At 46.1% G+C, this 71,732-nt stretch overlaps 1 protein-coding gene across 3 annotated transcripts; it reads right to left on the minus strand.

Annotated features, from left to right (window-relative positions):
- Positions 1–16,895: 16,895 nt before the first annotated feature.
- On the minus strand, positions 16,896–49,714 carry SENP1 (SUMO specific peptidase 1). 3 transcript variants are annotated; one of them, XM_077838502.1, is made up of 18 exons: positions 49,627–49,714; positions 47,743–47,792; positions 46,206–46,336; positions 44,912–44,996; positions 44,252–44,411; positions 42,440–42,599; positions 41,726–41,826; positions 41,384–41,634; positions 38,541–38,595; positions 36,880–36,918; positions 35,077–35,161; positions 33,893–34,045; positions 33,068–33,199; positions 32,006–32,209; positions 30,795–30,874; positions 20,724–20,808; positions 19,877–19,972; positions 16,896–19,097 (listed from the first exon to the last, which is right to left on the minus strand). In XM_077838502.1, exons 2-18 carry the CDS (start codon positions 47,744–47,746, stop codon positions 19,035–19,037), a joined length of 1,884 nt encoding a protein of 627 aa, XP_077694628.1. In that variant the 5' UTR covers positions 47,747–47,792; positions 49,627–49,714; the 3' UTR covers positions 16,896–19,034. The 3 variants fall into 3 exon arrangements, 2 of the variants coding, with proteins under 2 accessions (XP_077694628.1, XP_077694629.1); XR_013348466.1 differs by lacking the exon at positions 16,896–19,097 and adding an exon at positions 27,109–27,175; XM_077838503.1 differs by lacking the exon at positions 32,006–32,209.
- Positions 49,715–71,732: the final 22,018 nt, after the last annotated feature.

The following is a 71,732-nucleotide window of genomic DNA, read 5'->3' on the forward strand; positions in this document are numbered from 1 at the left end:
ACGATCCTGTCCGATTCAGGGAGGCTAGGTCCTCCCGCCATCACTGCTACACCCACCGGGAGGAAACACAAGGAGGTGGGTACAAGACAGGAAGCCTCTGAGAAAGCAAGGCAATTGGCTAGTTATCTTAGGTGTATGTACACAAATGCAAGAAGCCTGGGAAAAAAGCAGGAAGAACTGGAAGTCCTGGCACAATCAAGGAACTACGATATGATTGGAATAACAGAAACTTAGTGGGGCAGTTCACATGACTGGAGCACGGTCATGGATGGGTATAAACTGTTCAGGAAGGACAGGTATGGGAGGAAAGGTGGAGGAGTTGCATTGTATGTAAGAGAGCGGTATGATTGCTCAGAGCTCCAGTATGAAACTGGAGAAAGGCCTGTTGAGACTCTTTGGGTTAACTTTAGAGGTGAGAGCAGCAAGGGTGATGTCGTGGTGGGTGTGTGCTATAGACCACTGGATCAAAAGGATGAGGTAGACGAGGCTTTCTTTGGACAACTAACTGAAGTTTCCAAAACACAGGGCCTGGTTCTCATGGGAGACTTCAATCACCCTGACATCTGCTGGGAGAGCAATACAGCCGTGCACAGACAACCCAGGAAGTTTTTGGAGAGTGTTGGGGACAACTTCCTGGTACAAGTGCTGGAGAAACCAACTAGGGGCCGTGCTCTTCTTGACCTGCTGCTCCCAAACAGGGAAGAATTGGTAGGGTAAGTAGAAGTGGGTGGTAATCTAGGCAGCAGTGACCATGAGATGGTTGAGTTCAAGATCCTGACAAAAGGAAGAAAGGAGAGTAGCAAAATACGGACCCTGGACTTCGACTCCCTTAGGGAACCGATGGGCAGGATTCCCTGGGAGGCTAATATGAGGGGGCAAGGAGTCCAGGAGAACTGGCTGTCCAGGAGAGCTGGCTCAAGCCTTATTGAGGGTGCAGGAACAAAGCATCCCGAAGTGCAGAAAGAATAGCAAATATGGCAGGTGACCAGCTTGGCTTAACAGTGAAATCTTTGGTGAGCTTAAACTCAAAAAGGAAGCTTACAAGAAGTGGAAATTTGGACAGATGACTTGGGAGGAGCATAAGAATATTGCTAGAGCATGCAGGGGTGTAATCAGGAGGGCCAAGGCACAACTGGAATTGCATCTAGCAAGGGATGTGAAGGGTAACAAGAAGGGTTTGCAACAAGAAGAGGGTCAGGGAAAGTGTGGGACCCTTACTGAATGGGGGAGGCAACCTAGTGACAGATGATTTGGAAAAAGCTGAAGTACTCAATGCTTTTTTTGCCTCTGTCTTCACAAACAAGGTCAGCTCCCAGACTGCTGCATTGGGCAACACAGTATGGGGAGGAGGTAAGCAGCCCTCTGTGGTGAAAGAAGAGGTTAAGGACTATTTAGAAAAGCTGGACATGCACAAGTCCATGGGTCCAGATCTAATGCATCCAAGGGTGCTGAGGAAGTTGGCTGATGTGATTGCAGAGCCGTTGGCCATTATCTTTGAAAATTTGTGGCGATTGGGGGAGGTCTTGGATGACTGGAAAAAGGCAAATATAGTGCCCATATTTTTAAAAGGGAAGAAAGAGAACCCAGGGAACTACAGAAGTGTCAGGCTCATTTCAGTCCCTGGCAAAATCATGGAGCAGGTCCTCAAGGAACCCATTTTGAAGCATTTGGAGAAGAGGAAGGTGATCAGGAACAGTCAACATGGATTCACCAAAGGCAAGTCATGCCTGACCAACCTGATTGCCTTCTATGATGAGATAACTGGCTCTGTGGATATGGGGAAAGTGATGGATGTGATATATCTTGACTTTAGCAAAGCTCTTGATATGGTCTCCCACAGTATTCTTGCCAGCAAGATAAAGAAGTATGGATTGGATGAATGGACTATGAGGTGGATACAAAGCGGGCTAGATTGTCAGGCTCAACAGGTAGTGATCAAAGGCTCGATGTCTAGTTGGCAGCCAGTATCAAGCGGAGTGCCCCAGGGGTCGGTCCTGGGGCTGGTTTTGTTCAACATCTTTATTAATGATCTGGATGATGGGATGAATTGTACCCTCAGCAAGTTCACAGGTGACACTAAGCTGGGGGGAGAGGTAGATACATTGGAAGGTAGGGATAGGGTCCAGAGTGACGTAGACAAATTGGAGGACTGGGGCAAAAGAAATCTGATGAGGTTCAACAAGGAAAGTGCAGTCCTGCACTTAGGAAGGAAGAATCCCATGCACCGCTACAGGCTGGGGACCGACTGGCTAAGCAGCAGTTCTGCAGAAAAGGACCTGGGGATTATAGTGGATGAAAAGCTGGATATGAGTCAGCAGCGTGCCCTTGTTGCCAAGAAGGCCAATGGCATATTGGGCTGTATTAGTAGGAGCATTGCCAGCAGATGGAGGGAAGTGGTTATTCCCCTCTATTTGGCACTGGTGAGGCCACACCTGGAGTATTGTGTCCAGTTTTGGTTCCCCAACTACAGAAGGGATTTGGACAAATTGGAGAGAGTCCAGCAGAGGGCAACGAAAATTATTAGGGGGCTGGGGCACATGACTTACAAGGAGAGGCTGAGGGAACTGGGCTTATTTAGTCTGCAGAAGAGAAGAGTGAGGGGCGGATTTGATAGCAGCCTTCAACTACCTGAAGGGGGGTTCTGAAGAGGATGGAGCTCGGCTGTTCTCAGTGGTAGCAGATGACAGAACAAGGAGCAATGGTCTCAAGTTGCAGTGGGAGAGGTCTAGGTTGGAGATTAGGAAACACTATTTCACTAGGAGGGTGGTGAAGCACTGGAATGGGTTACCTAGGGAGGTGGTGGAATCTCCAACCTTAGAGGTTTTTAAGGCCCAGCTTGACAAAGCCCTGGCTGGGATGATTTAGTTGGGGATTGGTCCTGCTTTGAGCAGGAGGTGGGACTAGGTGACCTCCTGAGGTCTCTTCCAACCCTGATATTCTATTATTCTATTTGTAGCACGCTGGCAGAATCAGAGCTAGTGCAGGTCTGGCTCCTTTAGTGGCAATTTGCACCTCAAGCTCAAAGTGTAGATGTCCCCAGAATCACACAGGAAGTCTGTGGCAAATAAGGGCATTGAACTCGAGCCTCTTCAGCGCTTGGCTAGTGTCTGAGTCTATGAACTATCCCTACTGATAGTTAGTGATCAGAACAATTTACTAAAGGTTGTGGTGGATTCTCCATCACGGGCAATTTTTAAATCAAGATTGGATGATTTTGTCTGAGATCTGCTCTAGGAATTATTTGGGGGCAGCTCTCTGTCCTGTGCTACGCAGGAGGTCAGGCTAGATGACCACAGAGGTCCTTTCTGGTCTTGGAATCTGTGAATCTAATGGCTACTCATCTCAGTCTTTATCACACCAAGATCCCCCTTTTCCATACTGGATCTTCCCCACCCCTCTTCTATGGCAACATGGGAAGAATAGAACACCATGGTCATGATCCCCTCCTACCTGTTTGTGAGCCCCAAGTTAAGAATCCCTGTAGTAAGCGATAGAAATGGTGTGTCTCTCTCTTCATACCTCCCTATATTTTCCGAGCGATCCTTTCAGACACAGAGCATCTGTGTCTCTCCTGACTCAATAAATCTACAATTTAGTTTATAGGAACTCAACCAATTATTTAGATATTGGAAAATATGGAAAGGTTTATGTTTTTTTTAAAGTTTACCTAACAATATGAATGCCAATCGTAACATACAGCTGCTCCCTGCTCCGCATAGAGGTAATTTTTGTCTGATTTTTTTTTTCCAAGCAGCCCTTGGTTAATGTTGTGTGTCCTTGAGCAGAGTCAGTGTTTGTTTCGTCAGTAACAAACCCTGGCGCATGGAAGACAAGTAGCTTTTGGAAACGGGTTGATAAGCTGAAGTCAGGACTTTTAATGGTATGTTTGGTAGGTGCTGTTTTCTGTTCTTAGCTGGATCATTATCAGTGCTGATGCTGTATCTTCTGCAGCCATCTCTGCAGGAATGGTAGATAATATGAAATCCATGCTGCATTGGCACAGAGACAACTTTGATTGTGCCATCTTCTTGGAGAGCCCATTCTTTCTTGTCCCACCAAGATAAGTTAGGAGGGACATCAGTATTGTTGCATGATAAGAGGAACCTAAGCTCCAGCAAACTTTGCAATCTATTTTGTATAATGGAACTTTATGAACCCAAGAGGGAGACTCCCCTACCCAGCCACCCATCCCCAGAGTATCTTAACAATAGTTTTAACCTCAGTCCTCCTCTTGCAGCTGTGAGTGGCTGATGCCTTCTGGCGACTTCCCTCCTCCCTAGGTCCCCACTCACAGTTTGTTGTCCAGGTTGGACAAGGCAGGACATTCTGCTGTCCCCTAAACAAAGGGCTGCCCTAGGAGGTCTACCACCTGACCCATCGAAAGTGGCTTCAGCTTTGCTTGTTGGGTAGCGAGGCCCACACCAGAAACCTCCCAGTAAACAGTTGCTTTAGCCCCAGCCACCTCAGTGCTGCCACCTTCCTCAGCCCTGCTCCACCTGCTGCCTTAACCCGTCCACTGTCTTCAAGCTACCTCTGGGCTGCATCTTTGGAAAGGAATCAATGATACACAGGACCTTTAACAGAGGCCTTGCCTCCAAAGAAACCTTTTTATCTGGTACCAATAACTCTGCAGTCTTCTTCAACTTGTCCCAGGTTCCCCTGACCAACTTTGCTTGACAACACTCCCAGTCAGGGTGTCCCCTCGTCCCAAGAACATTTGGTCTAGATCTTTTGTCTCTTCATTTCCCAACAGGGCAACAGCATTTACTTGTCCCCAAACTCAAAACTTTACTGTATTTTAACCAGAATGCCCCCAAACTGTCACATAAATGACATGCAAATGAAGTCAAGCCCCTTCAGTCATTTCCCCTTGCTCGCCAACAGATGGCAACAGGGACCTCTCTTCCCATGGACCCTTTGGCCCTCTGGCATTTGCTAGCAGTTCTGGGCTGCTCTTCTCGCCGTTCACCAACAGGTGTCAACAATGAGCTTCCTTCTCTCCAGGGCTTCGGGCTACAGGACTTATATCAGCACCTAGAAAGACAATTAGAGAGAGAGATTCAGAGACAGACGTCCACCTTCACTGACACCTGATCCTTTCAACACTTTCTTCCTCCTTCAGTTTATCTCTGTGTCCAGGCCTGGTCCCAAGCTGAAGGGCTAAAAGTGGCATGCTGGGTGTTTAGCAGATCAGGGAGTATCGTGTCCAGTTCTGGGCACCATATTTCAGGAAAGACGTGGACAAATTGGAGAAAGTCCAGAGAAGAGCAACAAAAATGATTAAAGATCTAGAAAACATAACCTATGATGGAAGATTGAAAAAACTGGGTTTGTTTAGTCTGGGGAAGAGATGATTGAGGGAGGACATGATAACCGTTTTCAAGTACGTAAAAGGTTGTTACAAGGAGGAGGGAGAAAAATTGTTCTCCATAACCTCTGAGGATAGAACAAGAAGCAATTGTTGGACATTAGGAAAAACTTCCTAACTGTCACAGTTGTTAAGCACTGCAATAAATTGCCTAGGGAGGCTGTGGAATCTCCATCATTGGAGATTTTTAAGAACAGGTCAGAGAAACATCTGTCAGGAATGGTCTAGATATTATTTAGTCCTGCCTTGAGTGGACAAGGTGACCTCTCGAGGTCCCTTCCAGTCCTACATTTCTATGATTCTAAGTACAATCGCTGCACCCTTATGTGACACCCTAAGGGTGAGCTATGGGGAGCAGTATTATAAAGCTGTTCGCTCAGGCCTATTCGGTCTCAGTGAGTAACTAACTAAAGGCTGGACCTCCCAGCCGTGTTCAGGGTTGGGATAGATAGCGAGGTGTCCAGGATGAGGAAATATGGGGAAGTGGAGCAGGAATTTGGGATCAGGAATCGCAAGCAGAAGCAAAAGGGACCAGAAGGGGACACATGGAAAGGTGAATAAAAGGTTTGTTCCTGTCCTAATTCTCCACAGAGAGCTGGAGATGTTCTATTTACTCAGCGAATTGAGAAGGAAGCCAATAGGTTGGCTGCCTTCCTCCAACCCAATATCCGCCACCGGGCACAGGCTTCGAAGTACTTTATAAAGGTGCCGTGTTCATGGGATTGTCGGGAATGAGACCTGAGCCTGGCCTGGCAACCAGCTGCCCCTGTATTTGACTATACCTGGTCAAGGTAAATATTGGCTCCATTTGGCTATTCCAGGAGACAGGTAGCAAAGCTGGAACCTGTTTTGGAAAGAGGAGGTGCCAGCTTGAAGGGCATTGCTCTGAGGAGACATTGTGTCAGCAAAAATACTGCTCTCAGTGAAGGGGCAACAAGAACCTCCAGGTCCGATAGAATCCATCGGGGGAAGGGACTTTTCCAAAAATGTATATGTTCTATTTCAACTCAAGATGCCCCCCCCGCCACCAAACCCCCCTCATTCCCCCCCACCCTTTGAAAAGTAGGAGCTGGTCAGAAAATGGCACGTCGTTTCTGGGGGAAATTTGCAAAGAATTGAAAATGGGGAAGGGGTTGGGGGGGGCTTTGTGGAAATGTTCAGGTTGTTTGATTAAAAAACAATGACAACGTATTTTCATTGTTTTTGGGGGGGGGGGAGGAAAGCAAAACAAAATGTAGTTTTTTTGATGCCCCCACCCCAACCCCCAGCTGAAAAGCGCTCGGTTTGCATCGACCACCTGTGGAAAAAAAGTCCAAATGACATGAAAATTTTCCCAGGAAGCTTCTTTTGTTATGAGAGAAAAAGGCCATTTTTGTGGGCAGAGGGGAACGCAGGTGGGAAAGGTTTGCCCCACTGTATGGCAAAGGAAATGAACTTTGTGCGGATGAGGCAAGCCTGGCTTGAGCTACTCCATAAGGCACAGCTCAGCGCCGTCCTGCCTCTGAACAGATCAACGACCTGCTGTGCCAGGGACCTTTTTGCCTTTCCCTTGCGCCGCGTTGCCTTTGAAGACATGACTCCTGACCGGCACTGGTGTATGTGAGCGAAGCACCAGCCCTGTGTATCCAATGGAGAGATCTGTAAGACGGTGCTTGTCTGACCACCCCCCCTCCCCTAGCACCTCCCAATCTCAGAACCCCTTATTACCTCCATTGAACAGCTGGGAAACTGAGGCACAGAGAGGCTAAGTAACTTACCCAGGTTCGCACAGGGAATCCATGGCAGCCCAGGGACTTGAACCCTGGTGCCAGGCTCCTTCCTCCATTTTCTATAGAGGTCAGCCCGGACTATGCTATTCCCTCATATTCAGCCTCATGGACGTGATTGTTGGCTTATGGACCAGGATCTGCTTTTCAAGAGGCTGCTGGGTAGATTGGCCTAGCGAGTGCACCGCACCTAGCATTCCTTTTGAATCCCTATCAGATTCAGGAGGCTGCGTTTCCTCAGCAGCTTTTACTCACTCTGGGCACGTCTCATTTGTGTAATGTCCCAAGTCAGCTGGTTATTCCTGAGGCAGTGAGTTCCACCCTTCTCCCCAGCCAAGCTTTAGCCCTGCAGACCAGATAAAATTGTTTCCATGGCGCTAAACCGTCTTATCCTGTTCCTCTTCTGAATGGCCACATGACTTAGGTTGCAAGCTCGTTGGGCCATGAACCATATTTCTTTGTGTGTGTCTACAGCATGGAGCACATTGGGCCCTTGATTTTTCATTGGTGGCCTCCAGGCGCTTCTGCACTATTACTGTGATGATGATGATTACGCTCAGGTACCTCATGCTGGGTGATCTTATTAAAGGATAGATAGATTAGATAAACATGGAGAATATTAGACTCATAGACTTTAAGGCCAGAAGGAGGGACCATCATGATCATCTAGTCTAACCTCTTGCACATCGCAGGCCACATAACCTCTTCCACCCACTCCTGTAATAGACCTCTAACCTCTACCGGAGTCACTCAGGTCCTCAAAATCATGGTTTCAAGACTTCAAGTTACAGAGAATCCACCATTTAAACTAGCTGAAACCTGCAAGTGACCCATGCCCCATGCTGCAGAGGAAGGCAAAAAACCCCACAGGGTCTCTGCCAATCTGACCTGTGGGAAAATTCCTTTCCGACCCCAAATATGGCGATCAGTTAGACCCTGAACATGTGGGCAAGACGCACCAGCCAGCCACCTGGGAAAGAATTCTCTGTGGCAACTCAGAGGCCTCCCCATCTAGTGTCCCATCTCAGCAGCAAATGTCTCCAACAGCCTAACAGTTGCGGATCAGCTACATGCCATTGTAGGCAAATTCATCATCCCGTCCCCACCATCAATTTATCAAGCTCGGTCTTGAAGCCAGTTAGGTTTGTTGTTCCCACTGCTCCTCTTGGGAGGTTGCTCCAGAACTTCACTCCTCAGATGGTTAGAAACCTTTGTCTAGTTTCAAGCCTAAACTTAGTGATGGCCAGTTTCTATCCATTTGTTCTTGTGCCCACATTGAGCCCTAATTTAAATAACGCCTCCCCCTCCCTGGTGTTTATCACCCTGATGTATTTATAGACAGCGATCAGATCTCCCCTCAGCCTTTGTTTGATTAGGCAGAACAAGCCAAGTTTCTTAGTCTTGTAAGGTCGGTTTTCCATTCCTCTGAGCATCCTAGTCACCCTTCCCTGCACCTGTGCTAATTAGAATTCGTCTTTCTTAAATACGGGAGACCAGAGTTCAAACAGTATTCCAGATGAGGTCTCACCAGTGCCTTGTATAATGATACTAACATGTCCCTGTCTCCACTGGAAATACCTCGCCTGGTACATCCTAGGACTGCATTAGGCTTTTCCATGGCTGCATTACATTAGCAGCTCATAGTCATCTGGTGATCAGCCAGTACACCCAGGTTTTTCTCCTCCTCTGTCACTTCCAACTGATACGTCCCCAGTTTATCACAAAAATTCTTGTTGTGAGTCCCTAACTGCATGACCTTACCGTTTGCACTATTAAATTTCATCCCATTTCTATCACTCGAGTTTATAAGGTCATCCAGATCTTCTTGTACGATATTCGGGTCCTCCTCTGTATTAGCAATACCTCCCAGCTTTGTGTCATCCACAAATTTTATTAGCACTGCATCTCATGAAATTACAGCCTCCACTAGGCCATGCACTAGAAGACTTCTAAAGACAAACTGGAAGGACAATCAAAGCTGTAGCTGAGGCAGTGGATTGGTGCTCGGGAGCTGTGAGTTTAATTCCCAGCTATGCCACAGACTTCCTGTGAGTTCTCAGGCAAGACATTTGATCGCTCAGTGCCTCAGAGCCCCAGCTGTGAATAAGGGATCATATTATTTCCATTGCCTACTTCAATTGTCAGCTCCTCAGGGCAGGGACTGTCTCGCTCTCTATTTGAACGTACAGCACCTACCACAACAGGGCACCAATCTCGATGGGCAGGGTATCGGCCAAAAGTTGACTGCCACTTCCAAGTACTGCAACAGCTCCATCATTTTTCTCTGGAAAACCTTGGGATGCCTCATAATGCCAAAGGCAATGCTGAAGAAATAATACTGGCTAGATGACATAATAATGATGCTGTCTGAAGCCACTTGAAAGGGAAATACTTGAATCCCATGGAATCTTGCAGAGCCGTCTCCAGGGAACAGAAAGCATTTCTCCCTCCGGGCTTTTATAATTGTTAGGGGTGGGTGCCCTGTCCTGTGTTCCTTGGGTGCTGCACCAATCAGTGCCAGATTAAGGAATTTTGGGGCCCTGTGCAGTATGGAAATCAGGGTTCCCCACAATTTCCCTCCAATCTCACCCAGTTGTCTCACCATCATGGGGAGGGAAGAGCTGGCTGGGCCATATCCGAGCGAGTGGCATTGTGACTTGGCAGCTGGGGGCCACAGCATCATTCAGGTTTGGCCCCCCGAGGTAGGATCCTGTGAACGTGCACCAAGTGCGCATTGGTTCATCTGGGCCTCGCACCAATCAGTAGGCTCTGCCATTCCCTCGTTAACCTCCCATCTATCCAGTCCCCTCTTCTGCACACCTGGCACGGTGCTGACCCTGCAGATTAGGGCAAGTCATGTGCACAATCTCAGCCATGAAGGAACCGCGAGAGGTCATTTAGCCCAGGCCCCTGCACCAAGGCAGGATTAAGTGTTCCTAGCCCAGACCCGATAGGCCTGTGTCTAACCTGTTCTTAAAACTTTCTAATGGTGGAGATTCCACAACCTCCTTAGGTAACTATGTCAACTTGTTATGGTGAAATCCTCATGGTCCCAAGGTCTACACAGGAGAAGATGGGCAATCTGGGGTCGTGTATAGGGCACTGGACTCTGGGACAGCTGTAGGAATAACCAAATTTTTCAGTTCATTTGCCAAATGGAAAACATTGAAATAAAAATTTCCGGTCAACCTGAAATGAACCTACTTTGGTGAACCGAAAAAGTTTGTTTCAGGTCAAATGAAATGTTTAGTTCAACCCTAACCAAAATGTTTCGTTTCGTTATTGGGGGTGGGGGGGAGTTGTTAACCTTTTAAAAAAATAAAATGGAAGTAAAATTTAGAACACCAAGGCATTTCAAAACAAAAATTTGTTTTGAAAACGTCCACACTAAACGGTTTGATTTTTTAGGACTGTTTTTTGGTTAGTTGGTTTTGAATTAAATAATTCGGCCAATTCCACACGAATTTGCTAAAGGTTTGTCAACCCAAATCTGCATTTTTCCATGAAAAAAAGTTTCACATGAAACATTTCACCCAGCTCTGCTCATGAGACCTGGGTTCTGTTCCTGGGTTCACAACTGACCTGCTTAACACAGGTAGCATTGTGTTAAGCAACTTGGTTGTTAAAGTTGTATTCTGAAATGCCCCTTCAACATGGCTGGTCACTCAGTCTCATTATTTACTTTCAATTCATATGCACATTCCATAAAAAGGTGTGTCTGTCTTTTGCCCAAGGCAGTTCTTGCCACAGTTTAAATAGACAGTTATACAAATAAATTCCTCCAGGGACCCAGGTCTAACCAGCAACTGGCCAATTGCAGGTTCTTATGCTGTCATTTTTCAAGCTAACCTTTTAAAAAATTTTAACTAAACAGAAAAATGTTGCAGCACTTCCAACTCAAGTGATTTTAATGGTGTGATGCTCGGTGTTTTTCTTAAAGCCCCAGCTCCTGGAGTCATGGGATGACATCAGACTGTCGGCTTTCTTATCAAACTAAAAGCGCATCTAGCCTTTGCGGTTGCAGAGAGGAGCTAGAAAAAGTGAAGACTTCAAATTCAAAACCCAGAGGGCATGTTAAAAAAGCTGTTTAATCATTTTAAGATCTCATGATTGTTAAGCTGGTCTCGTGATTGATGGCGGGGAGCCTGATCACTTGTGGCTGGTCATTTCTGAACACTTAAGGTTGGCACTCCTGGGGTCGATGGTAGACTCTGCTGCAGGGCTCAATCTCCAACCCCACTACCAGAGGGCCTTCCAGCGCCACCCTGCCTTCCTGTAGGCCACACAATCACAGGGCTGCCCAGTTCCTAACCTCACAATTTTGCCCCCTGTGGTGAATTGCACCACCCTAACAAGGGCCCTTTCTTAACGGACCTGGTAACCTGCAGCTGCTTTTGCTTTTAGTGCAGTGTGAGCCTCCACCACCCAGCAATGTAGGTCGCAGCTACGCCAAGCTATGACGTAGCCAGTGCCCGGGGAGCTTGCTGAGCTAAACACCTCAGCCGCTGCACCTTGCACTAACAGAATAAGCCCCAGAACTGACACACCTGTAACAGACTTGTTCCCAGTGCCCCCAGAACTGATGACTTGTCAAAGTTCCCCCAAGCCAATGGCTCACCGGACTGACACGGATAAGGATGTCAGTTTCATAGCCAGTGGCACACAAGGGAGAGATGTGCCCGGCATCGTGTCCCCACCACCTTTGACTGCCCTCACCCGATGGGTCAGAGACCCATTTGGTAGCCGGGTAAACCGGAGGTGACCTTTCAGCATGAAATCAAGCGAGACTCAAACCCACAAGTGTCAGGATTGCGGTCAAGCCCCGTAACCGCTCAGCTACCAACTGGGCAAAACTTTCTAGAGGAATCGTTTATTGGATTAAAACAATTTGTGGACCCGGAACTATCCACAAATGCGCCATGAATCGTTTTGGCCAGTCACAAAACATCAGGGGGAGGGGGAGGAAGAGGTGGTGCTGCTCCCAGAGCCACTATTGCCTTATAACCTTTAGGCCAGAGGTTAGGGTTCTCATCTCCCCTATAGAAGACTCCCTCTCCTAGAACAAACCCAAGCTTCTTCCGAGTCACTGAAAATGATGAACCATTTCAGACTTGGTTCCTGATTGATTTATTGACTTATTTTTTGGGCCTGCCACCAAACAGACAGATCAGTTATTTGCTCAGCTCTGCTGTGAACACGCAGCGGCCAGGGGGTGACATAGGAATCTCATCCTGATTCACAGCCATTCACACTGTGGATAAGCCCCTGCTTATCTGATGACCGACACTGGGGATTGAACCAAGGACCTAAAGATTGTGAACTCCAGTAGGTTGAGCTGAAGAAAAAGTACCTACAGCTACTAGCTAGAACAGACCACATCCTCTGTAGATTTGGGGATTATTGACATATAAGCCACCCTAAATCAGGGACTAGTGACATTTAAGTCACCCTATTTGTGCCCCTGGAGATGCCTAAATTCATTTCAGATATATGAGCCATGGAAGATGCAGTCCCCTGCTTCTGGGACCAAACTATTGCAAGTGATGAATGGACCATTGTGCCTGCAGGTGGGAGGCTGCGAAATGGTATTTACAGACACTGCTTGCGTGTGTGTGTTTGTACAGAGTTTAAAAGATGCAAATAACTGGTCTGTTGGAAACGTTGGGTAAAATTTCACTCCTGTCTAGAAATAAGGATGCAGGAAGGAGCAAAAGTCAACATGACCTGAAAAACCCCAGACGGGGATGGGCAGGCAAGCTGGGTGACATGATTTATTCTGTTAATGAGGCAGGAGGGAGGGTAGGAAGAAAAGCTGAATGCATATTTCATGGCCACGGAGAGATGCGAGCCTGCATGCCGGAATCTGGATGTAGCTTCTTTAGGTTACAAGTGAGTCTTTGCAAGTGTGCAAAAAAGGCACAAGCGGCCTTTGACACGTCAGTTTGCTATTGGTTGTTAGGAGCCGGCAAGCCAATGAAAATAAAATAGACTCTTATTTGTTATGTTAGTAACACCCTGGAAGAGGCTCTCTCAGACCGAGACTTTGGGGAGGCCAAATCTCTCCATGACTAATAGTCATTCTGGCCCTACCAAAATGGGGCAGGGCGGGGCACGGAGCGGGGAATGGAGGGATAGCTCAGTGGTTTGAGCATTGGCCTGCTAAACCCAGGCTTGTGAGTTCAATCCTTGAGGGGGCCATTTAGGGATCTGGGGCAAAAGTTGGGGATTGGTCCTGCTTTGAGCAGGGGTTTAGACTAGATGACCTCCTGAGGTCCCTTCAAACCCTGATATTCTATGATACCCCATAATGCTACAAAGTGAGAGACAGTCCCTGCCCCAAAGAGCTTACAGCCTAAATAGGCAAGACAGGAAAAAGGGTGGGAGGAGAAACATGGGGAAGGCCCTGATCCTCAGTGGTATTTATGTGAAATCCATGGGATTTCAGCTCCTAAGTACCCTTGAGGATCTGGGCTGAAGTGACTTGCCCAAGGTCCTGGAGCAGAGGCAGGAATTGAACTCAGGTCTTCTAAATCCTAGTCCAGTGCTGCAGCCATGGAACAAGGCTGCCTTAGAATTGGAGAAAGCAGAACATGAAAATGCGCAGAGTTCACTCACACGACCTTAGCACTGCCCCCTAGTGGCACTAAGGGGCAGAGGCAGGAGGGAAAAAAATATCAAGTATCCTCTAATCCAGAGCCACAAACACAAAAGTACCTTAAGTGTGTGATTAGTGCCTGGGGTTATTATGGGGCAGAATTAAACCTGGTTGGGTGCTCTCACTCTGCATTTCCACACCTGGATTCCTTTTAGGTTTAACTTTAAACCAGAGTCTCCTTGTTTTGAGGAAGAATCATAACAGCCCTGTAATGTATTTGACCTTAAATTACCAATATTGCTCTCGACTTCACCTTAATGTGTCTTTTGTTGGGGAATTTGTTAGGCCCCAGAACATACATGACCCCTTTGCTTGTTTGGTGTCGATAGTTACCAACGTGCTTACCTTTTTAAAGGATCCAGCTCAAAAACCCACGAGGAGGCAGGAAGCAGCACAAGGCCCAATTTATCCCAGCGCCTCATGTGTTCGTTTAAATGAGGAGCAATGTAAAGGCCAGGGGGAGGTCTCCTCTGCAAGTCAGAAGCCAGTACATCAGTTTGACATTCTCCTGGGGGCGGGAATCTGCTCTTATTTTGCATACATATGTGTAGTATGCAGGGGTAGGCTGGGAGTGGGCCCATGTTTGTTTGTTCGCTCATGCTTCAGGGTTTCAGCTGGCTGCCTGCAGGGGTCAGGAAGGGATTGCCCCATCCCCACCTCAGTGCATTCTGGGTGATTGGTTTAACTCCTTCCTCTGAAACCAGAATGGCCACAGCTGGAGCTAGGACATTGGATGAGGGGATGCAGGCAGGACTTGGAAGTGGCACTGAGCATTCCCTCTCTTAGCTGCGTGGCTGGCTGGTTTTTGCTCACACGCCCAGGGTCTAACTGATCACCAGATCTGAGGTCAGGAAGGAGTTTTCCCTGGGTCAGATTGGCACTGCCCTTGCTGGGGTTTCACCTTCCTCTGCAGCGTGTAGGTGTGGGTCACGTAGCAGGATTACCTGGATGTGTCTCACTTAATTCCTTCCCTGCCCTTGTAGGGGCTTGGGCACTGGTGCACCTCAATCCCTCTAGTCTGCCCAGAACAGTCTAGTCTCCCAGGTGCTGTAATACTTTAGTCTAATTTCAGTGGCTGGATTAAGTGTGCGGGTGCTGGTCGTGTTGAGGGCCTGTCCTGTAGCTCTGTGACTCCATTTCCAGATTCTCAAAGACTTGTTTTGAAGTTACCTTATCTTTACCTTTTTTTAAAAAGTTACTTAAGTACCTTAAGTGACTGATGCATAGTTAACAGCTGATGTTTTTCTGGAATGGTCCAGCCGTTTAAAGGTTGTAATGAGCATTGCTATGTGACACTTCCGTGCCCACCCGCCATGGGGAATTAACAATGTACGCCAGGGTGGGATTCCTGGCGGGGCTTACAAGAGCTATCATATAAGAAATGAGACAGCATGGAGTTCAGTGGTTAGGGCACTGGCCGGGACCTCAGGAAACCCGGGTTGTTCGTTTATATGGCGGTAGCACCTAAGAGCCCTAGTCACAGGCCAGGATCCCGTTGTGCTAGGCGCTGTACAAACACAAAATAAAAAGATGGTCCCTGCCCCAAGAGCTTCCAATCTGTAGACAGGAGACAACAGAGGGATACAGACAAGCCGACGGGAACGCAAGGAAACGACAGGGGTCACAGTGGTAGGCAGGGACCCTTCAACCATCTTTTCTCTGTGTAGTTTGTAAATCCTTTGCAGTAGGGACTACGATATGTTGGTACCGTCTTGTGCAACAGGGACCCTGATCCTGGTGGGGGTCTTGAGGTACTGTAAACCACTCTATGATGCCTGTGAGGGAAGGGAACACTTAAAAGCATTGTAATACATGCACTAGATTAAACCTGCTGCCACTGCAGCAGTTTGGATGGTTAGGTTTGATCACCCAGCAGACTTTGACAACTGCTTACCTGCACAGTGCACAAGCAACCCTATGCAAGTCAGTGGAACAACACCCAGGTGTAGTGTTGTCAGGTGTGTATGTCTTTGCAGAAGCAGGGCCAGAACCAGCAGTCGTGGGAGCCCATCTGTACTGTTTGTGTCAACTGAAAGCACAGTTGCTTTGGTGTCAGACCCACATGTCTAGAAAGTAAAGGGCATGTACGTATAGAGGGTCTCAAGGGATTAAAATCCAGCTAGAATTCCAAAGAATAAACCACCCTTCTCTCTCTCTCCTGGATTTACTGACACTGAAGGAGTTAATGACATTACTTGGCATCAGCTGTTTAGGTCTCCACCTTGCACCCCTGGCAGGACACCTGATTGTTACATTATACCGTGAGAGCAGGTTAAAGAGGCCTTAAAAGGGCTTTAAAGGTGAGTAGAAATGGCCTTTAAGACTATACCCTGTGTATGGACCTCCCCTAGCGAGTGCAGAACTGGTGTAAGATGAGCCTTGCTCCCAACCCCTGGAAGGGGGGACAGCCAGAGTGCACTGCAGCTTTTTCCCTGCTTCCAAGGGACCATGGGAAGCCAAACTTAAATTAGAGCAACCTTGAGGCTGCTCTAAGTTACACCGGGAAGGAGGATGGGTACACACGAGGCAGGAACCTTCATAGTCTCTGGATTGGGTGGCTTAAATGCAGGAATGAGGTCACTGAGAATCAGGTCCACAGCATCTTAAAGTACAACCCACACAGGCGGTACCACAGGCAAAACAGCAGAGTTTACATGATACCATAATAATGGGGATGTGCCACAGATGGGAGCAGGTCCACAGACAGCTCGTACAAACCAAAGACAATCATTTCAAATGTCTGAAAAGGAAAGAACCTTCAAGCCAGAAGCTGGGAATCCTCCAAAAGCATCTTTCATCATGAAAAGAAAAGTAGGACTTGTGGCACCTTAGAGACTAACCAATTTATTTGAGCATGAGCTTTCGTGAGCTACAGCTCACTTCACTATTAATCCTGCTGGTAATAGTGAAGTGAGCTGTAGCTCACGAAAGCTCATGCTCAAATAAATTGGTTAGTCTCTAAGGTGCCACAAGTCCTCCTTTTCTTTTTGCGAATACAGACTAACACGGCTGTTACTCTGAAACCTTTCATCATGAAACGCGTCTTTCCTCTTAGGGCCCCCGGTAAAGAAACGACTGTGGGGAAAAACTAAAACTACTCAGTGTGGACAGCTTATTGAAAGTGATATTTATTTCAAAATACAAAAAAAATGTATTAAGTAAATTTGCCATCCATCTATATGAACAGTTTGTTAGAGAAACAATGTTGGAGTCCCTCGGTTATTAGGATAGACACTTTTACAGACAGTTTAACAATGTAACATTACAAAAAATACAGTTTCAGGTTTCAGATCTTTACTTGCAGTAAAAGATAAAAAAGGTACTAAATGAGCTTGGTATAAAACACACACAGACAAAGGAATTTACAAACCAGTCTATGAAGAACACAACCTAGTTGTGGGGACATTTTGTACAAAACTACTGCTTATACGGGTACAGAAAAAATGTAAAAAATATTCCCTATTTGGAGACAAAATACAAAAGCACATTATTGAATTCTTTACTTAATAATTAAAAAGATACATAAATTGGAGAAACTAGGCTTGGTTGTTTGGGAAATTGTAGTCAAACATCCCCTCCACACACACACACCCTGACCCCCACCACCCCCCAAAAAACAAAAACACCAGGCTTCAAAATAAATTAGACAGCTGAATGCATCAGCAAAAACAAAGGCTGGGATTTTCAAATGATAAGGGAGTCAAACACCCAGGGAAAAGTTTTCAGAAATACCTAAAATGACTTAAATGCCTACATCCCATTGACTTTCAACAGGCTTAAGTGCTTCTAAAAATTTTATTTCTAATTCCTCACTGAACATCAATGGGATTTTGGTGCCTAATTCCCTTGGGTTCCTTTGAAAATCTCAGCCTGAATGTACCTAAAAATGATGCCTCTGGAAGCACGTTTTAACCTCAATCCAGAGCCTGGATCCAACACCACGGCCTCGCACCTTGTGTCATTATTTATACCTAGGCAAAATGTTACCAAGCAGTGGAGGGAAGAGTTCAGATACGGGGTGTTTCACACCCACACTGCTCAGCTGTAAATGCATGCCCTGAATGAAGGTGACTGGCGAGAATCAAATCCATTGTCTCTTGGTAGGACTTTAAAAATCAAGGAAGCAAGAGGACAGCTGCTGAACAAGATACATATTAAATTGTTTGTTCTTCGTTGCTCTGGGAAACACTTGTCAAATATAAATATAAGAAACAATTAATCATACTCAGTACGCTTGTCCTAATCTACAAGAAGTTGTATGTGTACCTGAATTCCATAAACAACACTTTATGTTAAAAATTGGGAGACTTATTTTCCTTGGTCAGAAAAATGATGCTGTAGAAGTGGCACCTGACCCAAGCAAATCCAGCCCCATGGATCATCTCACTCCTGGCTGCTTAAAAATTTGCTCGCAAAAGAAACTATCCCATGCTTGTAGTTTTCCTGTCAGCTCTACAAGAAGCAAGCGCCATGTCCTATTCTGTCTCAGGCACCATGGGCACGACTGATAGGTAGGCGTTGATTTCAGGGGACCGTCGGCTGAGCTTGCCATTAGGGGGAAAAAATGCTGGCTTTGAAAGAGAGCAGAAGGGTCACTAGCAGAATAGATACAAAGGACCAATGAGTCCTTGTTAGAATCACCATTTCTGACCATCAACACAAAGGGCTTGCGTTTTCCTGTCCAGTTTCTACCAGCTGCAAGCATACCCATTTGCTGGCAATCAACAGAGCAGCTGCTTCCTATGTGCTGGTACCTAACAGCCCACAAAGCTTCCATCCCCAAGTATGCCCATTACATAAAATCCCACCCCACCCACCACAAAGTTTAAGAGTTAGGTTCTTCTGCTCACAGTGGGAATGCTGAAACCCATGTAATTGCTTTCCCCTTCCCTGAAATCTAGAAACCTGAAAGTGTAGAGCAATCAGCTCTGTGGAACTGACAGCGAGAGATTCTAGAAGCAGAAAATAAATTCCTTGAATGTCCAAAGTTGTCCACTGGATTGTAAAAATAGGTTTCAAAACACAAAAAAAACCCCAAGGCGAGTGTGCTTCTGACAGTTCCCATCATGCACTGGTCCATGAGCAGAGTTCATAAAAACTCATACTGAGTCATTTAAGATTTCTTTGATTGGAAACCAGTGCAAGTCCCATGTCTGTTGGAGTGGAGATTGCTGATTGCTGAGAGGGGCGAGTCTGGACGCTTTTGACAGAATCTCTCAAGGATCCAGCTTTTGGCACAGTGTCATCATAACAGCTTGCGATGGAGGATCTCCCAGGCCATCCGCTTGCGGAAGTAGGGCATGTGTTGCTTGGGGGAAGGGAGAGAGAAAAAGACACCCACATTAATGCCCCTTTTCCTAATAGATGGTTTCTACACCCACTCGCCACAGAATGCGCATTAATTACACATGTGCCTGTTCCCCATGAAATGTAACCAAGTGCCTGAATTGAAATTCAGTGGGATTTGAGCACCTAACTCCCTTAAGCTACTGTGAAAATCTCAACCTTAATTCTTTTCACTGCGTGTGAGCGGAGATGAAACCATGATCATTATGTTCTTTTCAAGCCAATCTACTATTAACCACTTAAAAGGTACAAAAGAGTGTTTACACTGGGGAGAGTGGGGGTGCTTTTGGTGGCACAAATTTGTATGGCCAGTAGAAATCCTCTGTGCAAATGAAGTAAGGCCTACTCTGAGGACTTAAGTGATGCACACACCTTGCCCTTTGCACAAGAATTAACTTTTCCCCCATGTAAAGAGAATAACACAGCTAGTAAGGGGGACCCTCTAAAATAGATATTGATGAAGGGGAAAACAAAATCTGAAGATATACAAATGTGTCATCCAGTCCTACGGATCCTGGGGTGTTAAGGGACCTAATGAATGATTGTGCTAAGTGTGGAAAACTATTAGAAGACATTGACAACTGAGAAAGGAGCGGAAGATCTGGAAAATAAAGACATTTAGTGTCAATTGGCAACATCATTATTGACCCTCCTATCATCATTCCGTGTGAGCCAACCCGCTGCCAATGGGATCCTGCGTTAGTCCCACAGCGCACCCCAACATGTCAGTGCCCAGCTTACCTGAGTGAAATTGATCGGTCTGTCTTTGGTAATGCAGTCAGCATATTTGCAGGCAAACATTCCACAGTCGCTGCCATTCATTTGTTGAGGGATTTCCTTTAACAGTAAAAACAAGCCCTGAGCCTCTAGATTTAGAGGAGACCAAAGCCTCCCCTCAACTTTAGCAAACGCTCCACAGATAAAGGGCCATGAGCAATGAAGCGGGTAAGAAAACCCCAGGGTGTCTCCATGTTCTTGAGATTTAGGGCATTGGGGCAAAATGAAGCTTTGAAACAGATGGGCCAATAGTTGCCTGGTCAAACGGAGATGAAAAAAAAAAAAGTGAGGAGCAACCCACTCTGGGAAGCAACTGAAATGAGGAGACTGATGGTGCATCATGGACTCCAGGTAGTCATGCCTATCTAGGCACCCTAGGGTCTGAGGACCTCAGTCATTCGTGAACTTGTCTTTACAACACCCCTGTAGAGAAGCGGGGAGGATTAGCCTCAATTTACAGATGGGAAATGGAGGCAGAGAGAGCAGTGACTTGCTTTAGGCCACATAAAAAGGCTGACGCAGAGCCAGGAACAGAACCTGGGTCCTTCTAACTCCCATTCCACTGCCTTAACCACACAGCCATCCTTCTTCCCTGGTGAGATGGAACTGCTATGCTCAGGTGTGCTCTGTGATGTGAGAGTGGATCCCCTTGGGGCTGCTGCTGACTCATCTTGGAGAAGAGCAGCTTTCCCATGCACAACCATCAAGTGACAGTGAGAGATTAACAACGGGGAATGATTAGGCCACGATACCATCTGTGCAGCTCTCTCAGGTCCCTACTATGGGCTCCAACTGCGCGAGACCAACGCACCTGACTCTTCTTGCTGAGCAACAACCAGCCGTTAGCATCAAATTCTTTCCGTCTTTTGTCAAGACTTTCCTGTTTTAAGTATTGCCTGCAGGAAACAGGGGACAGAGAATGTGCTTAGAGAGGAAACAAACAAACAAAAATCAATTTTTAATTCATAGTTTATCTAAAACTTCCATCTCCAATTAATTCTGAGAACTGGGCTTCAGAAATTTAATATTTTCCTCTCTCACCCTTGGCAGTTCTTGCTTTTTAACACAGAATTTTAAAGTTCTAGGCAATCTGAAGTAGGACTGAGCAGAGCTCTGAAACTCATCCCAAAAATATCCACTGAGCCAAGGGTCAAAGCCACAAACACGTCAGCAGAAATCTCCTGATTAATTAAGGGGCGACTCATGATATGGAAGAGCCAAAATAGCAACTGGTTTGGCTGGAAAGGCTCCTTCAAAATGAGCTTTAGGTTCGGAGACTGAACTCACTTCTCCTGTATCTAGAGCTTCCTGTAGTTTGTTGCCTCTCACATTCTGCTGTCCTCATTCATCATCTCCTCCCACTTTAATGTGGTGTCCTCAGTGAATGTGGACAAGAGCAATTTGTTGCAGGTATGTAGATGTTAAATAGTAACCTGGATGCTAAACTTTGAAGGACGCTATGTAACTTGCTAACATCAGTTCTAAAACTCCGCAATCTTTTTTCCAAGACCTCTTCACCCAGGGTTCCATTCGGTCATTGATATAACGTTTCATCTTTTTCTTACCAATATGGATGGACCGACAGTGTGTGTGTGCAATAGGAAAGCTTAGAACTAGTGGCCAGGAGTTATTTGAATGCAATGTAGTAATGCGGGGGGGTGTGTGCAATGCAAAGACTCAAGGATATTAGATTTCAAGGAAGCATCTTTGGGGAATTAAATCTAGTGAGCAAATCACACTCAGTCCAGCAGTGGGAAAATGGGACATCTGAAAACACCAAAATTAAGGTGCACCAGACCACAAAAGCCATCAAGAGAATGCGAAAAAACAAGAAGTAGCCAAAGTAACTCCAAAGATGTGCAGAGAAAAAATGAGTTTGCACAAGAAAAAAAAGAGGAGAGAATCCAACAAGAATACACCCGCTATACTAGCTAAAGTGGCGGTGGAATCAGGGCAGCAGAATGAACTACTGCTAACCAAAGGGGAACAGACAGGGTTTTTACAAATCCATTGGGAGGAAAGGAATACTGGCAACGAAGATGATGCATTAATAAGTCAGGACAACTCCTATACAGAAGTCTAGAGAGGCCAAGCTATAAAATTGCTCTATAAAACCTGTCTACAACATGAGAAATAATATTTTCAGAGTTTAAGGACCAAAGGGACCCTCAGATCTACTATCCTGACCTTCTGTATATCACAGGCTATTAATTTTCACCCAAATACTCCTACATTAAGCCCAAAATCTTGAGTTAGACCAAAGCGTTTCAGTCCTCAGGACACTAAGCTGTGTACCACATACAGAGACTAGGAGAGACTGAGGTGCCATCGATGCCCAAGGCCCCTGCAATGGCAAGGACTGATTAGGTGAGTTATGCCCAAAGGATCACAGGTAAACCATGCCCCATCCTTTGAAGTATGCAACACCCCCTCCCCCAGGTCCCTGCCAATCTAGCCGCAGGGAAATTCCTTGAAGACTTCTATCTTGAAGACACAAAATGTAAGGGAAAATAGGAAAACAATCCATTCAAGAGAGCAAGCCCAGACTAAATGAGGCCTAGAGTTGCCAAGGAATAGGCTCGTGAATTTATTCACAAGTTGGCCCTCACTTCTGAGCCATCACTGAGATCGGGGCAGGTGCCGGAGGACGGGAAAAGGGCAAGTGGGGTACCAGTGAAATAATGGAAAAATCTGTTGCCTAGTTATTTCTTTTCTGGAAAGGACTTCTGCCCCTGTCAGACATTTGGACTGTGTCTCTCCTCCAGAGACAACTCAGGCCTCTCTTTGAAGGCCACACCTCAAAACAATCCTCTCCAGGTGAGTGCTTCCACACTGCACTGAAACCCTAAATGTCTTATCAGTAGATTTATTATAAACCTCTTATGCAGGCTGTAGGCATGGACTCCAAAGAGGCCATTGCAAAAATCACCCAAAGAACTAATCTTGGTGGGGTGGACTGGGGATGAGGTCACTCCTAAAAAAGGAAAAAATCAGATTTTCAGTTCTGGACCTGGACCTTGACCTCATCCTCAGCCCCAAGCAACTAGGGTATGGAAACACTGGCAGGGTGGGAAGAAAGAAGAACATTCAAAGAATGCAATTTCCCCCTCCCCTAAAAATTAGTATTTTGGGACTGCTCCTGGGAGCACCTTCCTGCTGAAAGAGGCTGCTGCAGGTGCTGATGGATGACCAGGGGCCAGCTTTGCAGTTGGTTTCCTCAGTAGTAGTTAAGGCACTTTCTGCTCAGGATGCTGGGGTGGGTTGACAGGGCTCCGATCCATTCTGGAATCGGTTTATCGGAAGCTGTGCAAGCCATGGTGATGCAGAGCTCTGCCTGGCGTGGGAGGATTCCGAAGCTCCACAGCCCAGGAGTTAAGGCTGAATGGTGATGAACAAATGATATTTCCCCTCAGCTGTTTGGTTCTCCTAAAGTAAATTTTCACTGCTCTTCTGCCATCTAACACATGCTAGGCTTTTTCCTTCAGCTACCTTGGACAGACCAACTGGTTTCCTGTAAGGTAGGGAATGCAGGCTTAAAATCTTGGTTACAAAGGACTCTGAACTCTAAAGAAAAATGTTGTCCCTTTGGAAGGTCCCACAGGGCTTGCATCTTCTCAAAGCAGAAATTTCAAGGATTCTTCTTGCCGTGGTGGTTTTGATCAGTAAGCACAGAAAGGAAACAGAGATTAAATACCGTGGGTTTGAATGGATGGGACACAGAAGCCAGTAGCACAGTGGGAAGATACCAGCTAAGGAAAACAGTGTTGGTTGTCAGTTTGGACAGAGGTGCCGGCCTAAGGAAACGTGATCCACTGCAGACTTGCCTGAGCCAGAGTTGATGACACATGGCAAGACATGAGGTGCAATGGTAGGATGTCTGTGGCCTAGCTCAAGGCCACCCTGCAAAGAAGTCCTTGAGAGCAGGGGTCAATTCTACCATCGTGGCACTAGTAGGAGAATTTTCCCATACTCCTATAGGTGTGAAGGAGCAGAGCTTCACCATCCAACTTTACCTTCTCTCTTGCACAGAGATAACCTCATGGGCAAGGGTGCACCTAAAAGAGCTTCAAGGATTCCTCTTAGATGCTTGGAAACAGTCTCAGCATAAAGGAAGATGAGGAAGCCACCCAGTAATTCCATCCCCTGGCTAGAGGAAAAAGAAAAGCCCATCTAATAGCAGAAATCTTCCTTTGCAAACCCCACTGGCAAATCCTGCCAATGGACATCAGCTTCAAGACAAGCAGCACAGAGGGGGCTCCTCCATCCATGGCGAATGTAGTCAAGGTCAGAGAGACTCCAGGTCATCAGCCTCCTAGAGATAAGAACAGTCAGGTTGTCTATTCCCGATTTCCAGGATCATCTGTGGAAAGAACAAGACTTGGGGCAGTCCCAAAACATGTCCATTGTGCTAGAAGTGTTACTTGAATCTACTTGCTGAAATGATGGCAGATTCTCTCATGGGCACATAAGATGGGCACAGTATATGAAAGCAGAGTAGCTAAGCTGACAGCAGGTAGATAACTTGGAACAGCCCTGAATGAAGAGTGGGAGCTAGTCCATCCTTCCTTCACCGAAGTGTCCATTCGTGATGATCATTGGTATGTTTCCTTTGAAAAAAGGCAATCTGCATTTTGTTGGATGCAAATAGGGTCTGGTGGGGGCGGTCCAGCTCCCTGGATATCAGCTGAAATTAGATTGTTCCAAGCAATATATTTTCTACCAGTGTCTGCTGGCACGGGGGGAAATGGAGAAGCCTAAATAAGCTGTCTAGACTCCAAGCCCTTTCACTTGGCTAAGCAAGGATCTGCTGGCTGACTGCAATCTCTACAACGGCTTCTAGGTAGGGGTCTCCTCGCCTTTCGCTTATTCCAGCTGGCTGACTCAGCCAGCCTGTGAGGAAAGGATGATGTCAAATACATGAGAGGAGGTTGGAAGGTGGTGCAGTTCTGGAGACGAGCCTTCTCTTGTTGGAGATTTTTTAAAATCTCCAAGTTTTGGCCCCAGAGAAGGAAAGAGGTTGGGCGGGTGGGGGGAGGCAAATCGCTCACAACTAGCCCCAAACTGTCAAAAAAAAGTCTGTAAACGGGAAGAAAGGAGAGCTGAGCCCCCACCCTGTACAGCTGGCCAGAGGAAGAGAGTCTTGTGAGGGACTGTTTGGAAGTGTGGCAGAGCCCCTGTGCAGAAGTCTGAGCTGCCCACGGTATATACTGGCAGATAGGTGCAGCCCGATCCTATGGTGCTGGGGGAAAAGGTCAGGATCTAGGGAAAACAAGAACTTGCCTGGCTCTTATTCTTCGGTGCTTTGTATCTTTCATTGCACTATACAAGCACTCTCAGGATTTCTTTTTTAAAGAGAAGAAATCCTACCAGTCTGCACATCTAAATTCAATCCCTAGTAAAATAATGACATAACCAAAGAGAATACTGATCTGCACACACTCTAAAGAGAAGAGCACTCAGAACAATAAATAGCAGATTTATAAAGAATGCATCAGGCGAGATCAACTGGAATGTATTTCAGAATGAGACCTCAGTTCTGCAACTGGATCTCTGTGGGTGAACCCTGAGACTCTGGGCAGGCCTGGGGAGTCAAGAGCAGGATCAAGGTGTAGTGGGTAAAGGGAATGCAGCTGAGGTGTAAACACAGCATATGAGCTCTAGTGAAGAACTAGATTCAGCAGCTCATGTAATCTAGAAATTTAGATCTAGAGTAATTGCAAACCATATTACTGCAATGCGGGGTTGAGAGGGTAAATGCACAAAGGCCAGGAAATTCTACATTATGGTTTCTAGAACAGCACGGGAATTAACAACTACATACTATCATTAACAGTGACCATCTCTTTTGCTGTTTTCCAGAAGTATCCCTTGGTGATTTACAGTCTGCACATATAAGGACCACTCAAGCCACTGCAGGAATGTAGCCACATACACATGGCAACAACTGTGCATAAGCAACAACCCAGAACAAGTTTTTAGGGAGGGAAAGAAAATGCATCTCTCCAGTTGAAACTGCATGAGGAAATTTATGGGGGCAGAAATTTAATTTTTCCAAGTTGCATTTGGTCATGACATTTGGATTAAAAGGGATAAATCAAATTGATATAGTCAGGTATTTTTAAAATAGTATAGCTAAGAGTCTTCAGCTCCTAAATCCCCCCACCCCCATAAATTTCTGTGGATTTAGAATGTAAATTTTAAAATATTTTTCCCTCCAAGATCTTCACAAACAAGAAGAAATTGACTGACTCTGAAGGTAAAACATTGAAATCGATGACACAATGTGTTGCTACAGCCACACGGTTTAAAAAAACTGAAAAACCAGAGAAAACGTTCCCCTCTAATCTTTCAAGTTCTAGGCATTCTTAGGTGAGACTTATAACCATAGATAAAAAGATTTAGTAAGGTTGATTTTTAAGTGGTCCCTTTATCACTCCTATTCTTGAGAAAACGATACTGAGATTTGTAATGACCATAAAAGGTAAAGACCTTAGTTTTACATCTGGGGGCTAGTCTACGCTCGAAGTGTTACAGCAGCATAGCTGTGCCGCTGTAGCATGTCTGGTGAAGACGCTCTATGCCAAGAGGAGAGAGCTCTCCTGCTGGCATCGTAACCGCTTCCGCGAGAGGCGGTAGCTATGTCAGTGGGAGAAGCTCTCCCGCCGACATAACACTGTCCATATCGGCGCAACTGACGTCGCTCAGGGTGTGGCTTTATTCACACACCTGAGTGACATCAGTTATGCCAACATAAGAGGTAGCGTGTACAAGCCCGAGTCAAAACGCAGAACCTCCTAGTACAGTCCAGGGTACTTTGCTACCAGGCACTGGATTTATGAAGGAGGATAATCAAAAAAACAAGCTGAATAACCAGCATCACCTTCTTGAAAGATCTCCCATCCAAATACTGACCAGGCCAACCCTACTTCGCTTGCAAGGTCTAATGCACAGCTACCATGACATTCACATACCCCAGGCCCCCAAATAGCAACACAGAGCACAACTCCCATGACATTCACCCAGCTATAGAAAGCTGGGGAACCATTATTCATTCCTGGCCATTTGACCTTCAGCAAATCACCGAACCGCTCTATGCCTGAAAATCGTTCCCATCAGTAAAATGGGGCTAAAAATTATTTAAAAACTCACCACCTTCAGGAAGCTCTAAAGATTGAAAGCATGAAAGGGTCACTAACCATGAATAGGACCTCCGTCCCCTCTTCCCGGTGTGATCCTCCCAGTGCATTCAACCAAAAAAGCCTCCTAAAAGGAAACAAAGGGAAAAGCAATTATGGCACGGGCATAGAATGAGCTGTAATTGCACATTGCTACTGTCGATTCCAACCGTGCTGTTAGCCAATAGGCTGAAATCTTGGATCTCTATCTCAAATCCCACCTATCCCATTAGCCAATAGGCCAAAATCTAAGGCCACTATGTGGTAGCTTAACAGTTTTGTTAGCTAGCGATCTAAAGAGCTGGGTCCTCATCCCAAACCCTAAATGCACTACTAGGCAAAACCTCCTGACTTACTTGATCACATCTCAGTTGTAGCCTTATTTACCAGCCTTATTTACCAGATGTTGGTGACTTCTTGCTATCGCAACAGCAGTTAAGTCTGAGACCACTGTATTTTAAGCCCATTTTCAGAGGTTTTATGTTTTTCTCATAATTCTTCCTTTCTCACGGATTTCTCTCATTCAGACTGGAAATAAGGTGTAAATTTTTAACAGTGAGATTAATCAATCATTGGAGCAATTTACCAGGGTCATGGTGGATTTTCCATCAATGACAGTTTTTAAACGAAGACTGGATGTTTTGCTACAAGAGCTGCTCTAGGAATTATTTTGGGGAAGTTCTCTGGCCTGTGCTATCCAGGAAGATAGGCTAAATGATCACAATGGTCTCTTCTGGCCTTGGAATCTATGACTCTCAGCCTAGCTACTCAAAAATGGAAGAGAAGCCTTGTAGCTATTTTTGTAGTGAGTGAAGTTATTCTGGCATATGGAACTCAGAAAGCACTTGGAGATCTTAAGGGATGAAAAGTGCTAAATACAATCAATATTATATTGAAAGGGATTCCTAGCTAGGCATTTATATTGCACTTGTCTCCTTCATGTCCATATTTCATTTACATAAACATTTACATTATAGCAGATTGTTCCAATTCTAAATATGACTCACTCGGTGCAGAGAGAAACCAGAAAGGATTTCAGAAAAAGCACAAAACACATCCCCTGCAATACCAGAGCGCATCACTTGAGTGTGCTGTGACTCTAAAGAGAGATTTAGCTACCAGACCAATTTAACCCTAGAATAAGAACTACATTAAGGGACATAGCAGCCTGAGTCCTATATTCAAAAGTTGCTTGAGTCTAAGTCCCACTAATTTTAAATGAGACCTGGGGACCTCTGCACTTCAAAGACTTCTGAAAATAGGACTTGAGAACCTTTGCAAGTTTTTGCCTTTTTGTACGCTGCTGCATTTGTAACCCTGCTCTAATGACCCAGCTTCTTGGTATGGGAAAGTGCAGGGGCTGATTCAAACTGGATTCTTTATTTCTTTTCTTTTCTGGATTTCGCAATACTTCAAATGAAAGCTCCTTTCAAGTCTCCAGACTCTTTGGGCAAGCCTGTTCGCACTGAAGGTTGCACATATATCCAAGAGTCATGCTCACAGGCACGACAGCAGGAACTGATTTTCAGCATGAGTCAGAGAGAAAAATATCTTAGCCCCAGTCCAGGTTGGTAACAGAAGCTAAGGCACATTCATGCCTTGAGATTCATTAGGGACATAAATTACATGCCCAGACTTTCATCAGGAGCTCTGGTGCTCAGCACGAGACACAAGCCACCCACCACCTAGGGCATCCTGGTTCTTAATGATCCTCTTGGGAGAGTGATATATTTCGTGGTTTTTGGAGGGTGGGGGGAAAGCAGGAAGAATGTGTCAGTCTGCAATGGAGGAGCTAGGTTACCAAGCTATTTGACACGAACAGGCCACGGTAAGTACGTGGGCACTAGGCTTGCAAAATCCAGAGCGGAAACACTGGGTTCATTCCCGGAGATGTCAACAGGTGCCATCTCTCAAAGAGGCAGATGTTGGATTCTTGACCAGAATCCATCTCTTTAATCTGAAAATCAGTCCTGCTTTCTTTCTTTTAGAGAGATTGTGATGGATTGACAATTTCCTGAAATATCCAGAGCAAATTTAATGTAGTTAAGATTAAGTTTAGTGAATTAAATTAAATCTTACTGAATTAGTGTTTTTGGCAGTCATTGTATTACAAATGCAAATGTTTATGTACTATTGTGAGATTTTACAGAACTTCTGTAGCAGAAAGACAAGACTGTGTTCATCTTTGGAAGGAAGACTAAAGGTCTTTTTGGAATAATACATGAGAAGTGGACTTCTGCAGGAAATATCTTGAGGTGAGGAGAATACAAATTTTCCCACTCCAAAGCCAACCTTTTGAAGATATGCCCTAGGGAAAAGAGATCCTTTGCATACTTCCTGCTCCTGGAAACTCCTGTTCAAAGACCCCTGAAGTGTACAAAAAGCAACTGAACATGTTATGAGTGTGCTTGTTTGAAGCTGAGTCTCTGATGAACTTGTAACCACAAGGATGCCACTAAGGAAGGTATTAAAAGACTGCACCTGACAGGCCTGTGTGAGGGTTGGGATGATCTCTGATAAATCTACTAGTATGCGTTTAGGTTCTTTTATTGTGTTTTAATAGGTTTTCTCTGTAATCCTTTTTACCTTAAGACTGAAGCAGGTTTGCCTAGAAAACGGTGTGCGATCGCTTTTATCTGTAGTACTTATACTGTTACCCATCTCCGAAGAGAAAGCAAGAAGGCATCCTGGGACAATCTGACCGTGCTGGGAATTACACAATAAAGGCAAGAGAACGGTGTAGTCTGGGAATACCCTGGTCAGAAGAGAGATGCAGCTCTCCACCACAGAAAGGCGACAGCCGGGGGAGCTGAAAGCAGAGAGCAGGTGCCCTTGCTGAACTACTGAGGGGGTATCCAGGTGTAGCTGCCCTGCACTGTGACAAAGATCACAGAAAAAGTAGCAGCAGAGAATCTGGAAATAGCTGGAGTGCTCCGATGTCTGTAATTTATAGGTCAGTGGGGGGGAAGGGAGGGGGGCGTTAAGACTGAGTATTTTATGGAAACTCCTCTGGTCTCACTGGCTGACGATCTTCTGGCAACGGATGAAGATCAAGTGTCCATGCTCATTCTTTTAGATCGGTCAGCGACACACCTAGGAGCCTCGACAAGGAAAGGCCCAGGTGCTCCTGTGGTTCCATTCCCTGGACATAGAGAATAGCATTGTGCAATAGTTTGCATACCCTGATGGACCACTTATGTAGTGCACCCACATGGTTCTATTTCATCACCTTTCTGTTCAACACAGGTGGTTCTTAGAGAAGATAGTGAGGCAGTGGACTACAATGTCTTCAGTATACCAATGTCACAGCTCCATGTGTTTATTTCCTTAGGCCCAGATATGGCAGAAGCTCAGATTCCCCAGTGTCAAGCAGAGGCTGGGTTTTGGGATGAGAGTTAGCAAGGTTAGGCCAACCCCATATAAAACAGAAGTTACACTGTGGGGAAACAGCTGGAAGAAATGGTGGCAACACCTGCTCCCTCAACTAAGAGGGTGTGCCTTTGACCAAAACACAGTGGGAGCAGGGTCCTGCTGTATCCTTAGCTGTTTCTGGATGTTCAGCTACTAGTTGTGGCCAAGAGCATGGCTTTCTATCTATTCTCGGAATCTTAAATTTCTCATGTGTTACTTCATCATTTAGTAAGGGACAGAAATATTTGTAACATTTAGACAAAACAGTGACACTCAAATACAGATCAGCTACTCACAACAGTATCCTGCAGGCTTCGTTGTTTATTCCACCCATGGAATCGTAATAGGTGATGGTTTTCTTCCTGAAGTCTATAACCTACATAAAGAGAAAGACTTGTTAATAATACAGTAAACAAAGTGACTTCCTCTTTCCCAGGACATATATTCTGCAAATCTAGAGCTGTATTCACTGTAAAGCAAGGATAAGAAAAAAAACTGACAGGAATTTAGACCATCCACAGGGATGTCCCTTGAAATCTCAAGGATTTCTCAGAGGACTTTTCTATCAAATGATCCTTTTATGGCCCCCATTACCACAGTATCAGTGCACCGTGCAATCTTTAACATATTTATACTCACAACATACCTCTGTGGGGAAGGGCAAGGCTATTATCCACATTTTTACAACTGGGGAAATGAGGCACAGAGAGACTAAGTGACTTGGCCAAGGTCACACAGGATGTCTGTGGCAGAGCAGGAAATTGAACCCAGGTCTCCTAAGTCCAGGGCTAGCACTTTAACTACTGCACCACCCTTTTCCTCAATTACTATTCTACTTACTCCTGCTCTTAGATTTCACATGCCTATTGTTATTGTAAGGTAGCAGGAGGTTGCTTAATTCTGCACTCCCTCCAACTGGGCTACATTTTTCTGGTGCTGAAGTGCCAAGAACTGCATGCAGTATTCCAAGGGCAGTAGAGAGAGAGGACACATCTGGTTTTGCTGCTCACTATCACCACCGCTGCTTTTCCATGTTTCTCTTATCAACCTCAGGTAGGTTTGGACAGGTGTCTCGGAGGGACCACGGAGGTGTGCAGGTACAGCAGAGGGCTTAATTTGGCCCACAGAACCCTTTATTACTGGTAATCATAAATCAGAGTGAAAAACCTTGACTGGCTGTCAGAGCGTAGGATGAGTTTGTGGGACCAACGGTGAAATCTCTTTATGCAAAAACTGAGCAAATCTGACGTGAATCCCAGAAAGACAAAAATGATGTCACCTCATTTTTACAGAGCCACTTTTTAGGTTAGAATCACGCTTTAAAAATTACAGATATTTTGTGGCCCATCATAGAATTCCCGATCTTTAGCCATGAATGTGAATTTCTCAGTGTATATCTGCCCAGTGCACAAACCACAAAACAGATGGGGAGGTTAAACGAATTCATGCTGCATCTGTTCCAGCTATTCATTCTTTTTAATACAACATTAAACAAATGAATACTCACGGCTAGGCACCAATGGACTCCAAGATGAATAGGCACCAAGAGAACATCCACAGAGAAAACATCCACCTTTTTTGTCCACCGTTTCACTGCTTGGTACCCAGCAGTTTTTAATTTGGTAAAAAAGAAGGTATTAAATGCATGAACTGTTGGCAACCCCTTCTCTTTGCTTCGTTCCATCAGCAAATTCATGTAGAAATTAATTATCTGGGAGGGAAAATCATCCATGTGTGTTGATAACTTTGCAATAATTACTTTGCATGCACGTGAAAAAGTGAAGTTTTCTGAGCAAAAGAATATTTTCTAAAAATGGATTTCAGAACTTAATGTTAATGACTTGGATTTTGAAATTTTGTCCCTAAGCTCTACTAAGTAGTAGTTACTTCTTCAGAGTTCCTACAGCGTAGCTACAGGTACCCATTCTGCACTGTGGACTACTAGCCCTTACGTTAAAATTTAGCAAAACACTGCCCATTCAGATTATCCACCATCAGCCCACTCCTTCCTCAGTAGCCTTAGAGAAGAAGGGGGGCGGGGGGGAAGAAAAGGTGACAAGGCTACTTACTAGAGCAGAGCAAAAAAAAAATTTGAATAGTAAATTGCTGAAAAATGAACTTTTTGGAGCACAGAAACTAGTTTTGAATCTGGGTCAAATTTGGTGGATTGTTTTTTTCAGCCAAAACTGAAGGAAAAAAAAATCAGAAATGTTGACTGGAATTGACATTTGACATTTCATTGGATCCAAACCATTTTTTTTTTTTTTAGGGGGGGGGGGGTGTTAAACTGAAAAGTCAATTATGCGCTTAGCTCTCGTTACTACCCAGGGCTGTATGAATGCAGTAAGCTAGGGTCTGATTTTAAAGCGTATCAGCTATTCTGCACTACCTCTCCATGTGGACACACTCAGCGTGCACTAAAAGTGCCCTCGGACAGTTTAGCTAAGGGCACTCAGTGTGCAGTAAGAGTGTCCGCATGGAGAGTTAGTGTGGAGTAGCTACTGCTTCCCCCAGAATCTTTTCACTTTTAGAAGTAAGGAACCTGCAGTTGTGTTGGTGAAGGAGTTACCTCATCATTAAGCCAGTTCAGGTTGTTCAAAGTCTGAATATCTTTCCGGGTTATCGTTAACCGAAAAGCTTCGCTCAGGATTTCATCCTGGTTTCCACTGCGGAATACGCTCTTGATTTCCTTCTCCATTTCCTACAGAGGACACATATGTGATGGGAACAAAAAGGAGCTTCTGATATTCCAGTCCCACAAACTCAAGCGTTCTAGCTACCTAAACTAGTAAAGAGCTTTCCCTTTTCAATGGGGAAAGGGAAAGGCTTGGTCCTATGACAGCTCCAACAAGCAAAAAGAACCTGGAATGCTGAGCTCAGGAATCCGGCACAAAAAACTATGTGGAGACAAGGCCTAAATTAAGAACACGCCACCAGACATCTCTGAATGATGTGACAATGACACTGCAGAAGCACAATGAGGATTTGGGCGTCTGGTTAGTTAATCCCACTGGAAAAATACAAAACTGGCTTGAAGCAATGGCAGCAGGAACAATACTGGGCAGAGACTGTCCATGTGGAAGCCCCTCTATTCTTTGGCTTCATTGGGATTCTGGAATTTAGGGCCAGAAAGGAGTCTGACCTCCTGTATCACACAGGCCAGAGAACCTCATCCATCAAGACCTGCGTCAAGTCTGCAACTCCTGTATGAGCTATAGCATATCTTTTAGAAAGACACCCTGCCTTGCTTTACTTAATGAATAGCTTTTAGTGTACTATTTTCCCTTCCTCCCCATGGTATTTTGAATCAATTTCAAGATCAACATCTGCCACACAGAGTGCTTCTCCAAGACTTGCTAATTGCCTCAAGTGTTAATAATCTATGCAGATCTACCTCTGTGATTTCAGGGAATTCCTCTTCATTATCAGCTGATTTAGCATTCTCTTTCTCTTCTGGGAGAACTGTGACAGGGATCTCTTTCTCAAGAGGCACTCGAAGATTCAAATCCACTGGATCCTGTATCAAGTGTTCCTGCTCCTGCAATCTCTGAAAGAGAGATCTTTAGGTTAGAATAACAGCCGAGGATTTTTGTGGCACCTTCTGGGCATTAGGTGTCCAATTCCCAACCACTGTCTTGGACAGAGGGACTCATTTTAGAGCAACAGATTCTGGTACAACAGGGGTCGGCAACCTTTCAGAAGTGGTGTGCCAAGTCTTCATTTATTCACTCTAATTTAACGTTTTGCGTGCCAGTAATATATTTTACATTTACAGGGTCCGGCAGACGGAACCCCAGACCAGCAGTGGGGGCCGGCGGACGGAACCCCAGACCGGCAGCAGGCTGAGCAGCTCAGTCCGCTGCCGCTCTGGAGTTCTATCCACCGGCCTCTGCCAGCCAGGGTACCGGCTGCCAGCCCCACTTAGCCCACTGCCGGCCCGGGGTTCTGTCCATCCAGGCCAGCAGTGGGATGAGCAGGGCCCGTGACCAGGACCCGGGGTCGGCGGACAGAACCCAGGCAGCAGAGTGCCATAGGTTGCCGACCCCGTGGTAGAAAGTCAAAAGGAGCAATGTAGTGGGTGAGTCCATGCACTGAAGGCCCCTAATCCCAAAACCCTGTCCCATGACAGTCAATAGGAGGAGCGTTTTGGTTCACGCCCTTAAGCCTTTGCCTGTGGAGACCTAGATTCAAATAAGCTCTGTACCTTGGCTAGTGAGGGAGCAACACAGGTCCAATGATGCCAGCTGGCCAGGCAGGCAGAGGCTAGAGAGAGATGCTTATGGGTAGCGTTTGCCCCAGACACCAATGGCCTCAAAAGGGGAAAAGGGGAGATAAAATCCTTCCACCTCCCTACAGTTTATTTTTTGTTTTGTTTCCTCATGACCCCTTCTGATTTCCATTTTCATTTGTAATCCCCTCTATTTAGCACACATTTATTTGTGATCCCCAGTCCGGCAGCATAACCACTGGCTCACGCTACTTCCAACTCTATATATTTTAAGCCACCAACTATCTGGAGAACCTGGGAGGCAGCTTTAAACCCTAACGCTCTGTGCTAGATATGCCCAGATGTTTCACCTGGCTCTGCAGCTGCAACGCCAAAGCTTTCTGCTCTTCTATTTGACGCCATCTCTCCCGAGCTCGTGAATCGTAGACGCTGGTTCTGTAAAACAAAGACGTTGGTACAAAGAGCGTGTTTGTTGCAAGTGTTAAAGAGGACCACAAAAGGAAAACAGATCGTATTAAACTACTACAGCCACTGGGTTAGCTTCTTGCCTACATTAACAAATTAACTGTGCACAGCTCGGGCACTATGGAACATATTTTGTATTATCTGCAATTCATGTTTACTTGGGTGGCTTAAACAGTTCATATTCTGGCAGCAGCAAAGGGGTTATGGATACCAAGTACCTGAAATACTGAGAATTTTTCACCTTCTGTTACTTACTCTCCACCAGCACAGAACAAACAGTGCAGATTTCAGGCAGGTGGGCAAACAATAAGCATCTGTGAGCCTAGCTAGCTCAGTCAGTAGAGCATCAGACTTTTGGAGGGTGGTGAAGCACTGGAATGGGTTACCTAGGGAGGTGGTGGAATCTCCTTCCTTAAAGGTTTTTAAGGTCAGGCTTGACAAAGCCCTGGCTGGGATGATTTAGTTGGGGATTGGTCCTGCTTTGAGCAGGGGGTGGGACTAGATGACCTCCTGAGGTCCCTTCCAACTCTGATATTCTATGATTCTATCTCTCCGAAAGACAGCTGTGTCCTCTCCCACCCCACCTGTCTCACTACAGCCCAAGAACTTCCAGAGAGGGAGCAGTGGTGGTTTGCTTTTGTTTTTCAAGGCAAAAATGGGATGAATCAGGTGTCTCTAGCAGGAAGAGAACCATAGCACAGCCCAGAACCAAGCAAAGCAATGGGAATCAGCGTCACTACAGCACTTAATGCATGGCTTACTCCTGCAAAGTGCCGAGTCCTCTGGCCATGATCCAGCAAAGTACTTCAACACATGCTTGACTTTACAGTATGTGAGTGTTCCCATTGAAGTCAGTCCACATGCACAATGTAGCTTGTCACCTAGGGTGACCAGATGTCCCGATTTTGTAGGGACAGTCCTAGTATTTGGGGCTTTTTTCTTACCTAGGCTCCTATTACCCCCCACCCCGTCCCAATTTTTCACGCTTGCTATTTGGTCACCGTATTGTCACCTGCCTCACTGTTATACGTTGGAAACATTCTGTAGGCATCACAGAGGAAGTGAACCTTATGAAGGGAACTGAGGGAGGATAAGTAACTCCTGGGAAAAGTTTGTACAAGGCTTAAGGGGATGACATGGGAGAAAGCACAGAGGTACTTGAGGGAAAAGCAGACTAACAGGTAGAAGAAGCTGGTAGAAAGGCAGCTGTCAATGCTGTGATAGATCTGATAGGCTGGGAGGAGCTAAATTGCAAAGCACCTTAAGGTGAAGGTCAAGAAGCTTGTATGCAACGTGTGAAAGATAGAGCCGGGGGATGGATTCCATGACAGAGGAGATATGATTGAAGCTAGGAAGAGGGCAAGATTCTGAATGGACTGAAGGGAGGCAAGATTGCAATAGTCAAGGACATAAAGGAGGTGAATGCACAAGACAAGACATCAGATAAGGGCCTGGATGAGAATTTAGCCATCTGGACAGAGATGGGTGCCAGATATACAAAGTTATTTAGATAACTAAAGCTGCAGACAGGTGTTTTTGTAAATCACATTAGGTACCTATCTGCATCTTTAGGTGCCTACACACCATGTAAAACTGGTCTAGATCTTAGAGATGTTAGATCATTTGTTGACCTTCTGAATAAAAACAAACCAAAGCAAACGGAAAGAATCAAAATGTGAGGAACTTACAATTCTTTGATCCACAGTTCTGCTTGGAAGAAAGGGAGGCTAAAAGAGGGGGAAAAAACAAGACAAAATGTGAATATTGCTCTACATGGACAGTAGACAACTGTTTTAATTGCTCACATAACAAATAATTGCAATCTGAGTATGCCCATGACCCTTGGATGAAATGTGAAAAATTTAAGACCTTCTTTAGCGTTAAGGTTCAAGTCAATTACATGCATACCAACCCAGTCATGAGAGGAAAGGAAAGTTCAACATAAGAACATGATCAATCAACATAAGAACATGATTGCTGCGCCACAGAAGTATCAACAGAAACAGGAATACACAAAAGTTCCTACAGCAACCTGAATTATTTCTCAGAGGACAAATATTTTCCCCCTAGTTTATTTTAAAAGTAACTTCAGCCCTTCACCATCAAATGAAAGTTTAATATAGTATTAGCCAAAATTATTGGGTTAGTGGGCCTTTTATTGCAATCTGTAACAGAAATAACAACAGCAATACACTTAAAAGTCAGATCAGCATAGCTATGTCAGTTAGAGACGTGAATTTTTACCAATATAGCTATGTACGTCCTAGTGTAGATAAACCTATACCAACCTCAGAGTGCCTTTGCCAGTTCAAGGAGCTGACAAACTACATCAGCAAAAGCACCTTCACCCCAGTACAGCTGTCACTATACTAGGAAGGTTTTGCCAGTTTAATTATGCCAGCAAAACTTTTAAGAGTAGCCCTGACCTTGATTTTCCAATGGGGGTTGCTAAGCACTTTGGAAAATCTGACCCTTCAGATTCTGTGCTTAAGATTTTATACATTGCAAAGAAACCATTTCTACATTTAACTTTCTGCCAGGATATCAGCTATGATACAAGCTGGGGGAAGTCAGTTACACGGAAAATATCAAGCCTACAAGGGGGAAAAAAAACAGTGGGAAAGCAAACTAAAAAGGTCACAGTGTGATGCCATTATGAAGACAGACAATGCTATTTAAAGAGGTATATGTAGTGAAATTGCTTGCAGAACTAGGCAGGTGAGAGTATTGCTCTGCACATCACTAGAATTGTGCCACCTGGAATGGTCCTCCCAGGCCCATACACATCAATTTAAGAAGTGAAAAGAGAGACTCAGGAAAATTAAAACAGGTGACAAAGATGATACAAGGATCAGTGCATCAGACACTAAGGAGAGAACGGGGGAGATTTAATTCATGTAGATTCAGCTGCAGACTCACAGAGACAATGCCACAGTCTAGAAATGAATTCCAGGAAAGGTTTCCACTGAAGGGAATTATTCACAGTCGCAGAAGATAATGACATAAGGAGCAACAGCCTGAGCTAAGCAGAGAAATGTTTAGTCTAGATATTAGGAAGCAGTACTCAACAGAGCAACTGGGCAAACTCCAAAGGGAGGTGCTCAAGGCACCGTCACTGAAGACTCAGGGACATGCTAGATGTCCGTGGAAGCAGTGGAGGGAGGTACCCTGCAACATGCGGGTGATCGGACTAGATGACTAACCTAGTCTTATGGAAAAAATAATCCAAGTGCAGAATCTGCGCAAGTTGGCAGTGATAGAGCAAAGAAACAGCCAATTAGCCAGAGGCAGGAAGATATTTTGAGAGTAATTAACACCCTTTTTTATATGTGCCATTTTACAAACTTACCTTGGAGTCAGAGTTCTGGAATCTTTTACCTTGAGCACAATGACTGAGTCGGATCCTACCCAAAGCAAAAGAAATAATATTAATCAAACCCTTGCTAGTTTTTAATATACTCTCTATGCAAATTTCTGTTCCTTATGCCCCATTCTCATTCTTAAAACAGGTTTTCAGTTTGGATTCAAAATTCTAATCTTCATTTTAAACTTCAGACAGGGATGTTCAAAGGAAATTAAGGGAAGTAGATGCCTGATTTGGGTGCCTAATTCCCTTAGGTTCCTCTGAAAGCTCAGCTTTAAAGGTACATTAGGTTTTAGATTACAGAAACAAAAGATTAGAAAATCATTGATGTTGTCCTAGAAGATATTAGTGTTGAAAACTAACTTTGTCTCAAACCATAAAAATAATCTAAAATAATACATAATTGTAACAGGCAGAGGAAGTATGAATGGCTTGAAAGAAGGGAGAAAATAGAACAGAGGAGACTAGAACTACAATGGGAAATAAGATAAGCAATGGGAAGGGAAAGAAAGGAGTAAGCTGTATGTTTGCTGTATTGTATTGCCGTATTTGATGCAAGAGCTGCTGCTGTGTATTTAAGCTGACTGGATGCACAGAGTATTTGGAACAAACCTGGAAGGGTTTTGTTATTTAGCAGGTTCTCTAGAAGACACATTTGTATTGAAACCACCACATTTGGGACCTGTGGTTTTGATACACGCCAAAGACAATGCAGTTTTGTAACCCCCTATCTATTCTTAATTTCTCAGGCTTTAAAATGTAACGAATAGGTCAGGGAATAGGATGGTGACAGAATCCCTCAATTTACCTCTCTTTCCCTGCACTTCCCGACTTATAGCCCATTTCTCAGGAGAAAATATGCATTGTGCATTATTGTTTGCAACATGTTTCAAGTCCCATGGATTAGGAGTGCCACAGAAAGACAAATATATGATTAGGCGTGTAGGCAGTGCCAGCTAAAACTGGCTGTCAAACACTTTCCATTATATGCTCATTTTTGAATAGCTATAGCTGTCTGAAACATACATCTTTTGGGAATTTTCCCTGCTTGGTCTATGCTTCCAGGTGACGTGTGGGGGATAAGCAAATTGCCTGCAGCCATTTGTAAGCTGCAAGATGGTGAATAAGGAACATTTCCCCCCGATGTATAAAAAAAAATTACTGTGATTTCCTCCTCCTCTCCCTTCCACGAGGGGCGGGAGGTGAAAATGCAAGACGGCTGAATGTAACACTTCCAAGAGCCCCTAAGTGACTTAGGAGCCTAAATCCCACTGATTTTCAATGGGACTTGGGCACTTTTGAAAATTTTATCCTGAACCTTAGACAGCTTTAAAAATTTCAGTCCAAAGGGAGATGGATGCTTTTTTGGATTTGAAATTGCAAGGGGTCTGGAGAGATTTTTCAAAGACACAAATGGCAGGTTGGTGCCTAACTCTCATTTGTGCTTTTGAAAATCATCTCTCCTTGGCTACCCAGCTCCCTAGGAGACTTTGAAAATGTCACTCAAACTTGAAATCTGGCCAAGGCATGGCCCTACAAAAGTAGCAAGCACTTGGCTAATTTTTTCAAAAAAGAACTGATTTTCAAATAATCCAACTGCAGACATTTGGAAATATGCACTGCTGCAAATATTCAGAAGAAAATTATTTTCCATACTGGCAAGCACATTGCCCCAAAATGCCTAGGGATTTGCTCCAATTTAAAAAAAAAATAACTATATGAGGAGAGATTAATAAGACTGGGACTTTTCACCTTGCAAAAGAGATGACTAAAGTTGGATATGATAGAGGTCTATAAAATCACGACTGGTGTGGAGAAAGTAACTAAGGAAGTGTTATTTACTCCTTCTCAGAACACAAGAACTAAGGGGTCACCAAATGAAATTAAGAGGCAGCAGGTTTAAAACAAAAAGGAAGTATTTCTTCAAACAACGCACAGCCAACCTGTGGAACTCTTTGCCAGAAGATGCTGTGAAGGCCAAGACCATAACAGGGTTCAAAAAAGAACGAGATAAATTAATGGAGGATAGGTCCAATCAATGGCTATTAGCCAGGATGGGCAAGGATGGCGTCCCTAGCCTCTGTTTGCCAGAAGGTGGGAATGGGTGACAGGGGATGGATAATTTGATGATTACCTGTTCTGTTCAGTCCCTCTGGGACACCTGGTATTGGCCACTGTCGGAAGACATGATACTGGGCTAGATGGGCCTTTGGTCTGATGGCCGTTCTAATAATCTCCTTCAGGCAAAAGCCATGGGTAAACATTTTTAAAGCACTTATGTGACTTAGGAGCCTAAGTCCCATTGATTCTCAATGGCTCCTAAAATGGATATTTTACTCAAGCCTGGAAATATCAGTGCAAAGGTGAACCTTTCCAGAAGTTACAGAAATGGGGAATTATAACAGAAGCTATTTGTGACCTTCACTATAGCAATCGCTACCAAGGACCACAAAGATATGCTTATGTTGACATCTACCTTTTAGGCATTTTGAACAAGGAAGCGATTTAATTGGTCTTCACACATTTGCTGCTCCTACAATTCAGCAAAGCAACTACAAGGACAGAACAGGACCTACCCCTCCTCTCCCACTAGGGAAATAAATTAGATCCAAGTCTCTGACCCGCAAGCAAAACTTGGGATGAAAGCGAGCAGTGAGCTCTGGTTTAAAATGTTATTCAAACCATTATTTGTTACATGTATTGCAGTAGCGCCTAAGAGTCCCAGTCATGGGCCAGGGCCCCATTGTGCCTGGCGCTGCGGAGTGGGGAAACAGAACAAAAAGGTGATCTCTGACCTATACATTTAGTTGATCTCAGTGTATTTTTACCTTCAGACTGGGCGTTGGATGCTGGTAGATTATCTTGCTGATGCTGAGTGCTGGTATTATCGGACTCAAAAGTTACATTTGATGGATAACTGGATACAGGGTACGGTGGTGGCTTGTGTGATGGCTGCTCCTGTGTTCCCAGAACACTAGCTGACTGGCAGCCTGGAGCGAGGCTGTACATTTCAAATGGTTTTGCATTCTTGCATGGGGTTTCTTTCACTACATTTTTACTGGAACTCAAACATCTGGACCTACACACAAACAGAAAATTAAAGCTCCCAAAGAAGAAGAATTGCACCATGGTACTGACCCTCAGTTGGGGAGGGTATTTCATATACTCACAGGTGGAGGAAAGGCGAGGCTGGCTTGGATGTTGAGAACTGTTTTCCTGTGACCACCTGAAGCAGCTGCCTGTAGATCTCTCGCTCTTCCTCTCGAACTGTCTGCAGAGAAATAAGCAGACACTTCACCACTGCCCTAAGACTCAAGTCAGGCTTAACAAATACAAACACTATCAATAATAGTAAGTGAGCAGGAGCAGAGACAGACACTGTGGATTACATACACTCTGCTGGAGCAGACACCCGGCACACACACACACACACCAGGGGTCTCAGGAACTTACAGAACTTAAGCGCCAAGGATCAGAGAGCTACCAGGGCTAGACTGATTGCAGAGCTTGCAAACTCCACAGGAGTAAGGCTGCAGTCCGAACTTCTGCCTAATGGAAACTGAAAGTACTTCAGATGCAGGCACTACTCCATCTATAAAGGGGAATGTTGACTCTAGTCTTCAAAGTGCGCAGGAACCCTTGCTCAACCGCTTCACATCTCACAAGGCTAGAAGGGCCAAATCAGGTCTCCTGAGGTTCTCGTCATTTTCCCCCTCCTGAGATCTCAAGGGGAAGTTATCACTCCGGTTGCAGCACGATTTTGAAAGGGGTATGGGTTGGAGTTCAGGAAGAAAGCAGCACTTGAACATCCCAGACAGCAGCATACAGTGCTACCCAATGGAAGTTCTTGTATTCAAACTTAAGTCTCCACTGCTTGTTCTTACCTCTTCTGCAGTGCTGACAAATCTCCTCTGGGTTTTCTTGGGGCTCAGCAGGCTGCGACGGCATGAGGGACTTGTAACGGGCTTGATTGGAAACGTTTTTTCATAGGCAGATATGTGGCAATGATGGTTTGACTTCCCTACAAAACTATTTGACATTCCACTGTGGAAAGAGGACAGAATGTTAGTCTACAAAATAAGCATTACAATCACAGACACGTACACATTTTCCCAGAAACCCCCTCAAAGAGCCTGGGAGAAAAAGGAGACCGATGCAGGGCTGGAGCAACCCTTTTATTCTCTCCCTAGATTCCTGTATGCAGCAAGAATGCAACAGAAACTCTCCCCCCAGGTAGATCAGGGAGCAAAGAGAGCCTAGGGACACAGCAAGAAACTGGATTCTCCACTCTTCTCTCCAAGGACCTGGGATGGTGTTTAAATGCACAGAGACTGCATTTCACTGCTGCCACCGGCATGTGCACATAGAGGGGGACAGGAGGGGCTGGCCTCCATTTGGGACTGTTGATCTCCGGCCTACCCAGATGATTCTTGTGAACATCAACAGGGATGCAGGAAAACCCTTAGAACTTTTAATGCTTTTTAAAAAAAAAAAATATTTGGCCATCTTCTTTAAAGGGGGATTGATCAGAAACTGGCATTTTGTGAAATTAAAAACAATCTAAAATTAACAGACCCCACAAGCACCCCTTTAAGCTGATTTTACACTTAAGTACAGTTTAAAAGTCTGGCCCCCAGATGGCACAATGATCCTGATTAAAACACAATTCTGAAAGTTAAGATGGAAGGTATCTCCATTGCTGCTGGTCAGAGAAGAGAATTAACAGCTGCTTCACTGGTCTTGTTCTCACCTAGTCATACTTTTTTCCATCTCTCTCATCTCGGGCTCCAGAGAGTAATTCATGACCTCACTTTGCAATTCAGATATAGTTTCAATAGCTACTCTGTAGGAATTCCCATCTGTTCACAGTACTAAGTTTTTGTACTGGTATAGCTTTGTTAGAGATGTGCTTTTTTAAACCAATATAATTATACCAGTACAGCCCCTAGCATGGAATGCGTATACCAGTATAAAGCTGCCTTATATGGGAATAAGGTACACTGGCAGAAGGCAGGTTTATACTGGCATAAATACCTCCATTCTAAAGGGGGTTGTACTGTTTTAACTAGACTGATATAGTGAAAGTGTCACAACTTGTGTGTTCAGATAAGGTCTAAAAGGAAATTTTTAAATGCACTCAAAGTTGGGTTAAACCTGTTCCCTTCTGAGTCTCTCGTACTACTCCCCCACCCCCGACACCCTGCTCCCGCCTTTCCCCCCCATTGGCTGCCAAGTGACGATAGAATGGCAAAGAATGACCATAACGCAGTCATGGAGAATGTTTCTCCAACTATTATTTGATTGGGACCTTAAGGATCTGGGTGAAGGGCCCCTCCCCCCCAAAAAGGCTATGCTATGCAAACTTTCTAAAGATGACAAATTATACCGCTGTGGTGAAAAGATTTTCAGATATATCTACCATGTATGCAGACAGCAGCTAGAGCCCAGGAGGACCTTGGCCTCTATGAGGACGCAAAAGCAGAGTCACATTAGACACCAAATCACCACTCATTCAATGCTATACTGAACTTTGTTAAGATATTGAAAGATTTGGGATTGCTTATCAAAGGCTTTTAAAAGATGCTGCTTGGGTGTCAGAGGGGGCAGTAAAAACTCCACAACACACAACTTAAATGAATGGTTTCTAATGAGGATCCTGTGGAAGTATGTTAAAGATGAAGCAGAACCATACACACCTTGGAGTTTTGCGAGTGTCGAGATACAAGTTTCGACTCACTCTAGGTTTCTGTAACATAGAACCCAGGGTGGGTACCAAACCCCTCCACTGTCCGTTGGCACTTGGTCCCAACATTCTCAATTCTCCCGACACCCGGTAACTCTCAGAGGATGGAACTTCTGCCGGGAGAGAAATATTGAACAGTAAATAAAGAGCCCACATACTCAGCTCCAACTATTCAGCATTAAATATTAAAGGACCTCAGGTATCACTTGACTTCAGTGACTGTCTGCATGTGTAAGAATTCAACCATATGGAACAGCTTGCAGGATCAGAGCCTGAAGGATGCTTTTAGAAATATCCACACTCCCCATGCCCCCCTCAAAAAAACCAAAACAAACAAAACTTGCACAACTCAAATGGCTGTAAAGATTTTATTCTAACTTTCCAAAAACATAACTCAGTCCTGGGGTGAGAAAATGGGATATTCAGAGGAACCTGGCTAACTCCCTTTGCAAATCCCAGCCTAAGACAATATCTGAGAAAATATTATGAGTGACAGAGCAGGAGGTGCCAGCTCAGCCTGAGCTAAAGTGTTTTAATGCAAGGCTATAATTTCTGAGCACTTAGAAAGACACTTCCTGTGTAACTGAACTGACTCCAAATAAGCATGTTTTACCTGAGTAGTAACTTGGATTGCATGATGCACTTCCCGCAGAGCATGTAAAAGATCTCTCCAAACTGCCAAACTTATTTGGTAAAAACTACACAAAGAGAAAATCAAAATTAACAACTGTTAAGGTTACTATTTAAAGAAAAATGACACCGGGGCATGAAAAATAAAGCTACACTACTCTAATATCTTCTGCAACTTACTGATCTATGACAGTGTGATCATAGGATGAGTTGTAATATAATGTCAACACTTTTCTGACAACTTGGCAAATTTTTGAGATGGCTCTATCCACAGGCAGCCTTGCAAAATTCTACCCTTCTGGGGTGAACTTTTTTTATTATTTTTTTTTGAGATGTCAGTAAAATATTAAGTTTATCATCACCACAGTATGGGGCTGGCAACCAGATTTTGTATCTAAGCTGGTAAATTTTCATAACTATCTTGCAAGTGCACGGTTGTCTCAAAAATAAGTGTATGCAATTTTGTGTAGCTTCCATAAGATATACGTGAGAGTGTGTACACACATACACGGGTATAGCTTTCACAAAATATATATTTGTGTGCATCCATATGCGTGTAGCTTCCACAGACTATGCGTGTAGCTTCCACAGACTACACGTGTAGCTTTCACATGATATATTAATATTAGCGTGTGTGTACACATGCAAGTATAGCTTTCTACATTGATCAGTAAACACAGACTGTACACTCTTTGGTGCAAGAGATTTTTTTTTTTTGGTTATATTTTCAGAGAGTGCTTAGCAAAACACAGCTCAGGCTTCAGATGCTACTGTACTACAAATACTAAAAAGGTTGCAATTTCAAATGTGCAAGATTTTAGAATTCAAAGACTTTTCTGCATCACTGTATTATCATTTATATATTGTGGCAGCACCACAGGACCCCAGTCACGGATCAGGACCCACTGTGCTAAGTGTTGCACAAACACAACAAAAAGACCGCCCCTGCCACAAGTAGTTTACAATCTGAGTGTGAGACAAGAGACCACAAGTGGATAGATGTATAGACAGGGAAAGCATAAGGACATAATGAGACAAAACCAGTCATCATGAACAGCAGCTGTCACAGCATATCAGTTGCCTAATTACTGTGAAATGTCTTGTACACATCACAGCAGAAAAGAGTTTTAAGGAGGGATTTCATTTTGAAACTAGCTCTTCAGAACATTAAAAATAAATCGGACCAACAGAAACATTAAGTCAAAACGATGCATTTCAGCAACTTGAATTGACAGATGTGAAGTTGTAAATGAGTAAAGAGTAAAATGATCCCAAACCTTGTCATCAGACAGTGAAAGCTGATCCCCTGGAATAGCAGTCTGTTGTAGAGGAAAGGCCTTGAATATCAAGTTGTGATTAGCCAACGTTGCGTCACCAGCTTCCATCCTCATAGGATCAGCAATCTCATCTGAGAAAACACAGCTCTGTATTCAATTCTCACAAAGGGCTTTCCAATGAAGCAGGCATTTTCCATGCAATCTCACTTTAAAAAAGTTTCTGTCCAGCTAATGCCAATGAATGATTTAGTAAAAGCACCTGAACATATTGCAAAAACCAAGGAAAAACAGTAACCCCAAAACAAAGGCATAGTACTTTTTTACCTCTACCTAGAAAACATCCCCACACATCATGGAAACACCTGAATACGTTTTGTAACCTTTTTTGCTTCTAATCCTCAGAGATCATTAATACCTCCTTCATAAATGATACAAAGACTCTAAAGAAGCCAATAGAAGTTTTATAATGATGATAAAATAATAAAAAAAACACCCAGCTCTTATGCAATTTTCACCAGTAGATGATAAAATTGTTAGATAGGTAAGAACCATCTACATGCTAGAATATGAGAAGCAGCCTGATCTAGTCGGTAGGGCACTGAACTGGGAATCGGGACAATGGGGTTCTATTCCTGGCTCTGCCCCTGCCCTGCTGTGTGACCTTGCCCAAATCTGTGCCTCTATATTGCCTCCTGCCCTTTGATTGTAAGAGACGATTCCCTGCCCTAAAGAGTTTACAATCTCAATAGAAAGGACCCCATTGTCCGGTGTCAAGGACAATGGGGTCCTAACCTCTGTTGGGGCCTCTAGGCACTACTGAAATACTAATGTTAATTAAAGGGTGTAAATGCCAAGAAGGGAGAGGAATTATTTAGGGTGATACATGGGGCTATAACTAGGGGAAATTACGGGACAGAAAATTTAGGTTATCTGGAAACCTTCTTAGCAGCAAGCAGTCTCACACATGAAGCAATGAAAGCCTCACTGATTAAGACATTTAGTCCTGATCTTGCACTATCCCACATGCTTTAATATCCTTATTTTACATTTATGGGCATGATTCTCCTCTCATTTATATCCTCTTATACCACCGATTTTAGTACACTTACTCCCAATTTATACTAGTGTAACTGATAGCAGAATCTGGCCCTTTTTTCCCTCTCAAGTTTGCTACAGCACAGAACTGATATTGATCCTTCCATACAATTTAAACAACATGAGGAATAAACAAACATGGGACTGAAAGTGCTCTATCATTCATATCAAGCCTGCTCCTAGTTCATACCAAAAGCTAGAGGCAGCAGAAGTGCCTGGAAATGAGACACAGCTTATTGTGCTTCCTCAGTGAAAATGCAAGAACATTTCAGCTGCAAGTTTCTTTTACATGATGTTACACAGAGATAAGGCCCAGGCAAAACACACAGAATTCCAGAGGTTGGGTGCGTCAAGGCAGCACTCAGATTCCCTGTTGAGTTTGGGCCTGTACACACCTAGAGACAGCACACCCTCTCATTTGGCAGAAATGCACAACACTTACCCATTTCCAGACTGCTCACATCACTGATGCTGACGACAAACTCAAGGGAACTGAAAAGGAAGGGAAAGAATACGGTTCACACAACACAAAAGACCTCAAATAGCCAAATCAAGTATGAACCTGATGTCCAAGCAGACACTAGCTTTCCCTGAATGAAAAGAACACAGGGACAGCAGGAGAGATGGAACTTGCTACCCAAAGGTTTTAGAGCTTCCATCTCAGTCTGTTACGCTGTGTACCCATTTTTCTTCACTAAATGTTGGCAGCTGCCATCTTTTCTACATGCCAGGGACTGCCCCCGCCTCATTCCTGGGACAGTCCTATTTCTCATCTGGTCTACCAGATACCTGGTTGACTGGTGAGTTACCTACCACTATATAAACTCCTATAGAATGCTTCTGAAATGCAACAAATTGCACTCACATCACCAACGACATAGGCCAGCAGGCTCTCTAGACCACAGGTATGCACTCTCCCCTCTGACAGGGGCTGCTGGTAATACCTCACCTTAAGTGATCACTCTCCTTACAGTTTTCAGAGTAGCAACCGTGTTAGTCTGTATTCGCAAAAAGAAAAGGAGTACTTGTAGCACCTTAGAGACTAACAAATTTATTTGAGCATAAGCTTTTGTGAGCTACAGCTCACTTCTCCTTACAGCGTGTATGGTAACACCCATTGTTTCATGTTCACTATATATATAAATCTCCCCACTGTATTTTCCACTGCATGCATCCGATGAAGTGAGCCGTAGCTCACGAAAGCTTATGCTCAGATAAATTTGTTAGTCTCTAAGGTGCCACAAGTACTCCTTTTCTTTCTGCTCTCCAGTTCAGTATGGAATAAGACTGGCTACAGAACCAGTGCTGGAGGATTTGATCTCCCATCTATTTGCTTTGAACAAGAACAGCTTTGCAAATGACCTAGCAGTTTGACTGCTAGAGGGAATGTCTGTTTGCATAGTAAGATGTAGACACATGCAGCAAGGGAGCATACAGGTGCACACTAGTCTTCAGGCAGAGAGAAGGCTGCTGCCATGTCACCTTGCAATCCCATCAGCACATAAGAGTTAAGCAAGAATGGACAGGTCTAGTACTTGAAAGGGAGACCTGCAGTTAGGGGTTACAGCTGGTGACACAGGAGAGACGTTAGCAAGCCGGAGAGGGAGACACAAGAGGTATGTGCATTTAGGGTTCAATGGGGAAAGAGAAGGAGAGAGACAGGCATCTGACGGGGCAGGAAGGGAGCACACAACCACCATGGCAGGGGCCTGAAGGGAAGACGCAGGAATCCGACAGGCGGATGTTAGCAGGTGGTGGAAGTGGTGGGACACAAGGAATTACTGGGGGTAAAGGAATTGCCGGGGGCGGGGGGGAGAGGGAGCACCATGGGATCATGAGGTCTCAGGAGGATGTTAGCAAGAAAGGGAAGTAGCAGTGGAGAGGGACGTTAGCGACAAGGGGACACACTGGGGGAAGGGGGACCCCAAGGGCTCAGACAGTCTGACAGGGGAGTTTGCAGGTGGGGGGGGATAAGACTGGGAGGCACTCAGGGGGCAGAGTTACCGGGGGGCGAGGGAGCACAGCACCAGCAGGGGTGGGGACCTATGGGGGAGACACCACCAGGGCCTGAGGGGAAGGGGCCAGCCGGGAAGGGGGGGGGGGGGAGAGGACTGGTGGGGGGGAGACACACCAAGGATCATGGTGTCTGACGGGGGTGGAAGCAGAGGGAATGGGGTGGGTGGGGGGACATGATGGGAGGCACTCGGGGGTAGCGAGAGCTCCTGGGGGGGCCTGGCGGGGGGGACCCCACCGGCCGTCGGGGGAGGGGGCCGGCGGGGGGGCTGAGGGGCCGGGCTCTGAAAGGCGGCGGCGGGGGGGGGCTTACCGGAAGCGGAACCAGCCGGAGCGCGCGGGCCCCTCACCCCCAAACCCCAGCAACGAGGCGGCCGGAAACGGCGGGAGCCCGGCGGGCGGTAGCGGAAGTGACGCTTCGGAGAGCGCCTCGGCGCGCGGCAGGTCGGGAAGCGCGCTGTCGCCGTCCCCTCAGGGGGCGGGGCGGGGCGGGACTAGCCGCTCCGGGGGGGCAGGGGATGGGAGAGGAGCGTAGGTTGGTCGGTGTGTGACCCCCCCGGGGAGCAGAGGAGGGGGGGCAGTGTGCTCGGGGGGGGGGGATGGGAGAGGAGCGTAGGTTGGTCGGTGTGTGCCCCCCAGGGGAGCAGAGGAGGGGGGGCAGTGTGCTCGGGGGGGGGGATGGGAGAGGAGCGTAGGTTGGTCGGTGTGTGACCCCCAGGGGAGCAGAGGAGGGGGGGCAGTGTGCTCGGGGGGGGGATGGGAGAGGAGCGTAGGTTGGTCGGTGTGTGACCCCCAGGGGAGCAGAGGAGGGGGGGCAGTGTGCTCGGGGCGGGGATGGGAGAGGAGCGTAGGTTGGTCGGTGTGTGCCCCCCAGGGGAGCAGAGGAGGGGGGGCAGTGTGCTCGGGGGGGGGGATGGGAGAGGAGCGTAGGTTGGTCGGTGTGTGCCCCCCAGGGGAGCAGAGGAGGGGGGGCAGTGTGCTCGGGGGAGGGGGATGGGAGAGGAGCGTAGGTTGGTCGGTGTGTGCCCCCCAGGGGAGCAGAGGAGGGGGGGCAGTGTGCTCGGGGGGGGGGATGGGAGAGGAGCGTAGGTTGGTCGGTGTGTGACCCCCAGGGGAGCAGAGGAGGGGGGGCAGTGTGCTCGGGGGGGGGGATGGGAGAGGAGCGTAGGTTGGTCGGTGTGTGCCCCCCAGGGGAGCAGAGGAGGGGCGGGGCAGTGTGCTGGGGGGGGGGGATGGGAGAGGAGCATAGGTTGGTCGGTGTGTGCCCCCCAGGGGAGCAGAGGAGGGGCGGGGCAGTGTGCTCGGGGGTGGGGATGGGAGAGGAGCGTAGGTTGGTCGGTGTGTGCCCCCCAGGGGAGCAGAGGAGGGCGGGCAGTGTGCTCGGGGGGGGGGGGATGGGAGAGGAGTGTAGGTTGGTCGGTGTGTGCCCCCCAGGGGAGCAGAGGAGGGGCGGGGCAGTGTGCTCGGGGGATGGGAGAGGAGCGTAGGTTGGTCGATGTGTGCCCCCCCGGGGAGCAGAGGAGGGGGGGCAGTGTGCTGGGGCGGGGGATGGGAGAGGAGCGTAGGTTGGTCGGTGTGTGCCCCCCCGGGGAGCAGAGGGGGGGGGCAGTGTGCTCGGGGGTGGGGATGGGAGAGGAGCGTAGGTTGGTCGGTGTGTGACCCCCAGGGGAGCAGAGGAGGGGGGGCAGTGTGCTCGGGGGATGGGAGAGGAGCGTAGGTTGGTCGGTGTGTGCCCCCCCGGGGAGCAGAGGGGGGGGCAGTGTGCTCGGGGGTGGGGATGGGAGATGAGCGTAGGTTGGTCAGTGTGTGCCTCCCCCCGGCCCCGGGGATCAGAGGAGGGGCGGTGTGCTGGGGGAGGGGCTCCGAGTAGGTTGGTTGCAACCTCCAAACTCGCTTTAAAAATCGCTTCCCCCCCCCACGCGCCCCCGAGAGAGGGTGGCACGAAAGACCAAACTGCGAACGGAAGGGAGCGAGCCGCGGGCAGCCGTGTTCGGTGCCCGGTGCGATGCAGCCCAGCCCGGGCGAGGGAGACCATGAGCACCGACATACGCAGAAAAAACAACCGGAGCCCTTGTGGCACCTTAGAGACTAGCATATGTATTTGAGCATCCACTTTCCTGAGCTACAGCTCACTGCATCGGATGCCTGCAGTGGAAAATACACCGGGCATCACATTATGCTGTCGAGCTAGCTAGCTGTCACAGGCAAGATTGAGCAGTTCTACCAGCAAAAAGGAAAGGCGGACTTGTGGCACCTTAGAGACTAACACATTTATTTGAGCATCAACTTTCGTGGATCTGATGAAGTGAGCTGTAGCTCGCGAAAGCTTATGCTCTAATAAATTGGTTAGTCTCTAAGGTGCCACCAGTCCTCCTGTTCTTTTTGCGGATACAGACTAACAGGGCTGCTACTCTGAAACCAGTTCTACCAGGATAGCCCCCATGTGGATACTTTTAGTTTGGTATAAGCATGGCTTTTTTTTTTTTTTTCTTCTCCATTTATCTTCAGCCCCTTCCCCAGTGACATAAACTAAACCAAAAGAAGGCATTCATCCTAGAAGAAGAGTGTCCACACAGGAGGTGAGACCAGAATGACTTGTGTTGGTGTAAGTCTTATCTTATACCAGTATACATTTGAGTGTAGAGAAGCCTTTAGCTGGGTGTGTACTTTGGAAGAGGGACTTTATCTTCTTGTTTTCATATTTGTCTGCAAAGGACTTATCATTTGGATGCTATACAAGTCACACAGCTGGTTGAGATTTTTCAGCTTTGTTCAAAATCAAAATGTGTTGGAAAAACAGTTCAGTTTTGACATATTTAACCCCCCCCCCAAAAAAAAAAAATAGTTTTGTTTGGTTGAAAAATCTAAATTTTTCACCACAAATTTATTTTTCAACATGCTTTAATAAATTATCCTGCTCTCTCCAGTTGGGAGTGGGCCAGCCCTGCTGCTTTTCAGAAACCCACTTCTACTGAAACTTCCTTAAAATATATTTCAGCTGGAGGGGTTGGTGAAAATGAGGGAAACTTGCAGAGCACCTGGCCCCTTCTATGAAGCTTGCTGAGGCAGCATGGCCTGGTACATATAGGATGCCACATTGGGATTCGGTTTGCCCAGCAAACTTTTAAATCAAATCAAACTGAAAAAATTCAGTCAGCTGCAGAAAACTGTGTGTTTACCTTTATCGCAGTGATAAGGGTACTTGCCTGATATATGGAAAAGCCAGGGCTGAATCCCTACTCTTGCAGTGGGACTTGAACTCAAATCTTCCCCTATGTAGGTGAGCAGCCCAACCACCAGGCTGTAGCCTAGTCATCTTCTCAAGCTCTCTTGTTGAAGGTCTTCCACTTTCTATAAAAATATAATTTGTCATTGGGCCAGAGAGAACAAACAACTGTTCAGCTTGGTGATTAAGGCACTCACCTGGGAGGTAGGAGATGTGGATTCAAATCTTCTGCCTGCCTGATTCAGAAGAGGGATTTGCTGTTTGTTCAAATCATGATGGTGCTTTCTGCAGTGAGAATCCAAGAGACCATTCTGTTTGTAACTTTGTTTGCTGAGCAGTTGAAATTAACCATTTATAATTGAAATAAAGTAAATTTTATAGGCCTGGTGTTGAGTTATTTTTCTGCACTTGGGGCAGGAACGGTGTGTGGGTGGAGGGAGTTTAAGGTAGATTGAAGCCACTTTGGCATTCCCTGTATTCTGTGGCTGTGCCTGGCCTGACTCATGGTGTAAGTCAGAGCAACCGTGGGGCTGTCCTGACTTATACTCTGCTTCCTATGGGCCAGTGCGGTGCACTCTGCCTACACCCCTTTTCTCCTTCCTATGCTGTGGGCTAATGGTAGAGCTGTTGTAGAGCCCTTATCTCTGTTCTGAATCAAATACAGTGGCCCTCTGTCTGGAGGGTGTTTTCAGTGCAGGGGTGGGTGGGACATTTATGCCCACTTCAAGGCACTTTTACACTGCCAGAATGACATAAAGAGGCCATAGTGTAAGTGGGAATCAGGCCCTGTTTTTTAAAATTAGTTTGCAAGGCAATGTGATTCAAACCTTTTCAATGTAAGGCCATGCCCTTTATATTAGCCAATAAGAGGGAGGCATGGGAGAGGCAGCTGCTCCAGTGGGCTGATATAATGTCTATAAATACAAGGGAAGAAAGCATGCACTTTCCGGTTATGTGGTCTCCATTGGAACTCTCTGTAGTTGGGTCCAAACTTTTCATTTCTGTGTCACTTGCTTTTGCAGTTTTCTTTTTCTTCACCTTCTTCCCGTTCTCCCAGAAAAAAAAAGAGCCACCAGGTTAGTGGAGTTTGATATTTGCAGACTGATGAGTAATTTGTTGCTGAAACACTTAGGATCAGATTGGTACACTCTTGCTTGCACCTGGTAGTGCTTTATTCCCCAGGTATCATCTGGTTGATTATAATGGGGCTGCTGATGGGATAGGAAGCTACCCAAAGTGAGCAAGGACATCACAATCTAGCCCTTCTTTAACAAGTGAATGGAAACTGAGCATGCACACGGTACGGGGTTGAATACATCTGGGATGGGGAAAGGCTGGGGATTTGAAGAGGATTTGGATGGAGTGGGTCTGGGTGTATGTTGGGGGGATGGTTGGAGCCAGTGGGCATGTTGGTGCTGAGAACCCCAAATAATGGGGGTGGGGGAAATGATTCATTAAAAGATTTTAATTGAAACGTATTTCAGAGTAACAGCTGTGTTAGTCTGTATTCGCAAAAAGAAAAGGAGTACTTGTGGCACCTTAGAGACTAACCAATTTATTTGAGCATAAGCTTTGGTGAGCTACAGCTCACTTCATCGGATGCATAGGTTTAACAGATTTGTTTGGGCATAAGCTTTCGTGGGTAAAAACTCCACTTCTTCAGATGCATCGAGTGAAAATTACAGATGCAGGCAGTATATTTACCTTACCCTTCTCTTCATGTGTTAGTATATATATGCCTGCAACTCTAATTTTCACTCCATGCATCTGGAGAAGAATGTTTTTTTACCCATGAAAGCTTAGGCCCAAATAAATCTGTTAGTCTTCAAGGTGCCACCGGACTCCTCGTTGTTTTTGTGGATACAGACTAACACGGCTACCCCCTGATAGCGAGGTTTGTTGAAGTTGGATGGAGGAGCAGGAATTACAGCAGAGGGTAGGAGACAGTGGCACTTTAGTGGATGAGCAGGGAGAGATGTTGTAGTGGGAATATCAGGTGGAGGGTTTGGGGATTTCAGCAAATGGAAAGGTACAGGTGTGGGAAATACCTATTATTATTTATTGAGCTTGAGCACTGACAATGTACTTGGTGTTTGACAAAGCAATAACGAGTCAGTGAGTTTGCTGTTCCTTTGGCCTTTCCCTTCCTAGATACCAGGACCTATCATGCCACCAAACCAGCAGTGATAAATGCTTTACAAATGAGTGCCATCAAATCATAGTGATAAAGAGGGGTCTGGTCTTGTGTACATCCCTTGAAATCTGGCTGGATAACTCAGCTGGTCCTGTGTTAGCACACTCTCTCCCACTGGTTTCAGAGTAGCAGCCGTGTTAGTCTGTATTCACAAAAAGAAAAGGAGGACTTGTGGCACCTTAGAGACTAACAAATTTATTTGAGCATAAGCTTTCGTGAGCTATAGCTCACACTCAGTTATGAGCCCAGCCATGGCAAGTTGGGTGCAAGGCTGGGTTTTTTCATCTGACCTAGGTACAGGAGTTGGCCCCTTCCCAGGAATGAAAGCTGTCTAGCACAACTACTTAGTATGTGAATCCCAGGAATCATGCCACCATGCAGATGCTGGTGAGTTCTAGGCCACTCTGCTCAAGGAGTTTTTGTCAGGCTTCTAAGACTAATCATCTTGGCATTCTTCCAGTGGGCAGTGGTGGAAGACCTGAAATATTTCAGCCCAAACGTGAAACCTCTTTGGATTTCAGGTATTGAGGTTTTTCATTAAATATCAAAATTCCCTGCAGAAAGCCAGCACTTTTCATGAAATTTTTTTAATTAAAGCCCCAATTTTCCATCAAAGAACAGTTTAAATGGAAAACTTTCAACCAGCCCCAGTGCTTCAGCTCGGAGCATGAAGGGAGCTCAGAGAAAATCTGGCTGATGGCATCGACTTAATAAAGAAGGGTTATAAATGCAAACCAGCAGGTTTTACAAGCTGCAGAGCTCCCTCAACTAACCATACTTCTCTTCCTTGAGAGACAACCAAGACAGTTGACAAGGGGAATGTTTGTGATGATTAAAGCCAAGCCCTCAATTTGCAGTTCATGAATGTTAGCCAATTAATTTAACTTTCCTCTGTTTATTAACTGTTGCCAACTGATCATTATTTTGGTTGGTTTGATAACAGGGGCATTTATTCATAATTGTCCAACTAGTTGTTTCATGCAAATCCTGTGTCCATCACAACACAGGCTTTCATTGTGTTACTGCTGCACTCCTGCCCTATTCATTGGCCAAGCTGGATGCGAGAGAGGAGTCTTGTGGTTAAAGCACTAGACAAATTCAGGCTAGAAGTAAGGCTCCTTTTTTTCAAGAGTGAAGACAATTGATCACTGAGACAACTTACCAAGGGCTATGGTGGATTCTCCTCAACTGGAAATTTTTAAATCAAGATTGGATTTTTTTTCTAAAAATATGCACTAGTTGGAACAGGACTTAATCGAGGGAAGTCCTGTGGTCTGTGATATGCAGGAGGTCAGACTAGATGATCACAGTAGTCCCTTCTGGCTTTAAATTCTATGAATTGTGACTCGGGAGACCTGGCTTGCCATATGCACTCCATCTGATCTCAGGTAAGTCACACAGACCTTGATTCAGCCACCTACTTAAGCATGTGAGAAGTCCCACTGAAGTCATGGAAATGATGCACATACTTAGCTATCTTCCTGAATCACAAGCTCGTTCTCCGTGTCTCAGTTTCCCCATCTGTAAAATAGGGAAATAGCACGCTCTTTGGGGCAGAGACCGTCTCTTACAAAGTGTATGTCCAGCACCTCGCACTGCAGGGCTCTGATTTCATAAGGAGCTTCAGCTAGAATTCATGTAATAGCAGCAGTGAATGTGGGAAGGATGCAACATGTATTTTTAAATCGCTTAGTAGATCAGGAGTAAAGAGAAAAGGTCACAAGCAGGACACGTGGTGCCTGTCTACCAAAAAATCAAATGTTTTCTGTGTGCATCAAGTTAAATTACTTATTTTAAAATACATTTAAATTTTGTGTAAATACACTATTTTTTTTTTGCAATAAGTTATTTTTATAATCTCTGCTGAACAAGTTCCCCCACCCACATTCGTCATAGACCATCCATCCCAGGCACCAGATTATGCTCAGTGACAGTGGGTGTCAGTTCAGAGCAAGTCTATAGATAGCCCTCAGCGGATCTGCACAGTGGTTAACCACAGACAAATAAGGGTTAGAACGAGGCAGGAATCATTCACTGCACACGCGCCCCCCCCCCCACCTTGTTCAGTGTGTGCCTTGTGAGACAGATTCTGCAGGAACAACAGTGTGTGATCATGCATCTCACAGGTTGGGGCTCCCCCCAGTTCTTATCTCTTCTCCCCAACTCTGCTGTTTTCACCAGGACAGTCCTGGGGTTTAAAACACCCACCCTTGGAAGCTGCTGCCCCAGCCCATGTAGCAGGAGGGGATGGGGATGCTTCCATCCCTGCCAGGAATAGTGCTAGCAGCTAAAGCTATGCCACTCCATAGCTCCCCTTACAACACCCAGCAGCCCTAAGGATATGCTCATGACATAGTCTAAGGCCTACACTAATTGTTTCCATGGAGCGGAGGGGCTGCTGCTACAGAATGGCTCACTGTCCCTTCAGTCTACTCACACCCCTTCCTGCTTCCCTCGCTCACCCACTGACTCCCCCGTTACCCAACTCTTCCTCCTCTCCCACCCCACCTTCCCAAGCCAACAGATTCCCCTCCCATCAGAGCAACCCCTGCTCCCACCCACTCCCAGCTGCCCCACACCATCTCCCTCTGCCTCCCCAGAGTCTGTGGAAAACTGTCCCAGACAACACTGGCAATTACAACAACCTTTCCCCCTTCTCAGGGGAGCCAAAAATCTAGCCCTCCATCTTCCTTTAATACATGGCAGCTGGGCCCTGTAGCTTAATGAGCCCCAGCTGCATCTGAGCTCCATCCACTTAACCCTTTGCCGGCTTGTTTCCTTATCCCTGTAGACCCAGCAGGAAAGGAGGTTGTGGGCAGTGGCCCTGCATGAATTACCCCAGACATGCTTTCTAAGGATTTCTTAGGCTCGGAATGGGAAATAAACACTGCCATAAGGTAGCTGAAGACTGTAGCGTACTGTAATGCTGGAGGAGCAGGGAAAGTGTCTTGAAGAACCCTCTCCTTCTTCAAATTGCTCCTTAAAACGTTTGGGTTGCTGCAACAGCTGGTTCACCTTTGGAAGGTTTCCTTCACAACTGTAGGGAGCTAGAGGCTTTGGCCAATATTTTTTTAAGTGGTCACTGATTAGTGTTCCTCAGTTTTTCAGGGACCAACCTGAGACACCTGGGCCCAGATCCTCAAAGGTATGCAGGCTCCTTACTTCCATTGAAATCAATGCCTAAATGCCCATCAGGATCTTGGCCCTAGAGGCCTGCTCTTCAGAGATGCTAAGAACCCGCAGTTCCTAAGGACTTAATGTAGTGTGGCAGCCAGAATTGGACTCCATCTGCGCCACTTGCCACACTGGGACCGGAAGGAGTACGGTGCCCGGGGAAGCAGCCAAGTGTGCTGGATAGGGTGACCAGATAGAAAGTGTGAAAGTCGGGACAGGGGGGTGGGAGGTAATAGGTGCCTATGTAAGAAAAAAGTATAAAATCGGGACATCTGGTCACCCTAGTGCTGGAGCAGAGGGATCTCAGGGGAGCTGGCGGAAAAGTAGAGCTGGCGCAGCCCGCGTGGCTATGGAAATTGGGAGACTATGGGACAAAATTGAGAGGTAGCTAAAAAAAAAAATCCTCTCCCTGGTTAGCTGCCTCCTGATGCAGCATCCCATCCGTCCTCACCGGGAGGGGGTCGGCCCCCAGGCCATGGAGATGGCCTAACCTGTGAACAGAGAAATGGTTGCCTGGGCTTTCCAGTGACATCACAATGACCGAGTTCTGCGCTAGCGGCCCATGGAGGAGAGCAGGCCCTATAGCAGCAACTGGACTGAGGGCTGTTGGGGAGGCCTCCGCCTTGGCTGAGAGAATCTAGCCCCATGCTAGTTAGGGGGCTTGACTTGAGAGCTCTCCTTGGTGACTGGCCCAAACGCCCACTGAATATGGAGATTTGGCAGGGTAGAGAATTAGGTAAGCCCTAGACCAGGGGTTCTCAACATTTTCCTTTCTGAGCCCCCCCCCCCCCCCCCACTTCCAATCTACTGTAAAACCTCCACGGCTCCCCTGTGCTGGTTTTCTGCCTGTAAAAGCCAGGGCCGGCGTTAGGGGGTAGCAAGCAGGGCAATGGCCCAGGGCCCCACACCATAGCAGGCCCCGCAAAGCCAAGTTGTTCCAGCTTCAACTTCGGCCCCAGGTGGCAGAGCTCAGGGGCCCAGCCTTCAGCTCTGCACCGCAGGGCTCGGGCTCCAGTGAGCCTAACACTGCCTCTGCTTGGTGGACCCCCTGAAACCTGCTTGCAGCCCCCCCCCCCCCAGGAGGCCCTGGACCCCTGGTTTAGAACTGCTGCCCTAGACCATGTCTGTGGCACTGATGTACACACACACCCCCTACCCGCAATCCCATTTTTGAGACTCCATGTAGAACCCTTCACAGGGTCAGGATCTGCATAGGGAGTGGGGGCAGCTCCGATCTGACACTGGGGGCAGGGCTGACAATTGTTGCCACCACACTGGCCCCTATGGAGATCCCCAAGGAAAGGGGAAATACCCCCCCACCGCCAGGTGTCCACAGTGGGGAACTCCCCTCACCATTTAAGGGAGGTCCCAAAGGGAGCTATAGCTAGAGGAAGTCAGTGGAGCCATGCTTCTAGGGAATGGGATGGGAGGCATCAGGAACCCAGAGACATAAGGGCTTTTGGGTTTATAGCCCTTGTCTTCTGTGGATCCTGTGGAGTCCGGTGGATTTGGGGGTTGGACCCACAGTCCATTCTGATGAGGCATAACTTGCATCCCTTGTTGGAACAATTGCGGAGATATACACCACTACGGGATCTTTGCTAAGGTTTTCTCCCCAGTAGATGCATATCGTTTCTAGGATTCTGTGCGAGTTATTGCTGCCCTAAGCTAATTCACTTTATGGTTGACTGCGTGGCCCTGCATTAGCCACTAATCCGCCTTCGCGTCCTCTCTTGCAATAACATCATTGCTTTTGTAGCTTTATTGCTTGGGCTACAGTGTATCAAATGCAAGTGCCTCACCCATCCCGCCCCAAATTGTATATTCTTGCAAAGTGTAAAGGAAATGTCAAAGGTTCCAATGACCGTGGTAACTGTGCTAAAATTATATAGAACCGTACCCAAAACATTCAGGTACTGAATACTATTTTCTTGCAAAAAGAAAAGGAGGACTTGTGGCACCTTAGAGACTAACCAGTTTATTTGAGCATGAGCTTTCGTGAGCTACAGCTCACTTCATCAGATACATACCGTGGAAACTGCAGTTACTTTTCCAATCCCTGTTGTTGGTTGTTTTGCTGGAAGGTATTCATGGCTGCCATCAAGTGGGTCATTGATCTCTATGGACAGTCACAGACCAGGTTAAAGCTGATGGGTGTAATAATGACCCTTCATTTGGGCCAACTGGAAGAAGCAGTTAAATACCTCTTTGTGTAGTGATAGCTGAAACAAAAGGAGGCTACCGCTCAAAGCATGGTGCCAGAATGGCAAAGCTAAGAAGTTCTAATCTAAGCCATGTGAGCTGAGGGGTTTCCCTGGAATTGATTGCGTACACTGGGGATAGGGGATTGATTGGTTGCAACCGTGTGTGAATAAGGCAGAAAGTTGCAAGACAGGAGGTGAAGTAGTCATGACTCATGAAGAAGCAGAGGGACAGATCTCCTTGGGGCACAGGACTGGTGGGGGAGGCAGGCTTGGGCATTGTGAGCAAAGAAACTGCCTGCTGTTTTTGTCTGCTGTTTTTTTTCAAGGGCTATGCGTACATACTTTGTACGTAAACAGGATTGCGTCAAAGAATACTCATATCATCACTTTCTCCTCCTAAGGGAGACAACCCTAAATATGGGCTAAACAAAGGAGCAACATTATTATATGTAAAAAGAAAAGGAGTACTACTCCTTTTCTTTTTGCGAATACAGACTAACACGGCTGTTACTCTGAAAACTATTATATGTGTTATGGTTGCACCTAGCGGCCAGTGTGCAGCCCATGGGGCTAGCCTGCTAGATAAAGATAAAGGCCCACTGGAAATTAGACCCTATACTACTGAGAATGGAAAGGCTGATAAATTGGCCCAAGAGGGTGCCTGATCAGGGGAATTCTGGAGGGGAAAAGACCAAGAGTATTCCATCATTACTCTTGGTCCCAAGTGCCCAATTGCCGCAACTAAGATTGTAAATATTGACATACTTGACTTAAAAAGAAATGCAAAAATTGGACAAGGACATAGTGAGGGTAATCCAGGAGCTTTCCACAGCAGAAGGAGAATGATCATTAACATTAAACCCTTTACACAGGAGATATAGACAGCATTTACAAGTAGTGGACGGAATCCTCATGTACACAGGAGGTCCTTTTCCTGTGTGGGTGGTTCCAACTCACCTGAGGAAGGAAATAATGTACATGGTTCATGACACTCCCACAAGAGGACACCAGGGAGTGGATAAAACAGTCCAACGCCTCCTGACTGCCACTTCTTAGGTTGGATGTACAACAGTATTGTGACAACTGTTTGGCTTGTGCCCAAGCCAGCTCTACTCCATCCAAAAGAAATGCACCTTTGCAATCTCAGGTGTATAAAAGTCCATGGATGGCTCTGCAGATTGATTTTATAGTCCTTTACTAAGGAACCAGAGCAGCAATGAATATCTCTTGGTGGTTGTCGATCCTTTTTCAAAGTGGGTAGAGGCATTTCCTCTAAAAGCCATAACCAAGGTCCTGGTAGAACAAGTCTTTTCTCAATGTGGTGCTGGGTGCTGTAAAGACACATAGGAACAGCCCTTGTCCCCAAAGAGTTTAAGCAAAGGATGGGTATTGTCTCCATTTGAACCAATGGAAAGCTGAGGTAGAGACAGGTCTAGCATCCTTGCAAAGCCAGCAGGATTGTATGCCCTGCCCTTACAATGAAGAAGAGTTGTGTGTTGTGTGCTGTTGATCATGGGATAGAACAGAGGGGATTGACCCCAAATACCCACAACTTCCTGAGTGATGAATGGGTATCCCACACTGCACAGTGACAATTTCCCACAAGGCCATGTGCCCAAAGGATGCTGGGGTGTCTATCCACAGTCACAGTCCTTTGTTTTCGGGTTTTATTTTGTTTAAAATGTCGCCAGAATTTATCAGTATTTATTACAAAAATTTTACAATGGGTGAAAATCGGTGCAAAGAATTAACTTCATGGTTTTCTGAGTAAATATTTCAGCCACACTATCAGAGGCTCGTTCACCTGCACATCCACCAATGTGATTTATGCCATCATGTGCCAGCAATGCCCCTCTGCCATGTACATTGGTCAAACTGGACAGTCTCTACGTAAAAGAATAAATGGACACAAATCAGATGTCAAGAATTATAACATTCATAAACCAGTCGGAGAACACTTCAATCTCTCTGGTCACGCAATCACAGACATGAAGGTCGCTATCTTAAAACAAAAAAACTTCAAATCCAGACTCCAGCGAGAAACTGCTGAATTGGAATTCATTTGCAAATTGGATACTATTAATTTAGGCTTAAATAGAGACTGGGAGTGGCTAAGTCATTATGCAAGGTAGCCTATTTCCTCTTGTTTTTTCCTACCCCCCCCCCCAAGATGTTCTGGTTTAACTTGGATTTAAACTTGGAGAATGGTCAGTTTGGATGAGCTATTACCAGCAGGAGAGTGAGTTTGTGTGTGTATGGGGGTGGGTTTTTGGAGGGGGGTGAGGGAGTGAGAGAACCTGGATTTGTGCAGGAAATGGCCTAACTTCATTATCATGCACATTGTGTAAAGAGTTGTCACTTTGGATGGGCTATCACCAGCAGGAGAGTGAATTTGTGGGGGGGGGTGGAGGGTGAGAAAACCTGGATTTGTGCTGGAAATGGCCTAACCTGAAGATTACTTTAGATAAGCTATTACCAGCAGGACAGTGGAGTGGGAGGAGGTATTGTTTCATATTCTCTGTGTATATATAAAGTCTGCTGCAGTTTCCACGGTATGCATCTGATGAAGTGAGCTGTAGCTCACGAAAGCTCATGCTCAAATAAATTGGTTAGTCTCTAAGGTGCCACAAGTACTCCTTTTCTTTTTGAGTAAATATTGAGGTTAATATTTGGGGACAGGAGGATGACCTGGGCCACCAATTTACTGAGCCACTCTCTCTCCTTCTGGAGCAGAGCGCTGGTTCTGGGGAGTTCCCCTCTTCCAAAATTCTGGTAAAACCTGAACAATGTAAAACCCAGGACATTTTCCATGAAAACTGGTAAAAAGGGCCTTACTGACAGTGCCCCACGCTTCAGCCAGTGCAACCTGATGCTGCATGGACAGAGCACACACTGACTGCGCACGCTTTCTGCTGAAAGAGCTTGGTCGGAGCAAAGACTGAGCTCTTTTGGCAGACAGTGTGCACAGATGGTGCATCATGTCCATGTGGCACCTTTGTACCAGTATAATCTCCTCTGTAAAGCGCTCGGAGAGCGACTGAGGAAAAATGCTATAGAAGAGCTAGGTATTGTTATCACTGTTAGGAGAACTGCATCCATCACTAGGGGTTGTGTTACTATAATTATCAAAGTATAAAATCACACCCTCCCCAATCAAAATGATTAAACTGGTACAACATCTGCATATACTGCGGGCCCCAGAGCTTTCATTTGCAGATGGCTTCCTGGTGGGGGCATTACTAACTCCAGCACCACTCCTCAAATCGGGGTCCCCAAAGTGGGCAGGCGGCATTAATGGTTTCGGCTCAGCTTCTTCCTGGAAGATGTTGATGTAACTGAAAGCTGGTGACCTCCAGAGTTCCACTGAGATCAACAGTGAGAAAGGGCATGGAGAAAGGACAACCGCTTGTCACACCAGGAGGATTCAGTGTAGGGACAGGCTGAGAGGATCACGTTGAAGTTAATAACAGGGTGGAGCACACAGGGCACAGGAGTTTTATTTTACTGCAGTTATATAGGCCCAGCTTTGCCAAAGTGCTCTCTGATTTGGGTGCCTGATCTGACACACCGAAGAATGACACGTCACACTTTTATGGAGGAGGCTACGTGGTCTAGTGGTTAGGGCACTGGACTTGGACTCAGGAGACCTCCTTGGACTCAGGCTCTGCCACTGATCCGGTGCATAACCTCAGGCAAGTCACGGCCCCACTCTGTGCCTCAGTTTCCCCTCCCACCCTTTGTCTTTCATGTTAGTTTAGATTATAAGGTCTTCAGGCAGCGAGGCAGTATGACCTAGTGAATAGAGTGCTGGACTATAGTGCACAGATACCACAGTGTTGAACACGCCATGCAAACTTATATAGACTAGAACAGGCTGGGACTCAAATGACCTAGGTTCTATTCCCAGCTCTGCCACTGACCTTCCAGGTGATCTTGGACAAGTGACTTGCCCTCTTTGTGCCTTATTATTATTCAGGGCAGGGACTGTCTCTTCCTAGGTATTTGTACAGCGCTAAGCACAATGTGACCCTGGTTTTTGTTCAGAGCCTCTCTCTGCTCCTGTAACACAAAGAATAATTGCCACCATTTATGATGCTGGATTTCTTTTCTTTAAAACTCACCCCAGGATGAACATAGGCAAGTCAGTTTCTCTTCTGTTTCTAGGCAGCTACATGGGCTGGTTCTGGGGCCCTGGGACAATAATCATGCTAGCACCTAGCTCTTATCTAGGGTTTTCCATCAGTAGATGAATGGAGACCCTAAACATGCTAAAATGGTTTGGGTCCAGATGCTGCAGGGAAATGTTCTAAAATGTTTTTACTGGAAAAATATGAAAGAAATCTATTAATATTAGAGTTTCTTTTCTTTTCTTTTCTTTTTAACCAAAACCTCCATGTGGGACTTAAGCCACCAGAGAATGTTTCTTTAAATGTGCCTCTGAGCCTAACTCTTAGTTACCCTAAAGTCACTTTACACCTCTCTGATGATGTGAAGGGGCCTTAAAATGAACATAAATGTAATTTATACTCACCTGATAATTAATAATACATAACTCTTATGGTGTTTTTCATCCATATTGGAGCTTTATAAAGGGGGTCCATATCATTCTCCTCGTTTTACAGATGGGGAAACTGAGGCACTGGGTGGTGAAATGACTTGCCCAAGTTCACCCAGCATGTTAGTGGCAGAGTGTAAGGCCCTGTACACTGCCAAAGCAGTATAAAATGGCCTTACCATAGCTGAGAATTAGGCCCATGATGTTTGTATTTGCAAAAACTGTTGAACTTTCGGACCTTGGACTCAGCAGCATATTTGGAGAACAGGTCGCTTTGATCAGATACTTCTGCTAGCTGACCAGCTGGTGTGTGCCGCTGCTCAGTCACTAGGGACATCTGAGAAAAAACCCTCAGAGGCACAGAATTAGCTTTTCCCTTCTGATTGTACTTTGGAATTTTGCAAATCTAAATTTCAGCTCCTACCATGTGGTTTTGTTACTTTGCAGGGATGTGTCTGTAGGTCGGTGGTGTGTACAATCAGAACAACTAAACAAACAAACAAAAAAAACCCAAAAACCTGTTGAAAAGGCCCCAAAGCAGCAATTCCCAGCTGCTCTGCCAAAGTCTGTATCCGTTGGTCCCTCAGTCACACACCGTGACAACTCGTTGTGTGCATCCAGATTTAGGTGCGGCTGACGCTGCACAGAGTATAATTTACAGTATGACATTTTGGCTTGTCGTTTACCGAGTGGTGGTGCTTTGAAAGGAGATAGCCGCGACTGCAAGAAACTGTCCTGGTCCCAGAGACTGTGTGGGAATCGGGTAGGCAGGAGGTGCCTGGGAAGGGGCTCTCCTTCATCAATCTATATATTATTTTTATATTCCAGCTAAGAAAATGTCGCCGCCACCAGAAAAACATGAGCGCACACACAGTCTGGGGACTGGGAAAGCCATTGCTGTGTTGACCTCAGGAGGAGACGCACAGGGTAAGGAGATAAGCAGCACTGTTTGTGTTTGGAGTCTGTCTGTTTGAATCAATGGGCATGATTTTCAAAAGAGACTAGAGGTTCTGGTTGCTTCAGTTTTGGGAGAGCCCAGCGGGAGAACGCTGGAGATTTTCAAGAAATGCTGAGCACTCGCCCACATTGCAGCAGGTCCCTTTAAGGCAATGGCTCTCAAGCTTTCCAGATGACTGTCCCCCTTTCAGGAGTCTGATTTGTCTTCCTTACCCCCAAGTTGCACCTCACTTAAAAACTACTTGCTTCCAAAATTAGACATAAAAATACAAGTGTCACAGCACACTAGTGCTGAAAAATTGCTGACTTTCTCATTTTTACCGTCTAATTATAAAATAAATCAACAGGAATATAAATATTGTACTTACATTTCAGTGCATAGTATATAGAACTGTATAAACAAGTCATTGTCTGTATGCAATTTTAGTTTGTACTGACTTGGTTAGCGCTGTTTCTGTAGCCTGGTATAAAACTAGGCACATATCTAGATGAGTTGATGTACCCCCTGGAAGACCTCTGCATACCCCCAGGAGTACATGTACCCCAGGTTGAGAACCACTGCTTTAAGGTATCTCCAGTTGGGAACTCAGAAATCCCCAGTTGTTTTTTAAAATGGTGACCAATGTGTGTGGTATAGATATGTCGGCAAGATCCTTTCGGGAAACCCAATCCTTATGTTGGCGCTTAAATGCGGTATTCCCCGAGCATCCAAAATCATGAGTTACACCTCCCAAAGTCATGAGATAGGCATAAAAATCGGGGGGGGGGGGGGGGGATTGAAGGAAACAATAAATTGTGGGTGCGTTTTCTTTGCCTTTGGGGTTTTGAGCCTTTAGGAGTCATGTTTTCAAGCTTCTCTCCATAACCCCAAAGGCTAGAAACATACTTCTTTTTTTTAAAGGAGAGCTGAGATTCTCATCATGTGACTCCGGGAGCTGGGGCTTGGAGAACATTAACTATCATGAGACTGGCAATAAAATCACAAGGTGTGATCTTGGACCAGATGCCAACCTGGCTCAGGTGACCATGAGCCCTTGTGGCTTTAACCACTACTAGGGAAGCACTGCAATGATCTGTGATGGCACCTAGAGCCTGTTATTGCTTTCATAAACCATCAGCTAAAAAATACAATAATGCCCCTCTTACAGCCTGATTTGCAAATGGGGCCTTTCATTCCAAGTGTATTGATTGCGGGGTTAGGGGTGGCTAAAACAGAGCTCTCCAAAAATCAAGCGACCCAAAATTTCATATAGATATAAACTTTAAAACAGATCATTTTTCAGAAGCCGCTATGGCAAATGTTGAGGTTTGGACACTACAGGGAAGAGAATCAGGTACCTGGATAGATACCCGTATTTATTTTAAATTGGGGAGCATCAAGTGTGACGTCCTGTGAGCTGATTGGCTGAGTGAAATATATTTCTATTACTCTTATTCTACTTCGGCTAGCCCTGCAGAACCCACATGGCTATGGGAGAGGGGCCTGAAGTCTATGCCTCTTGTGGAACCACAGCATTATTGACTAAGTCCCGACTGCAAGGCCCGATTCTGTCCTCACTTATGCTGTTGGACTCCTCTGGTGGCAAGTTTCACTGTGGATGGACTATTGTCTCCAGAATCCGTGCCTGAGCGTGAGGCCTTGCAGCTTCTTGGCTTTCAGACCCCAAGCGGGGCTGACGGGAGTACGCATTTTCAAGTGGGTAGAGCACAGGACTGGGAGTCAGGACTCCTGGGTTCTGTCCCTGACTTTCCGCGTGACGCTGGGCAAGTCGCTTCCCCTACCCCTGCCCCATTTTCCCTTTCTGCAGAAGAAAGATGATCACACTCCCCTGCCCCACAGGATCAATGTTTGTGAAGTGCTTTGATCTCCCCAGCTGGAAGATGCTTATTAGAGTGACTCTCGTGTGTGGACAGAGCAGGTCTGGAAGTAAAGAGACCCATTCCAGTCAAGCAGCACCATGGGCTCCAGTGCAGCTTGTAAGCTGCAGCCTGCATTCGGGGGCCTCGCAGAACAGCTCCACGCAGCAAAGCAAGGGCTGTGATGGCTTTTAGCAGGGTGCAGCATGGGCTGACCCTTCAATCTCCTTGCCCTGGGGGCAGCTCTTGGTTGCAGCAGGCTCTCCTGATGCTTGCAGTCAGGGAATGCAAGGAGGAGGGTTGTGTGCAGGAGCAGAGAGCTGGGCAATGCTCCCTGTGTACTCTCCTCCCCCATCATACACTCATTATGCACCCAAACTCTAGCCCACCAGAACACAACACTTTAGACTCCCCCTTTGCTTCCTTCCCTGCTTATGGCACAAACAAGGCTCTGCCATCCCTGTCTCTCCTGCTGCTGTTCGCAGGAACGGCTGCCTTGTCATGTTTCTGTAACATAAACTGTTTTACCAGGCTAGGTTGTTGGACTGTCACTCAGAACCCAAACTGGGGGGCCAGTCGGCTGCCCTTCATCAGGTCCCTACCCTTTGACCCGTCCGGCTCAGGTGATCCTACCAGGAGTGAAAGCTCCAACTGGCATAGCTTCCAGGGACAGTGAGACACACAAGCCTTCCTCTGTCCTCGCCCCAAGGTCCAGTCCATCTATTGTTCTTATTGATATCGAGGTAACCAAGGCCCCTTTGCACTAGGTGCTGTGCAGACATATCCCAGATGGCCCCTGCACTAAGAGGTGAGACAGCAGGTCTGTGCAATAAGCAGCTGGGAGAGCACCAAGGAACAGGGGTTCTCTGTGTATCTCACATACAAACCCTCATCTCAAGGCCTTTACTGTATTTGTCCTCACACACCCCTATGAGGCAGGGCAGGACCCGTATGAGGCAGGCAGGGCTATCATCCCCATTCTGCAGATGGCGGGGGGTGGGGTACAGAAGTATAGAGAGACTGACTTGCCTAAGAAGTTGGGAATTGAACCCTGGGTCTCCCAGGACCTAGGCAAGTACCCTAACCACTACACCATTCTTCCTTCCACATATGAGCTGTATCTTAAGCTCACCAGAGTCTATGACTGAAGATGTCTTTAAGCATGTCCACTATCATTTACATTAGGGGCAAAGCATCAACATATTAAAGGAAACAGAGGAAACTCCCGGAACGGCTCAGACCCGAGGTCCATCTAGCCCCGTGTCCTGTCTCTGACAGTGATCAGCACCAGATGCTGCAGAAGAAGTTGCAAGATTCCTGCAGCTATGGGATATGTTCAGAGAGTAAAGCATATACATGGTGGTGAAATTTCTTGGATGGCCGTGTGTGTGTGTGTGTGTGAAGCACAAGGCAAGGTGGTAGCGTGGAGGGTAACTGGAGGAGAATCTGGGGCTGTGGAGATAGCACGTACCATGTGCACTCATTAGGGGGGTGGTCACACATTAGTAAAGTACTGGTTGGTAATTGGTATCAATCCTGAAGGTATTTAATGGGCAGGCAGGAGCTTATCTCATGATTACAGGAATAGGTGGGAAGAACAACAGGGGAAGAGTTAAGGGGAACTTACTCTGCATTTCCATACTTGTGTCTGTTTCAAGATTTTCCCTAACTGAGAATTTTCTGGCTTTTCCACTGTTTGATTTCATTCTAAATCACAACATTCTTCTCAAGTTTGATCCCCTTAAGTTATTGATCAATATTTACAACCTAACTCCAGTTTAACAAAGTTTTTTTGGGTCTGGGAATTTCTTAAGTTTTTCATTTCAAGGGAAGTTCTTTCATACTTTCAATGTTGTTGGTTTCAACTGAATACTTTCAAAAGTGACTAGAGATTCTGGGAGCCCTATTTAAGGCACGTTAAGGGCCCAGATGCTCAGAAAGTGCTGAGTCCTCAACCCTTTGAAAGTCAGGCCCCTTTAAGGCATCTCAGGTTGTGCACCCAAAATCCCTAGTTGCTTTTGCAAATCCTTGGCTGGGTTATGTTTGTCTGTCCCTGTGTGAAGTACTACTGTGCTGTAAATCACAACAGAAGATCTGCGGCGCTCAGAAATTTCTGGGACCCTCCGCCCCCCCCCCCCCCAACCTCCCCCGGTTTATAAATTGTGCAGGAAGCTTAGGGGGGGAGGATTGGTGCCGGCAGTGCTTTGGCATTGCCTAGCCCTCTGCTCTACCTCCACTGATCTTGCAACTCTACAGAACTCCCTTCCCATGTGAGAGAGACAGCAGCTTGCAGCAGGGGGTAGAGAAGTGACACACTCATCCTCAGAGGGTAGAACAGGGCTGGGGGAATCCCCATGTCCCCTTAGCTGAGGGATGTCCTGCACTGGAGCAAGAGAAGAAAGGGGCAGGGAATAGACCTGATGGCTTTGATCTAGGATGTGCAGGTGAAGTGGGAGCTGCAGGGCTGGGGGTGATTAACTGGGCGACACCAGCCTGATGCTCCAGGAGCTGGGATACCAGCAATGCATCAGCACTGGCAGGAGCAGACTTGGCTAATGGCATCATTAGCTGGCGTGACTGTATGGGGGTCCCTCTATGGGAGAGTCAAACCATCTCCCAGCTGAATTCAGGTCTTTGGGCTCAGAGCCAGCTGATGCACAAGGGGAGAAACCGCCCTTGATGTGTAAGAAGGTAAAGATGACCATTCTCTCTCTGCCCCCTGTAAACTGAAATAGAGCCTCGCTTTTGGAAAGGGGTCCAGTCTTGATTTATCTTGAGAATCCACCACATCCCTTGCTCCAATAGTTAATCACTCTCCCTGTTAATCATTGCATTGTAATTTCTGGCGTGAATTTGTCGAGCACAAATATCTTTTCTCCTTTGTCTTCGTTCTTAATATCTCCCCCCACTGCTTTGCTATTACAGTTTGTCTGTAGGCTCTCGTCCAAGATTGCATTGTGACCGACAAACTCTCATTGTGCCTTCAGACAAGGCCGCTGTCCGCACACGGAGGGTAGCTGTGGCTGGGAATACCCCCGTGGGAGAAGGGTTGTAATCCAATCCCAAAGTACTCCTCTGTCCCAAGGAGAGGCCTCTCCTGCTGGGGTATTTTCAGCCACGCAGGCGCGCCAGGTGCCAGGGAGAACCGCAGGCACTTATGGTTAAATGTCAGCAGACCAAAAATAAAATGTGAAAATCATCTGAGGGATCAGGTGCATGAGACAGCATCATCCAGCAGTAAGGGGCTCCAGGAACACAGGAGGGCTGGGGAGGGCTAAGTTATATTAGGCAGCATTGGGAGGTTCTGCTGGGCAAAGAGATGGAGGACAATTTGGGGAGCCTAGAGCCCCCCCATGTGATACAGAGCCAGCTCCTTGCATGTTTTAACGTGGCATGGGTTTAGGGCAGAGGCTAAGCTGGCACATCAGCTGCTCTTCTGAGCCACTGCCCATGGCCCACACATGGAGTGGGAGCAAAGGTTGCAGAGGGAGCAGCAGGGTCTTGAAGAGGTCCGCTAGAGGGATCACCCCACACAGGGGATGGATCGTGATGTGTCTGTGACACAGCACAAAGCCTATCTGAGTTACTGTGTGACACAAAAAGAAAAGGAGGACTTGTGGCACCTTAGAGACTAACAAATTTATTTGAGCACAAGCTTTCGTGAGCTACAGCTCACTTCATTGAATGCATGCAGTGGAAAATACAGTGGGGAGATTTTATATACACAGAGAACATGAAACAATGGGTGTTACCATACACACTGTAAGGAGAGTGATCAGGTAAGGTGAGCTATTACCAGCAGGAGAGAAAAAAAACCTTTTGTAGTGATAATCAAGGTGGGCCATTTCCAGCAGTTGACAAGAATGTGTGAGGAACGGGGCGGGGGGGGGGGGAATAGTTTTACTAATTAAATAAAACTATTTCCCCATGTTTATTTCCTCCCCCGCCCCCACTATTCCTCACACGTTCTTGTCAACTACTGGAAATGGCCCACCTTGCCCTATCTCAGAGCAGCGTTGGGACGGGAAAGTTTCTTTCTGACCACCAGTTAGTTAGGGGCAAGCCTATGCCCTGAAGCATGACAGCTTATTTCACTAATTTACTATATTAAAGATGGTGAGGTGCCCAGATGCTAAGGTGATGGGGGCCATAAAAGTACCTTAGATAATATCTGTCATTTACATTGAGGGAGCACCTAAAGTCCACAACCAGTTCGGGCACTATTGTGCTAGGTGCTGTACAAAGCTAGGAT

This window comes from Eretmochelys imbricata, chromosome 20, assembly GCF_965152235.1.
Source record: "Eretmochelys imbricata isolate rEreImb1 chromosome 20, rEreImb1.hap1, whole genome shotgun sequence".
Taxonomy (NCBI): domain Eukaryota; kingdom Metazoa; phylum Chordata; order Testudines; family Cheloniidae; genus Eretmochelys; species Eretmochelys imbricata.

Coding starts and splice junctions, on each gene's coding strand:
- SENP1 (XM_077838502.1), bottom strand. Junction 36,919..38,540: donor TCCAGAACTCTGACTCCAAG/GTAAGTTTGTAA, acceptor CCCCTCTTTTAG/CCTCCCTTTCTTCCAAGCAG. Junction 32,210..33,067: donor TGAACTGGCTTAATGATGAG/GTAACTCCTTCA, acceptor TTTCCCTCCCAG/ATAATTAATTTCTACATGAA.